Raw genomic sequence first — 72089 nt, 5'->3', positions numbered from 1 at the left:
ACAAAGCGTGTCACGGCCGGGCTGTTTATTAAGCTCTTGGTTGGAAGAGAACAAATACCAACAAAATTCCGCGCGAACGTAAGCTTGCCTTTTGTGAAGAGCGCACGGCTTAGTACAGGCTTCAGAGGGCTTCTGCCACGTAAGGGGCTCACAAAAGAGAAAACACTGAGCGCCGAAAATACAAGCGCTTGTGAGCGTGAATCACGTGAAGAGCGCCCGGCATCACCCAGGCTTCCGCGTGGGCTTACGCTACATAAGGGGCACTCACAATAGAACAGAAATTACCGAGTGCACTTCAGCCTGCGCCATGGGACGAGCACCCAGCATCATTTACTTGCCCTTCTAGAACACTCTGCCCAGCGTTTCTGACGTGATCTCTCGCGTACTGTTCTACTCGCCAGTTCACGTATGCTCGCGCCGGAAGTAGGCAGCACGGAACCCCTTGCGCAGTAGACGCCGAATTCGCGAACCCGGTAGCCGCCGTTTTTAGCACGTGCTACACGGTCCACCTTGTAACTATGTTTAAGCCAATGTACAAAAAGATCCTGGCTGGCCACTAATACCGAGCTTTCAGGAGCAAGTTAGGAAATTCATGTCAGGTGCAACAGCCGGGTCTCCGGCGAGGGAAGAGAGAAACAGAGAAAAATAACTTTATTTTACAAGAAAGTTGAAAAGGAAGGCGTTGTGAATGCCGGCCGAAGGCTGGCGGCAGCCGTGGCGGCTCGGTCAACCAGAAGTAGCTGCGCCCCCAGTTGCGAGAAGCTGAGCGCGTCCTCTCACTGATCCACGCTGAAGATGGGGTGGAATGGACTAAGAGGAAAGACCCAGATGCCGTGGCTTAGTACGTCTACGCAGTCGCAGAGGGGAGAGTTCGGCTCAGGGAACTAAGAGGAGTAGGTCTTGTGCAGGAGGGATCAACGGGCGATGTAGTTTGGTCTGAAGAAGTCGACATTGGCGCGTCTGAACGTTCGTGAGGGATATGATGGCAGTGGAGAAATGGCGGCGGGAGAGGCGATAACGCTCCGTGGCTCACTGATACGAGACAAGGTGATCGCGTAGCGACCGAGCACTGTGTTAGAGAGCAGAAGCGCGTCCAGCACGACTGTTTAGATCTCGTGCTGCTTTGTGAACCGCCTCGTTGCCTCCCAACCCCAGTTGAAACGGGATCCAGATGATGTCGAGTTGTTATGAATATGGTGATTTTGGAGAATCGTGAGTGCTGTAGCCAAAACGCTACCACGAATAAACTTTTGAATCCCCGTTTTCAATTAAGTGAATAGTATGTTTAGTGGCAGCCTGGTGATGTGGGCCAGGGGTATTGCCGCCTCTTCCACCATTGCGGGGTAAGATGTCCGTACGGTAAGGAAAGTGACCGTAGGAGAGCCAGCAAGCTCTCCTGTTGCTCCAGCCATTCACCGTAGGTACAAGCTCGTGAACTTTGTTTGCTAACATACGTGGCTGAACAGTGTTGCCAGCGGTTTATCAGGTCAGCATTTGCATTTTTAAAACGAAGGTAGAACGACCATGTAAAATGGTGGTTGCACTGAATAAAAACTCTCTATGAGCATCAAATTTGGTTCAGGCATGTATTGACTCTGATTTATAAAATTTTCTCCTCCGCATTTCAATTTTCGTAAAAGCAATATAGGTGAATTACAAAACTTGCACAAAACCCTCGGCATGAAACCTATACAAAACACACAGAAACACACCTCGGTAACTTCAAAATAGTACGCCTGCAGAGAGTTTCAAAATACAGTGTAGTGTATAGCTAAAACAAATGTAACTGCGCTGGACATGTACGAAGTAAAAAACGGACATACCAGCAACATCTGAATAACGTCATCAAAATATGTCTGAATAGCGTCAACAACTGAAGCGGAAGCAACATCGAGAGCACGTCTTTCGCGAAGTTGAAAGAACGTCTGACATTAAGGTACCAGCAACGTTACCGTAACATCCTAAAATTTTCATAAAAATATAGCACGTTTTACGGATGTCCAATAGACATACTGCTGGGACATTGATGTTGAGATCCTTTTGGGATGTGGTAGAGATGTTGGTGGTTTTCTCAAGAATTTTAGCCTCACTTGTTGGTCTGCTTTTTCTGCAGAGAATGTAGCTAATGAGAATACGAAAAAAATGTTTAATACTCCTTTGCGTAATAACCTGAATGATACACATCGGTACAAAATCAAGCGAATTTATGTATTTTTTATCTTCAGTAAATTTCTAAAATTTTTAGAAAAATATTTGCGCTGCCCTTGACCTTTGCAGTTTTATAAATTTGCCATTTCATATTGTCCCAAGTTCTTTATTATGGCCGCGATATTTCGTATACAAGTTCTCACCTACTTAATTTTCATTGCTTTTGGCTAAAAAAGGAGAAGGTTTGGTTTTGTTGTTCGTTTAGGCTTCAATGTTTTATATTTCTTCGTTTTGAGATACGCGGCCGGTAAGTATAGATAAGGTAGTGTTTCCTGAAGTCAATTTGAAATCGCACCAGAAATTTGTATTTGGTTAAAAGGTAATATTTAACAATTTTACCACCCGCAAAAGTTACTTGTTATTTGTCGAGCAATAAATAAACATAGTAAATAACCATAGTATGTGAAGCTTTAACGTATCCATATTATACCTATTAAAACTAAAAACTACAATAAATACTTCAATCTCAAGCAATTTCTCTTCTAACCGATTTTCAGACATTCAATGAGGTATGTTTTGAATGATTTACTATTCGATAGCATACTGCTCACCGTTCTTTGCAGACTGCAGAGAGTTCTGTGGGCGCTCTGAAGCTGACTTTAATGTTAGAAACTCAGATTACACCATGAAGGCTGCCAATATACTACTGTGTAGTAACCAAGACTGCCAAGCCGTCTGGGGGGAGAGGTGAGAGGCCGACCCCTTCGCTGCCCGATTGAAAGACTTCTGCCTCATGATTGCTTACTCAAGCACCGCTTTGCTGCCCGCCCAGTACTTGAAATACTGCACCTCTATAAAGGCTTGCCCTTGGCAGCGGTGAAGTCAACCTCCTCCTCAGGCCGAACAATGGGCGTATGCCTCCAATGGGTACAAGCACTCTGTCGCTCTTCACACGTGATTGTCGGCTGGGAATGTGATGGTGAAATAGTTATCGATGCTGGGTCTGCTTTCGAATGCGTCAAACACGCTTCCTCGGTTCAACTGCACTACAGCCACGTTGTCATTGTTGACAAACTCTTTGTCCCCAACATGCAGTAAGCAAAATTACCAAAGGCAGTGGTATTGAGAGAAGCGAGGGAGCGGCAAATATTGTTTGATTCAGCGTTCCCAAAGTCGGCACAAAAGCTCCTTACTGTTCCCTTCCGAACCCTTCCGCCATTCCTCACCAATAATGCGCCGCAGAGCCAGGCAAACAGTCTGCAGTTCACGCTTGTATTTTCCCTGAGCTCTGGCGCATAAAAAAGGGTAATGGAGTCAGGGTCATGGCATTATAACTGTGTTGGCAATGTTACAATAAAGGCGGCAGTTGAAAATTGCTTTTACCTCAGCCAACACAGTGATCAGCTGCTTGTAATCGAGAGTGGTTTGTCCTCCTCACAGGGCACCTGGAGTAATCTTGGTGAGGGTACTGGCGCCACAGAGACACTGCAGCTATTCGCTGTAACCAACCACCGTAACGAGTTTTAGGGGGAACGGCAGATACCAGAACCGGTGGTCCTCGGAGCCGTGGTTTAGCTACGGGCAGAGTCCTTCAAGTTTTTTTTTCTTTTCACGAAACTCCGGCCGAAGTTTCATTCAGGGACAAAAGCTGCGGCAAGGATCGCACCTGTTAACGTGAAGGCTTCGCCGGCGGGCTACGACGCTTGCGGGCCGGCTGTTTCTCCGTCGGGAACGCGCTTACTTTCACCTGCTCTTCATTTCTACCTGTAGAAACTCGAGCGAAGTATGCATGTTTTTGAGTTTGTTGTTGTCGCGTAGCTCAGCTGTGAAATTGGGACAAGACGACGGGTGTTACTGAGGCATATATGTTGCAGTGTTCGTTAGTTGCGGCAGGCACCGCTACGTTCTCGCTTTGAGAAGGCGGACATCTGACGTTTTCCATTTTTGATTATTCATTGCAGCCGCCTGCATGATTTGATTTAACTAGCGCCAGAAATAAATGTGTATTCAGCCCTGGGCGACATGCTGCACTGATCTAATAGGTGTGCAATCATATAGCACATTGGGTTAGCGCTGTGTTTGCGCTAGTTTAGGGCGCACTAATATTGTAAACAAATATTCGAGATCCGGAAAATGAGCGTGGACAGCCGAAAAAAACACTCACAAAATGAAAGCAGCCTAATGCGTGCGCGGAGGGGCCAGGGTAGAAGTAAATGCTACAGCATTGAGCGACTTCTTCGGCTGTCCTCAAAGGCATAGGGTGTCAACAGATAAAACCTCGCCGGCTCAGTGCCTGTCACACCCCTCCCACCCAAACGGCAAGTTAAAAAACATTGATTGATTGATTATGACGTTTAACGTGCCGAAGCTACACCGGAAATGGGGCGCGCCCCGTAGTGTAGTGCTCCGGATTAATTTTAACCACTCAGGTAGCTTAAACTTGCGCCGAAATCTCGAACACACAAGCGTTTTCTCTTTTCGCCTCCATCAGGAAAGGGCTGGGAACCGCGTCCTCGGGCTTAGCAGCACAACGCCTTAGCCTCTGGGCGAGCACGGCGGTCAAGTTCGAAAAATAAGTATATATGCAGGCAAAGATAGCCACGCTGTGCTTTCCAAATCCAAAATGTCTGATTGGATAACCAAAATAACAGTAGCTGCAGTCCCATCGTTGTTGAGCGCCTAAACGCGACGACATTTTGCAGACGGATTTTCTAGTTGTGAGCGCGCCCGTGGCTTGGGCGTCGTAAAATACGCCGGCAGGTTTTCAAATATCCCGGGCATCACATCGACGCGGAGCTTGAGCTTCTCGCCCTGCAGAAGCTGAGATTTCCCACTTATTTTGGGCTCATCGGCTCGAATAATGTCCGTAGGGTCGTAATGTTTCTTGAACACACGAACGGCCTTCGACTCGAAGCTATACGCGTCCGTCTCCTGTCGTAGAATGGCTCGCTTCAACCTGTCGCGTTGTTCGCGGTCGCTTGGGAGGCAGAACAGCGAAACCTTTTGGTTGTACTCCGATAGCGAGAGCGGCAACCAGGTACACAGCACGTCACAGGCATTGTAGTTCACAAAGTTTGACCTTCGTGATGAGTGTAGAAAGCTATACCACACAATAAACACCAGCAAGCTCACGCTCCAACGCAGTAAAAATGCGGCGGCCGCCGTCCAAGCCGCCTTCACCGGACTCGTAGCGTCACCTCGCGGGAGCTTTGGTCCTCATATGAAGATCTCCCATAGCGTTACGGAGACATTTCGTGACCAGAAAAGCATTGATGGACTATGCTACGCGTAAGGCTCGAGAAGAAAGTACCCCCGTCCCCCGCTTCTATTGCATGCCAACTGGCACTCTCGAAATCTTCTGATCAGTCTCTAAAAAGGGCCCGTAACGAGGTACCTTTCCAGCCTCTTTTTCAAGCCACCATACTTGTGTGCGGTGTATGTTTCTTACTTCGTTTTTGTTTACTTAGCGCCCCCTGTAATTTTTTCCAATAAGCATAAACCAACTAGCTCAATAGGTTCTGTTAGGTCATAACTCTTTTGAACACTGCCCCCGACGCACTGGCAACTTTGCCCGCTTCCTAATTATACAACCTTTTGAGAAAAAACCCTACGTGTGGTAAATAGGTCATCTTCGTTGCAAAGTTCATCGACAGTTTTTCAGGGAAAAAAAACAACAGGACGGAAAAACGTACATTTGGAAATGTGCTCATTGAAGTCAGCTACAGAGAGCAGGCGAAAAAGCTCCCGAAGCAACGTAACAACCATGGTATAGATATTTCCAGCACTATTCACAGAACCTCAAACTCTTCTGAAGGTGTCATCTCTGAATTGGATCTATTGAAGGAAACCTAAACAAATATGCTGGGAAAACAGTGTGACTAGGGGGCCATAACAGTCCGGTGCACAACAATAACACAAGATAGTAAAGTAATCAAATCAAAGCACGTAATCCTGACTTTTGACGGAACTTCACTACCACAATGCATAGAGGCACATTTTCTCTGATGTCCCATGCACCCGTACGTGCTAAACACACGCTTCTGCTAAAAATGCCAGCTGTACGGGGACGGTATGAACTCTTGCCGGGGCAGGCGAAACTGTGCAGACTGTGGAGATTCTGGCCATCTTGCAGACAACTGTGACGCTGACTTCACTTGTTTAATGCGATGGTTCTCGCGTAGCGCATTCACGATCGTGGGAAACATTAAATCAAGAAAAAAAAATAATCACTTTAAAGGTCAATGAAAACACAAGCTTTCCGGAGGCCTAGAAGGGAGAGAGAGAGAGAGAGAGAGAGAAAAGACCTAATTTCCGGTCAGAGTAAGACCTATTGGTGTTCTTCAGCCAGAAGAACTATGCTGAGCTGCTCTTCGAGGGCCGCCGACGCCAACCACACCTGCCAGTTGGGAAGAGGAGGGTTAGGGTAATGAGGGGACTGCTGGGCGACTGGACAGGAGAAGATGATGTGCTCAACATTTGCGTACGTAGAGGCGCAGTTGGGACAGGATGGGTCTCAGCGACGACGATAGAGGTAAAGGCGTGCCGGAGTGATTACAGTGTTCAGCTGAATTGACCGAAGGGTGTGTACTTGTGCAGTACGTAAGGAAGTGTGGGGTGACGGAAGGGTCTGAAGTGAGTGTCGGAGGTGCTTGTAGTGTTGTTTGAGGGTTTTCTTGTAGAAATATGCCTTGTCCGCTAAGGGCGGGGAAGGCCAAGGGATCACCGGCGCCGGGCTAGTAATCTCGCGGGCCAGCTGCTGAGCCAGCTGATTGCCGGCGATCCCTCAATGGCCTGGCACCCACACCATAGCAACCGAGGCAGGGGAGAGGAGCGAAAGAGATTCAGATATGCCGTCATGGAGATCGTCGGAAGTCGGTTGTCACGAAGACCTCGAATCGCCGCCATAGAGTCATAGCAAATGCGATAGTTGGGAGAACGAGGTTGCAAAGTGAATTCTGTAGTTGCGTGGAAGATCGCCGCCAGTTCGAGGGCTAAGGGTGAAGTAGGATGCAAGAAAGGGCCTGCTGTGGAGGTGATTGGGGGTCCAGCGGGGCTAGCCATAATTACACAAGCAGTGGAGCCCCGAGGAGGGTTATATGCGGCGTCAAAATAGCATGTGGCAGTGTCCGGAGAGAAGGGTTCGTGGTGGTGGGCATGAGCTTGCCGTCTTCCCTCGTGAAGGCGTGGGGTCATGTTGGCCGGAATGGGGGCACAGGGGAGGTTACTCGGAAGGGGCCGTTGGTGGTTGTGCAGAGGAAACGCAATGGGCCGAATGCCCGCCTGCTGCAACAGCCAGTGGCTCTGCTTAGAACCAGAAAGACGGCCCAACTGTCGATCCCTGTGGAGGCGCAAAAGATCGGGAAGAGGAAGGAATAGACCTGTGGCGTATAATTTTTCTGTACATGCGTGCATTGGGAGATGCAGGGCAGCTTTGTAAAGTGTTAAGGGCAGATTGAACACTTCTCAATTGTGTTTGGGCTAATTTGCAATATGGGAGACAGTACAAGATTTTGCTGAGGGCGAAGGCTGTTACCAGTTGACTGGCTCTGCGTTCATCGAGACCACCACGCCGCTTGACAACCCGTCGGACCAAGCGAGTAACTTGTTGGCATGTGGTGATCGTGGACTTCATGACATGGGTGAACAAATGTTCTTGGAGGGGAAAGCCCAGAACACTGCAGGAGGAAGCACGCGGGACGGGGGTACCATCAAGGGTAAGCGACCAGTGCGGGTTCGCAGATCGTTGATATTTAGAGCCGGAAAGCAAGAGCAGCTCAGATTTTTCTGGAGCTGCTTGAAGGCCTGTTCGGGCAAAAATCGAGAAATGAGGTCAAGGCCAGATTGCAGTCAGTTCCACCTCCCCAGGAGACCCGTGAGTGCACCGCAGTGTAATATCATCGGCGTAGAGAATTGAGTGAAGGTTCGGGATCTCGGACAATGCCCTGGCAAGAGGGGAAAGACCGAGGCTAAAGAGTGTAGGCGATAATACGGCTCCTTGAGGAGTACCGCGAGTGAGGCTGATTGGTGGTGATAGTGTGTTCCCCACCCGGAATCGAGCCGTTCGGGAGCGAAGGAAAGAACGAACGTAATAGTAGAGACGGGAGCCACAATTAGTGTCTTTGAGGGGGGACAGCATAGCGTCGTGAAGGAGGGTATTTAAAGCCTTGTGAACGTCCACCGTCACGAGCCCATGAACTTGGTGCCCTGAGGGCTGAAGGAAAGTTTGATGAAGGAGGAGAAAGAGGTCTTGAGTAGATATATGTGGAACGAAACGGATCTGATTGTGTGAAAGGAAGTTGCTACTATGGAGTAGGTCTGTGAGACGCGCAAAAACCATGCGCTGCATTGTCTTCCCTACACAAGAAGTCAGAGAGATGGGGTGAAGGATTGGGAGGGTGGCGGGCTTACCAGGTTTGGGGATGAGAGGGATGGTGGAAGAGAGCCTTTCCTCAGGTAGCCTGCCCGTGCTCTAGTATTCATTCATTTGCGATAAAAGGAACTCTTTGTCTGAGTCGGGGAGTTTCTTCCGGACGGAATAGGAAATCTGGTCCACGCCAGGAGTGGTACCAGCTTTATTGCGGGCCAGAGCATGTTCCAGTTCGGGTAATCTGAAAGGGCGATCAAGGTCAGTATTGGGAGGTCCTGTGTACTCGGGGTAGAGAGAAGGGAGTGGTGGCGGAACGTATAAATCGGTAACCTCTCGAATTAAGGAGTCGGAATCGTGTGGTGACAGGTGCTTTTGAAGGGTTAGAAGAGGCGCCGGCTTAGGGCCAAGAAGGAAACGGAGGAGAAACAAGGGGGATTTAGTGTGGAGCGAACCGTTGATCAAATCATATATGAGATTCCAATTCTATGAATCAAGAGTAGAACAGTGGATTAGTATTTTGGTGTTCAGGGTGTCTAGGCGTTGTCTCAGCTGCGTGTTGTGGGGCTGGGTACGTACAAGACGAAGGAGGAGTTTTCGGCGTCTCCACATACGCATTAGGTGGGGATCGGGGTTGTCTGATGGAGGGTTGGCGACCGTGGTCGTGGTTGTTTCCGACTGCGTTCTCTTCAGCGAGCGTATCCACAAGCTACAGTCAGTAGTTTGTTCTTGGGCACGCAGGCAGTGAAAACGGTCCCAGTTAGTATGTGTGATTACACATTTCTTAGGTTTGTGTGTGACCATGAGTGTTATTTCAATCATGTGGTTGTCAGAGAGGAGAGTATCTGGAAGGACTTGCCAGGTTGCCGGTGGATTCGGGCCGTTGTGAAAGGTGAGGTCAGGTGTTATGGGGCACGTTCGGTGAGTTGGTGCTGATTCATCTCCAAAACAGGCGCCGAAATAACTGCGTTAGAACAATCAAAACAGCCCTTTGTACAAGAAATTACGTTTAACAAGATGGCAAGTTTTTCGAGACTTTCGCGTTTTTTAAGAGTTTCACAAGTTTCGCGCCTGTTTTCGAGATGTTGTGGGGCGTTGTGTTGTGTATCTGTCTCGGCTGGGTGTGTCTGGGGCATTTATGAGTGTATATGAGCCTTGCATTGCGTGTGCGTGAAGAAGACGGCCCGTACGAAGGGTGTTTGAGTATGCCCATATGGTGTTTGGGGCATTAAAGTCTCCGACAAGGATGATGTCACGCCGTTTGGGAAAAGATTGACGAAAATGAAAGAGAGGAGAAATTAGGACGGTAGAATTGGGGGAATTAGAGACATTCACAGGAGTAAGAGGTGGCTTCGGGGGTCTGGGTAATAGGAGAGGGCCGTAACATATGGGAGTAATGTAGAGGGGACGTCGTTCCGGTTCATACGATATGTCCCTACGAATATAAATTGATGACAGTGGCGCAACAGGGTCGGCGTGCAGACCTCGATAGCCGGGTATGACTTTTGCATGCCGTGTCTTTTGTAAAAGAAGAAAGTGCGGGAGTGTGGCTTGTGTAAGAAGACATTGCTGAAGAGGCGTGCGGTTCGTAGAAAGGCTGCGGCAGTTCAACTGAATCAATTTTAGTGCCATATTAGAGGTTATTGGGAAAGGTTGGGTGGGGCGAGAAGGGTGGCGGGATCAATCTTTGGGCCAATCCGACTGACGAAGCAAGAACTGGATCGGCGCGTTTATTTGTTACTTTTTGTGTTCCATGGTTGTTGGGCCGTCATCAAATTTTTTGCTTATGGTGGCATTCAGATTTTTAAGCGACTCTGTGAGCTTGGTAATGAGCGCCTCGAGGCTAGAAGTGCGTCGGTCTTGCGCATCGAGGCGCGTTTGCTGCATCTAGACTAGCGATGTAAGGGCAACTACGCGTTACATAGGTGCGGTAAGCCATTGCTCGAGCTGGTCGATCTTACGAGAAGTGGGGGAACTTTGGGAGGTGAGTGTGGGTGGAATCGGCGGCCCTACCTGAATTCGAGCATGCGGTGGCGTGTGCAGTTCTGGATTCACTGGCGCAGCCTTCGTTTGTGCGCTGAGTTCGGGTTGATATGAAGGAGTAAATGATGAAGAGGGTAGATTAGGTCGCTGGCCTCCCCAGGTGGCAGTCGGCGGCCGAGGCATATTCGAAGTGGGTGGCTTGGATGATGCAGGCGGTGGTAGCTTCGCTGGTGGTGGCGTGGTGTGAAGGCTCTTCTGTTGCTGTCTATGCTATAGGAGCTGCTTCTTTGCCTCTTTGGAACAGGGCTTATCCCGGGTCTTGCGGATATTGCATACTTCAGCGAAGGGTGCGTGGTGGCCTTCACACCTGTCAATGACGGTGGAGCAAATGGGTCACCGCTGCTGATTGCCGGGACACGCCAGCGTGTGGTGTCTATATTGCTGACATATTGTACAATGGTGGGCACGTGGCTTGTTTGGGCGGCACCGAAATTCGATTCGTTGGTAGTACACGTAAAAAGGGACTTGTGTGCCAGAAAACGTGAGAATGACCGAGTTCGTACTACCCATGCGGCGGGCAGAGAGGATATCAGACTGGTAGCAGTCCAAATCACGTAAAAGGCCGTCAGGCGTTGCATCGGGGGCGATTCCGTCAATTACTCCGAGGCACGAGTTCGTGGGGGCCATTAGGTAACGGGCTACTTGATAGGTGCGTCCGGCCAGCGTAATGCTTTGGACGCGGAGGATGCGGTTGACGACTTCGACGTGGTGCGTTTTAATAACTGCGAGGTGGTCGCGATGGCGTAAGTGAAGCGAAATATCGGCACAAGTATGCGCCGGGAGCTTCGCCGCTTGGATGACGGCTGGAAGAATACCAAGCCGCTCCGCGGCTGCGCCGGATTGTATGGGTGGTAGATGTAGTCCGATGGCATGTAGGTCGAAGCTTCGGCGGGCGGTGAGTCTGGGCTTGCGGGGTTTTCCGGAGGTTATCCAGTCTTCTTCTTGGTCATCGGGCTCGACAGGGGAATCCTGTTCGTGGGTAGAGGCGCTGGCAGACCCTACTGTGCGGAATTGAAGCGAGTGTGGTCCGGGACACTGCATGATAGTGCCTTGGGAAATGGTGTGCGTCTGCAGTACCGGCGGCACAGACGCTCCCGAAGATTGCATGGCCAGGTTGGTAGTCATGGCAACGGCGCCTGCCCATGTCATGCCGCGTGCAGGTGGCTCGAGGAAACCCAGCGCCAGCGCCTGTCCGGCGCGAACGCGAAGGTAGGCTTAGCTTGCCACGTTGCGCGGTGGAAATTTCACACGGCTTGCTTGCGTCTCCTGGCCGCTGAACGCCGAGATCCGATGGTCAAGGGAGTCCTGGTAGGCTTGCTCACCTGGCGTGAGGTAGAGGCGGCAGCTGGACGCACAAAACCGAAGAAATCCGGCGAATTTGCGGGAGTTGATGTCGCCGTGTCCGATGCTCATGGCGCTGGTTGCGTCCTCCTCTAGAAGAAGTTTCGGAATATTGAGCTGCAAAAGGTACGCCGACGCTGCTTTGCCGATGAGAAGAGCGGAGCCTGGTTCCTGCTGCAACGCAATATAGTCAAAATCATTTTTTTCCGCTCTCAACCCGCGATGCTGCCTTCGGAGCTGCACGTTCTGCGAAGCCGCTTCACGAACCAGCGGTGTTCAAGGGGGCCACTCAAACTGACGGTAGCGGTGTCGCTCCTTCTGTGTCCTCGTCGCTTGCGTCGAGCACACCCGACAGTTTCGAGGATATGGATACGGTGAAACGTGCGCCCTCTGCAAACCACACCCTAACACCTATCTGCCCCGTGGCCCTTTCGACGCACTTTGCGGTGATCGCCGAAGCGATGAGCACCCGATATGGTTCTGCATTTGGTCCACGGCGCATAGTCTGTCGGGCGCACTCATGACATCTGGCGATGAGATGAATGTCGGCCGTACTTGCTTGCTTTGCAGCGCGAGAATCGGGCTGCGACGTCCGAGGTAACAGAAAGGGCCAAAACTCCCTACCAGAGTACAAGCCCGAAAAAGACAAAACATGAACACAAACACACATGTATACCGGTAGCTCCTAAATGTCTTTAATAGAATGAGAAAATATTACCCAGTGTAGCATCAGACGCCTATTACAAAATCTTGACTGTGTCTTTGAAATATTGCATTCCAATCAGCCACGTGAAATCTTCCATGAAGAAACAGATTCAAAGTACAAACAGAAAAACTTCTGCAATAATTACAGGGTAATAATGAAGGACAGGGTTGTGGTACATCTCAGGGGGTGTGGCCACCATTGCTCAAAAATCTTTGTCGTGCCCCACTATCCAACTACAGACCATTCCTGAAATTCCTTTTATTCGAAACATATTCTTCAATTGGCTTATATCTCTATGCTCTCTGTACATTCATCCTGACACACAGTTCTCAAGCTAAAATGTCGATACCAGACGTCGCAAACATTTTCCTGAACCGTACATTGAACACCTTCTGCTACACCCATCACACTTCTTGGCTGAAATGCAAATGTTTTTTATTAGGCTTGTTTTCTACTTTCTTCTCAGAAGTCAAGTTTTAAAGCTTCTTTAATGTTATGAATATTCACCCTGGCCCTTTGTCATGAATTGTGGGTCGTTCAACATTTCTTTTTGCTGAGATAAATTTGTATTTATTTGTACATCTGCGTCATCATCAAAAAAATTGTCTTTGGCGCTCTTTTCCCTTGTTGGCCTTGGACCTTTATACCCAAACCAGCAATCCGGAGTGGTTTGTCCAAGATAGTGATGACACGTCTTCTCGTTTATCCGAATAACACGTTCCTAAAAAACCTCTACCACTGAGACAGCTCCGCGCAGAACTTGTGGTTCCTACGGCGAAAATTTGCAGTCCAGCAGGGTCTTCGTGAGCAGCAACGTCAACTCTTTTGAAGCGCTGCGAAAATTTTTGGTGTTAATGAAAGACTCTTGATGGGATGCCACACCGTGAACTAATCGCTCAAATATCGATTTCGAACGTTCGGACCACGTGGTCTGAGACTGCTTCAAGGTGAACAACCCAGGTCACAGCACAGAAGAAAACGGCGGAGCTGCACTTAAGTCGTCGGAGATCTCTACATCCATGACATCAAACGGTAAAAACTCTTTTTGAAGTAGTTTTGTAATTATGCCACAGCGACCAACCAAGAAAAAAACCGCCGCAAGCGAAATTGCAGGCATGACCGAAAAACCTTCCTTACGGGCCGTCTTCCTTGTATGATCTAAATCACGACCGGAGGTCCAAAATACTAAAGTGAACTACGGCAAGCAGAAGACAAGCGTGGATGCGACCGTGAAAACAGGTGGTCACTTGTTGACAGAACTGGATATTTAATACCATGTCTAGCACAGAAAGGACCTATGGGTGGCAACCAACTCTGAACAGGCCATCGTGTTCAATATCTGGCTACGGGATCAGGAAGCTGAAGCAGTGTGACCTCCGGGGATCTCGGATGGGAACCTTCCCCAAAAGCAGGAGAGAATACATCTGAGCCTTATCTATTTCTACGGACCTAGCTCCAAACCTAGCGGTTCCTCTGAGCTCTATGAAGGGTGAGCTGTAGCTCTCAAAGTCCGGTAGAGTGTTAGGGGGAAGGGCAGTAGGATGTGAAGTGTGGCTTGTCACATGGACGCAAGTAAAAGGTCAGCCCAATCAAAAGCAGCATACGATCTGTTGTCAGTCGTTCTCTGGTACAGCCAATCATACGCGCCAGTCCACAATGTGGTCTGTCGTGCTAGTACTGCTGCTGACACAACACGTGTCAACAGGCCCGCCGGGTCTTTGGCGCCTGAAGATAGACGGCAGGAGTTCTCTTGTGGAAAGGTCAGTTGCTTGATTTCACGAACATGGAATTTTGCGAAGGTCTCCCAGCCATTCTCGTTGCCAGCAATTCAATGCAACGCTATCGATGTCATAGTAAAGAAGAAGACACAGGGTGAGAAATCGGGCGTATAAGATATGTAATGCCATCGTCTCTCCGCTCAAAGCGTGCGAGGAGCTTTAAAACTGGTAGTGAAACCATTTTCAGTGATGCAATTGGGCACTTGCTTATGAGGAGGTGGTTTATAAAGCTCCCCCTCCCCCAGTCAGTGCGTACGAACACCGCAACAATGTATACGAGAGTAGTCAAATAAGAGAACAAATGTTTTGCTGCTCTTTGCAATATATTTCTTTAGATTTTACGACGCCAGTAATAAGCAAAATGTAGTGCGGGGGAAGAAAGGACTGGCAGAAGTTCGACAGAATTCCATTTCACCTTTTGGCCGCAGTATTGAAGGACTCAGCCCGCGAAAGGAGTTTAGCAGACCACGTGCCCCCTCTGCGACAATCCTACACATGTGAGAAGAGACTGCCAGATCAAAATATCAGCCGACGAAAAGTGCTGAAAGCTCTAGAACACTTGCGGCTTGCACTGGGACTATCAAGGCCACAATGCCGATACATTCCAAACACCAATCCGGCTCAAAAGCGTTCACTGCTCTGGGCAACACATAACACCACTGCGCAATATCTGTAAACAAGAAGAAGCTGACAGAGCATGACCCCCTACTCCTATAGGCGCTCAAAAGTAAAAGGCCTAAACAGAGCGATGAAGGCCGGTAAAAACGCATCCTCTGAGCAGGAGGTCTTCGTCGCCGACGCTGTTCAAAACAGGCACAAAGTTATTGTACTGAATGAGTGGGCGCCCGCCGGCTTGACAAAGGCAGGCGACAAATTGGGCGTCAACACTTGTCGGACAACCCATCTCCGCCCTTCATTCGAACAAAAGATTCGCAAGTATACACATTCCACCAGCTTAACGACCCACGCCAGTATCAGTTACGAAGGGTCAACATCACGCTCGTCTGCCACGTTGAGTCTGGGCGTTTGATCCTTCAAGCTCTGGAAGTGCCAAATATGCGTACCGTAAGAGGTCTACCCATTTACGGTAAAAGGATTACTATTTTCTGCGATTGTAGTTTGACGTTATGTCCCCAGCCCCAGGGGCAACAATAATGAAAAAGCATCCACTTGTAGTGTATTTGGCTCAGATATCGCATGGTTGTAACCGTTCGCGCCGAGCTTTTCACCAGCATCATTTGGGGTTTAGAGGACATCTTCGGCTTTGTCCCCACGCAGCATACGATAACGTCTGCCATCCTGTGCGTGCACGTAATGGCAAAAAAACTGCTCCGCTTTTGGCTTGCACGAATGACTCGGCCAATGAGGTCCGGCATGGGCTCTCATTGAAGACCTCGCAGTTTGATCCACTGAATATAGGCTATGCGCGCGAAGATTGTGATGTCAATACACCGCTTTCAGTCATGCAATTTAAGAGAGTAGTTCACACGAGCACGAGCAGCTACGTAGTACTGTTCATGATCCAGACAAAAAGAATAAAGTCTTGCGGTAACATGAGGAAGAAGATTGCCTGAACAGCCAAAATTACGGCAAAAAAGTAGCCTTCACCAGCTACTATTTTACGGAAGGCCCTGAAGAGCGTAGTACTACTGAAACGCCCAGACAGATGGCGTACTAGATTCCTCACTATGCTATAGCGTGGCATGAAGCCTTGACTATGGAGGTCCTCGTAATGTTCGATGCCTCTTTACATGAACATGATTAACCGTCTTTGAACAAAAAGCTTGATAAAACCTTCAAGATTCGCCCTGATCTCAAGCATCTGTAATAGACCTCAAGTGAAGCAGGATCGCTGCCACGGCTGAATATATCCTGGTGGCATTCCAGCCGATTAGCATTATATTGGAGGACGTAGAAGCTCGCCGTTGATTGTTGCGGGTTGACCGATTACCGACATGTGATCATCCCGCCCAGACCAACGTCGAATGGCGCATGACCCTAATACCTTTCAGAGTGTTCAGGCCCATTCTTGTTGTCGCCATCTCTGCAGCATCACCGGAAAGAGTGGTGGAAATCATATCCCGACATTTAGGCTCAAGTACAATACTGCGTAGAGGAGTTAATCGTATGAGTGTTGCTTGAATAGATGGCTTTAGAGATTTACAGGCCAGGAAATGCTATTAGTACCAATGCGAGAATGGATCCAGAAAATGGAGCTCTATCTAACACCTGCTCCACGCCTAATTCTTGATAAACGCCATTTCATTTGCAAAAGATAGTACGCAAGGCTCCATATGAAAAGTGCTTGATTTGTTTCGGACCGCATAGCAGGTGACATAATCCGTAATACGCAAGGCTCGCTTTCGTAACGTCTAACTCAGCGATCAATACAGCGAACTGTTTTTTAAACCGTCGTCCGGCTCTTCTACTCATGAGGCTTCATCCCTTTCTCTCACATCAGAGCACGTCTCCTTTTTGAAGGGCTTGTGCTACAGGGCACCAGTTGGCATGAGCCTAACCATATAGGGAAAAGTGTGTATCAGCACTTTCAGAATTTCGCTCTGAAATGTAAAGACACTGTTTAGTTTACATTGTCGCTGCAAGATCACAGGAATTCTGCCTCGTTCTTGAATGCTCGTGCACAGCGCTTTCTTCCCGCTTCGCAGTGAACTGCATTTTCCACCATGCCGTTTGCCCTCTCACCCAAAAAGGTTTCCTAAGATCACTCCTTTCATCCATGTATCTGTGCAAGTTATGCGTCTAAACGTTTTGCGACCTACAAAAAACTTTTGACGGCATTCCAAATAACTGGTTTGATTATATGAGATTAGATCTTGGTCTGCAAACATTTTCGCAGTGGCCACGAGTGTGATACCCTCTAAAGCCTAATATGAAGCAATGTATTTGTAATTTTTCGTTTTCTAATAGCAGACAAAGGCGGCGCTGTGGTAAATATGAACAAGACTTACTGTCTTAGCGAGGGACAGCGAAAGCTAGCTGACGAGACATTCTACCGGAAGCTCACAGACGACCCAACATTGCGATTTGAAGCTGAAATTGTGGATACACTTAAGTCTTCGCTGCGTGATTGGAAAATTTTCGATCCGATTTATGACGCGATGCTACCCCAAAATTCTAAGCCAGGATGTTTCTATCTGCTACCTAAAATACACAAAGAAAACAATCCTGGTCGCCCCATTGTATCCAGCAATGGAACGGCAACGGAAAAAAGATCCAGTTTCATTGATCACCTAATTAAAGACATCCCACAGACTTTCCGCTCATACGTAAAGGATAAAGGCCACTTTCTCCGCGAAGTTTCAGGACTCGAGGTCCAAACCGGCAGTTTTCTAGTCACCATGGATGTTACGTCCCTTTACACTAACATTCCTCACCCTGATGGCATCGTTGCCGCAGTTTCATGATACGGTGACTCTAATTTCTGCTTGGACGTAACCCCTGTAACACTGAAAACCGTCCTCCACCTCGTCCTTGAGTAAAATGACTTTAAATTCGACAATAGACACTACCTCTAAAATAACGGCACAGCCATGGGTACCAAAATGGCACCTACATAAGCCAATATCTTTATGGCATCATTAAAAACATAGTTCATTGCAAAATGCTGTCCAAAACCTATCATTTATAAACGATTCCTCGATGACATTTTCTTTATTTGGAATAATGATGAGGCAAGCCTCAGGGAATTCATTTCAGAAATCAACACTCTGCACCCATCAATCAAAATGACCTATCAGACACCAACCGAAACCAAATATTTTTTGGATGTCACGCTCATAATGTACCAAAGGAGAGTCTCAACAACATTGTACAAGAAGCCCACTGACCACAAACGATATCGTCTCCTCACAGCAGCCATCCCCGACATTGTATAACAAGTATACCCTACTCACAAGCACACCGGTACCGCAGGATATGCTCGGGATGGGACGATTTCGAAAAAGATGCTGAGGAACTAAAGACCGCCCTGATTGCTCAGAAATATCCAGAAGAAATAATTGACTATGCAGTTAGCCGAGCACGCAATTTACAAATAGAAGAAATTCTGACTGAAACCCTAAAAGAAACCCACCATGAGACTAACGTATTCCTTAAGTAGTCGTCCAAGACATCCCAAGTAAACAACAACCTGAGACGATATTTTAATATCATAAGGCAGAGTGAGCGCATGTCAGCTGTTTTCCAGCGGCACACCCTTGCTGTGTACAGACGGGCCGGAAACTTGAAGGAACGTTTGGTCAGAGCAAAAACAGGAGTACCTGAGCGAACTCTAGGCTGCCGGCCTTGCGGCAAGCCGCGCTGTAACCTTTTTCCCCACATGGAGACCACTAATGTTTCCCAGGCCACCAGGTCAACCTTTAAATATGAAAGCAAAGACAACGTTAACTGTGACACCCCTAATGTAATCTACAAACTCCGCTGCCTTCTCTGCGAGGAGGAATATATCGGCCAAAGAAAAACATCTTTCTGCATAAGGTATAACAATCACACGTCACACGTGAAGGCCTCCCCGACCTTCCGCTGTCCAGGCATCTCCGACTCCGGGTCTCTCGTTTGCAAAAATACAGGCCGTCTTAATTCAGTCCGGTTTCCGTACGTTCCGCACCTTTCGGACGTTTGCCGAAGGAATAAATTAAACCACAAGAAGATTGAGTTGCCTTCGAAACTGACGTATCCACCCTGAGATGTTTTGAGGGAGGGAGAAACGAATCATAATGCCATAGTTTTTTTTTTCTTTTTTTGTCTCTTTTTAGTTCGTACAACATATCTTCACCCCTGAGGGGAACCGCGTTGTGCCGGCATCTGTGAGACAAGGGGGTCGGTGGGGGGGGAGGTGGCGGTGCGGGACGGTCGGCGTGGCGACTGCCCCTCCGGCGGCGGTGAGGTGATAGGTCCTTCTCCGCCTGTGGTTCTTTACAAGACGTAAATCGTTTTCACCACAAACTTTTCGGATCATGTAACTCAGACGGACCCGCACGAGCCTCCGCGCATCCGGAACTCGCTTATCATTTTTTTTCAACGCTGTCCACGAATGTTTCGTTTCCGGATCAGCTTCCTTCAGCTACCTGCGGCCATGTGGTTCTTGTGTCTGTCTAACGACGGTATCAAACCGCCAATAACAAATGCCTCTTTTTCGTTTTTTTTACCCTTTATCACCAGTGGCAGAGGTTGGCATGCTTCGGTGCCACCCACAGACTTTTCGTTCAGGCTTTCGAGCTTCGACTCTCCACATGTTATGTATCTCTCTCTGTCTTTCTTTTTCTGCACGCAGACGCAGCACGCCGTTTTCTCTGTAGACGCACATTGGTTGAACTTTATGCATCTGTTTTCTTTCTATCAATGCCGCAACTGTGCCTTCTTCCCATTTACAACTTTCCTCTCTCCCTTCCTCTTTTCTTGCTTTTACACACCTTCCGTAGTATAGTTACCGCATGTTATTGTTACTCTCCCCTCTTTTACTCTCCCCGAGAGTTCTCATTGGCGAGGGTGAGGAGAAAGGGAAACCCTCGGAGGCAAAGTGTGTATAACCGTTTTTCTGTCTATTCAAGATAACCCCAAAGAAGAAAGGTTCTCCTTCCGAAACTGTTGGGAACAATAAAACCTTGTTCAGTGTTCTCCAAGTGTCTGCAGTCAAGTTTTGTTGGGTTTTTCCGTGTTTTTTCTTCTTTCTTTCTTTCTACTTAAATTAGAAAAATATAACTTCACTAACGGTCAGAACATAGTTTAACCATTCCCCTATGCCTCCCCTTCTTGGGCGTTGTTGTAGACTGCTGGCATTTCATTCTGTACTTCCTATCGAGCCCCTCATTTCCAAATCATACAAATATATATATATATATATATATCAAGGTTGCAATCTTTACCGAGTCCCTCGTCCCGTATCTCTCTGTTCTGCTATATATATATATAAATATATATATATATATATATATATATATATATATATATATATAAATATATATATAGTAAGGAAAATGAGGGGCTCGTTGAGGAAAATACCGAAAGATAGGGCAGCAGTCTACAACGCCAAAGGAGGCATAGGGGTGTGGTTAGGCTCTTTTCTTTTTCACTACGGTTAATGCAGTAAACATTTTTTTTTAATATGCAGAAGAAAGAAAGAAAGAAAAACACGCGCCCAGAGTGGGGACCGAACCCACGCCTTTCGATTACATGTCGAATGCCTTACCAATTCGGCTATCTGGGCGACTGTGTTCTCCTTCACTTTCTGGGCTATTTATATTTACTAGAAGTGTATCTCACGCTTGAGGGTGGTAGCCAGCGCCACTCTGACTACACGGGGAGAAGGGGACCTTCTTTTCAACCCCCGGGGCGTGACTCGAGCGTCTACAGCCTGTCATGAGCGGGTTACTGGCGGGAAGCCCTCTTATGCTACCTAGGCATCAAGGCTGCCAGAACCGAGACCCTCGCTAGGCTTTCGCAGAATAATATAGTAAGGAAAATGAGGGGCTCGTTGAGGAAAATACCGAAAGATAGGGCAGCAGTCTACAACGCCAAAGGAGGCATAGGGGTGTGGTTAGGCTCTTTTCTTTTTCACTACGGTTAATGCAGTAAACATTTTTTTTAATATGCAGAAGAAAGAAAGAAAGAAAAACACGCGCCCAGAGTGGGGACCGAACCCACGCCTTTCGATTACATGTCGAATGCCTTACCAATTCGGCTATCTGGGCGACTGTGTTCTCCTTCACTTTCTGGGCTATTTATATTTACTAGAAGTGTATCTCACGCTTGAGGGTGGTAGCCAGCGCCACTCTGACTACACGGGGAGAAGGGGACCTTCTTTTCAACCCCCGGGGCGTGACTCGAGCGTCTACAGCCTGTCATGAGCGGGTTACTGGCGGGAAGCCCTCTTATGCTACCTAGGCATCAAGGCTGCCAGAACCGAGACCCTCGCTAGGCTTTCGCAGAATAATATAGTAAGGAAAATGAGGGGCTCGTTGAGGAAAATACCGAAAGATAGGGCAGCAGTCTACAACGCCAAAGGAGGCATAGGGGTGTGGTTAGGCTCTTTTCTTTTTCACTACGGTTAATGCAGTAAACATTTTTTTTAATATGCAGAAGAAAGAAAGAAAGAAAAACACGCGCCCAGAGTGGGGACCGAACCCACGCCTTTCGATTACATGTCGAATGCCTTACCAATTCGGCTATCTGGGCGACTGTGTTCTCCTTCACTTTCTGGGCTATTTATATTTACTAGAAGTGTATCTCACGCTTGAGGGTGGTAGCCAGCGCCACTCTGACTACACGGGGAGAAGGGGACCTTCTTTTCAACCCCCGGGGCGTGACTCGAGCGTCTACAGCCTGTCATGAGCGGGTTACTGGCGGGAAGCCCTCTTATGCTACCTAGGCATCAAGGCTGCCAGAACCGAGACCCTCGCTAGGCTTTCGCAGAATAATATAGTAAGGAAAATGAGGGGCTCGTTGAGGAAAATACCGAAAGATAGGGCAGCAGTCTACAACGCCAAAGGAGGCATAGGGGTGTGGTTAGGCTCTTTTCTTTTTCACTACGGTTAATGCAGTAAACATTTTTTTTAATATGCAGAAGAAAGAAAGAAAGAAAAACACGCGCCCAGAGTGGGGACCGAACCCACGCCTTTCGATTACATGTCGAATGCCTTACCAATTCGGCTATCTGGGCGACTGTGTTCTCCTTCACTTTCTGGGCTATTTATATTTACTAGAAGTGTATCTCACGCTTGAGGGTGGTAGCCAGCGCCACTCTGACTACACGGGGAGAAGGGGACCTTCTTTTCAACCCCTGGGGCGTGACTCGAGCGCCTACAGCCTGTCATGAGCGGGTTACTGGCGGGAAGCCCTCTTATGCTACCTAGGCATCAAGGCTGCCAGAACCGAGACCCTCGCTAGGCTTTCGCAGAATAATATAGTAAGGAAAATGAGGGGCTCGTTGAGGAAAATACCGAAAGATAGGGCAGCAGTCTACAACGCCAAAGGAGGCATAGGGGTGTGGTTAGGCTCTTTTCTTTTTCACTACGGTTAATGCAGTAAACATTTTTTTTAATATGCAGAAGAAAGAAAGAAAGAAAAACACGCGCCCAGAGTGGGGACCGAACCCACGCCTTTCGATTACATGTCGAATGCCTTACCAATTCGGCTATCTGGGCGACTGTGTTCTCCTTCACTTTCTGGGCTATTTATATTTACTAGAAGTGTATCTCACGCTTGAGGGTGGTAGCCAGCGCCACTCTGACTACACGGGGAGAAGGGGACCTTCTTTTCAACCCCCGGGGCGTGACTCGAGCGTCTACAGCCTGTCATGAGCGGGTTACTGGCGGGAAGCCCTCTTATGCTACCTAGTCATCAAGGCTGCCAGAACCGAGACCCTCGCTAGGCTTTCGCAGAATAATATAGTAAGGAAAATGAGGGGCTCGTTGAGGAAAATACCGAAAGATAGGGCAGCAGTCTACAACGCCAAAGGAGGCATAGGGGTGTGGTTAGGCTCTTTTCTTTTTCACTACGGTTAATGCAGTAAACATTTTTTTTAATATGCAGAAGAAAGAAAGAAAGAAAAACACGCGCCCAGAGTGGGGACCGAACCCACGCCTTTCGATTACATGTCGAATGCCTTACCAATTCGGCTATCTGGGCGACTGTGTTCTCCTTCACTTTCTGGGCTATTTATATTTACTAGAAGTGTATCTCACGCTTGAGGGTGGTAGCCAGCGCCACTCTGACTACACGGGGAGAAGGGGACCTTCTTTTCAACCCCCGGGGCGTGACTAGAGCGTCTACAGCCTGTCATGAGCGGGTTACTGGCGGGAAGCCCTCTTATGCTACCTAGGCATCAAGGCTGCCAGAACCGAGACCCTCGCTAGGCTTTCGCAGAATAATATAGTAAGGAAAATGAGGGGCTCGTTGAGGAAAATACCGAAAGATAGGGCAGCAGTCTACAACGCCAAAGGAGGCATAGGGGTGTGGTTAGGCTCTTTTCTTTTTCACTACGGTTAATGCAGTAAACATTTTTTTTAATATGCAGAAGAAAGAAAGAAAGAAAAACACGCGCCCAGAGTGGGGACCGAACCCACGCCTTTCGATTACATGTCGAATGCCTTACCAATTCGGCTATCTGGGCGACTGTGTTCTCCTTCACTTTCTGGGCTATTTATATTTACTAGAAGTGTATCTCACGCTTGAGGGTGGTAGCCAGCGCCACTCTGACTACACGGGGAGAAGGGGACCTTCTTTTCAACCCCCGGGGCGTGACTCGAGCGTCTACAGCCTGTCATGAGCGGGTTACTGGCGGGAAGCCCTCTTATGCTACCTAGGCATCAAGGCTGCCAGAACCGAGACCCTCGCTAGGCTTTCGCAGAATAATATAGTAAGGCTGTAGACGCTCGAGTCACGCCCCGGGGGTTGAAAAGAAGGTCCCCTTCTCCCCGTGTAGTCAGAGTGGCGCTGGCTACCACCCTCAAGCGTGAGATACACTTCTAGTAAATATAAATAGCCCAGAAAGTGAAGGAGAACACAGTCGCCCAGATAGCCGAATTGGTAAGGCATTCGACATGTAATCGAAAGGCGTGGGTTCGGTCCCCACTCTGGGCGCGTGTTTTTCTTTCTTTCTTTCTTCTGCATATTAAAAAAAATGTTTACTGCATTAACCGTAGTGAAAAAGAAAAGAGCCTAACCACACCCCTATGCCTCCTTTGGCGTTGTAGACTGCTGCCCTATCTATCGGTATTTTCCTCAACGAGCCCCTCATTTTCCTTACTATATTATTCTGCGAAAGCCTAGCGAGGGTCTCGGTTCTGGCAGCCTTGATGCCTAGGTAGCATAAGAGGGCTTCCCGCCAGTAACCCGCTCATGACAGGCTGTAGACGCTCGAGTCACGCCCCGGGGGTTGAAAAGAAGGTCCCCTTCTCCCCGTGTAGTCAGAGTGGCGCTGGCTACCACCCTCAAGCGTGAGATACACTTCTAGTAAATATAAATAGCCCAGAAAGTGAAGGAGAACACAGTCGCCCAGATAGCCGAATTGGTAAGGCATTCGACATGTAATCGAAAGGCGTGGGTTCGGTCCCCACTCTGGGCGCGTGTTTTTCTTTCTTTCTTTCTTCTGCATATTAAAAAAAATGTTTACTGCATTAACCGTAGTGAAAAAGAAAAGAGCCTAACCACACCCCTATGCCTCCTTTGGCGTTGTAGACTGCTGCCCTATCTTTCGGTATTTTCCTCAACGAGCCCCTCATTTTCCTTACTATATTATTCTGCGAAAGCCTAGCGAGGGTCTCGGTTCTGGCAGCCTTGATGCCTAGGTAGCATAAGAGGGCTTCCCGCCAGTAACCCGCTCATGACAGGCTGTAGACGCTCGAGTCACGCCCCGGGGGTTGAAAAGAAGGTCCCCTTCTCCCCGTGTAGTCAGAGTGGCGCTGGCTACCACCCTCAAGCGTGAGATACACTTCTAGTAAATATAAATAGCCCAGAAAGTGAAGGAGAACACAGTCGCCCAGATAGCCGAATTGGTAAGGCATTCGACATGTAATCGAAAGGCGTGGGTTCGGTCCCCACTCTGGGCGCGTGTTTTTCTTTCTTTCTTTCTTCTGCATATTAAAAAAAATGTTTACTGCATTAACCGTAGTGAAAAAGAAAAGAGCCTAACCACACCCCTATGCCTCCTTTGGCGTTGTAGACTGCTGCCCTATCTTTCGGTATTTTCCTCAACGAGCCCCTCATTTTCCTTACTATATTATTCTGCGAAAGCCTAGCGAGGGTCTCGGTTCTGGCAGCCTTGATGCCTAGGTAGCATAAGAGGGCTTCCCGCCAGTAACCCGCTCATGACAGGCTGTAGACGCTCGAGTCACGCCCCGGGGGTTGAAGAGAAGGTCCCCTTCTCCCCGTGTAGTCAGAGTGGCGCTGGCTACCACCCTCAAGCGTGAGATACACTTCTAGTAAATATAAATAGCCCAGAAAGTGAAGGAGAACACAGTCGCCCAGATAGCCGAATTGGTAAGGCATTCGACATGTAATCGAAAGGCGTGGGTTCGGTCCCCACTCTGGGCGCGTGTTTTTCTTTCTTTCTTTCTTCTGCATATTAAAAAAAATGTTTACTGCATTAACCGTAGTGAAAAAGAAAAGAGCCTAACCACACCCCTATGCCTCCTTTGGCGTTGTAGACTGCTGCCCTATCTTTCGGTATTTTCCTCAACGAGCCCCTCATTTTCCTTACTATATTATTCTGCGAAAGCCTAGCGAGGGTCTCGGTTCTGGCAGCCTTGATGCCTAGGTAGCATAAGAGGGCTTCCCGCCAGTAACCCGCTCATGACAGGCTGTAGACGCTCGAGTCACGCCCCGGGGGTTGAAAAGAAGGTCCCCTTCTCCCCGTGTAGTCAGAGTGGCGCTGGCTACCACCCTCAAGCGTGAGATACACTTCTAGTAAATATAAATAGCCCAGAAAGTGAAGGAGAACACAGTCGCCCAGATAGCCGAATTGGTAAGGCATTCGACATGTAATCGAAAGGCGTGGGTTCGGTCCCCACTCTGGGCGCGTGTTTTTCTTTCTTTCTTTCTTCTGCATATTAAAAAAAATGTTTACTGCATTAACCGTAGTGAAAAAGAAAAGAGCCTAACCACACCCCTATGCCTCCTTTGGCGTTGTAGACTGCTGCCCTATCTTTCGGTATTTTCCTCAACGAGCCCCTCATTTTCCTTACTATATTATTCTGCGAAAGCCTAGCGAGGGTCTCGGTTCTGGCAGCCTTGATGCCTAGGTAGCATAAGAGGGCTTCCCGCCAGTAACCCGCTCATGACAGGCTGTAGACGCTCGAGTCACGCCCCGGGGGTTGAAAAGAAGGTCCCCTTCTCCCCGTGTAGTCAGAGGGGCGCTGGCTACCACCCTCAAGCGTGAGATACACTTCTAGTAAATATAAATAGCCCAGAAAGTGAAGGAGAACACAGTCGCCCAGATAGCCGAATTGGTAAGGCATTCGACATGTAATCGAAAGGCGTGGGTTCGGTCCCCACTCTGGGCGCGTGTTTTTCTTTCTTTCTTTCTTCTGCATATTAAAAAAAATGTTTACTGCATTAACCGTAGTGAAAAAGAAAAGAGCCTAACCACACCCCTATGCCTCCTTTGGCGTTGTAGACTGCTGCCCTATCTTTCGGTATTTTCCTCAACGAGCCCCTCATTTTCCTTACTATATTATTCTGCGAAAGCCTAGCGAGGGTCTCGGTTCTGGCAGCCTTGATGCCTAGGTAGCATAAGAGGGCTTCCCGCCAGTAACCCGCTCATGACAGGCTGTAGACGCTCGAGTCACGCCCCGGGGGTTGAAAAGAAGGTCCCCTTCTCCCCGTGTAGTCAGAGTGGCGCTGGCTACCACCCTCAAGCGTGAGATACACTTCTAGTAAATATAAATAGCCCAGAAAGTGAAGGAGAACACAGTCGCCCAGATAGCCGAATTGGTAAGGCATTCGACATGTAATCGAAAGGCGTGGGTTCGGTCCCCACTCTGGGCGCGTGTTTTTCTTTCTTTCTTTCTTCTGCATATTAAAAAAATGTTTACTGCATTAACCGTAGTGAAAAAGAAAAGAGCCTAACCACACCCCTATGCCTCCTTTGGCGTTGTAGACTGCTGCCCTATCTTTCGGTATATATATATATATATATATATATATATATATATATATATATATCGTGAATCAGAATAGGAAATGAGAGGCTCGTAGAAATAACACAGAAATAAGTGTTGGCAGACAAGAGAACCTCGAAAACCAAAGGGGAGGTTGTGGCAGGTCATTGAAACAGATAAATAACTTGTAAAGAAAAAAAGAAAGCGGAGTAAAAATGCCCGGCAGGTGGTATCCAAACCCACGACCTCCAAATACCGGTCTGGTGCGATAACCACTACGCTACCGGCGGGGCGATTTTCCTCCCCGCTTTCTGGGGTATTTATATCAATGTATTTTTTTTCCTGTGCTTGGGGGTGGTAGGCAACGCCACTCTGACTGCTTGGGGTGAAGGGGACCTTCTTTTTAATCCCCGCGCCGTGACTCGAGTGTCTACGACATGTCAAGAGTGGTCAACCAGCGTTGAATCCTCTTAAGCTCACGTGACTATCTCAGGATTATACGCAGGAAGCGATTTTTAAAGTGTCCTTCATGATTCCACTCACCCAGACCTTATTTGATACCTTAAAAGCTCTAGTGGCATCACTTTGAATTTTAACTCAATTCAAGACTCATGTGACTATCTCATGACTATAACCAGGAAGCGATTTCTAATTTGTACCCCATGATTCCTTTCATCGAGACCTTTAATTTGATGCCTCACAAGACCTAGTGGCATCAATTTCACTGCTACCCAATCTATGACTTTTTGGCTATCTCATGAATATTACCAGTATGCGATTTTTAATTGGTCCCTATGATTTTCCTCGTCGAGAACTTTATTTGATGCCTCACAAGCCCTAGTGGCATCACATTGATTTTTAACCCCATCCATTACTCACGTGACTATCTCAGGATTAAACCCAGGAAGCGATTTTTAAATTTTTCTTCATGATTCCACTCACCCAGACCTTATTTGATACCTCAAAAGCTCTAGTGGCCCACTTTGAATTTTAACTCAATTCAAGACTCATGTGACTATCTCATGACTATAACCAGGAAGCGATTTCTAGTTTGTACCCCATGATTCCTTTCATCGAGACCTTTAATTTGATGCCTCACAAGACCTAGTGGCATCAATTTCACTGCTACCCAATCTATGTATATTTGGCTATTTCATGAATATTACCAGTATGCGATTTTTATTTGGTCCCTATGATTTTCCTCGTCGAGAACTTTATTTGATGCCTTACAAGGCCTAGTGGCATCACATTGATTTTTAACCCAATCCATGACTCACGTGACTATCTCAGGATTATATCCAGGAAGCGATTTTTATTTTTTTCTTAATGATTCCACTCACCCAGACCTCTTTTGATACCTTAAAAGCTCTAGTGGCATCACTTTGAATTTTAACTCAATTCAAGACTCATGTGACTATCTCATGACTATAACCAGGAAGCGATTTTTAATTTGTACCACATGATTCCTTTCATCGAGACCTTTAATTTGATGCCTCACAAGACCTAGTGGCAGCAATTTTACTGCTACCCAATCTATGACTATTTGGCTATCTCATGAATATTACCAGTATGCGATTTTTAATTGGTCCCTATGATTTTCCTCGTCGAGAACTTTATTTGATGCCTCACAAGCCCTAGTGGCATCACATTGAGTTTTAACCCAATCCATGACTCACGTGACTATCGCAGGATTATACCCAGGAAGCGATTTTTAAATTTTCCTTCATGATTCCACTCACCCAGACCTTATTTGATACCTTAAAAGCTCTAGTGGCATCACTTTGAATTTTAACTCAATTCAAGACTCATGTGACTATCTCATGACTATAACCAGGAAGCGATTTTTAATTTGTACCCCATGATTCCTTTCATCGAGACCTTTAATTTGATGCCTCACAAGACCTAGTGGCATCAATTTTACTGCTACCCAATCTATGACTATTTGGCTATCTCATGAATATTACCAGTATGCGATTTTTAATTGGTCCCTATGATTTTCCTCGTCGAGAACTTTATTTGATGCCTCACAAGCCCTAGTGGCATCACATTGATTTTTAACCCAATCCATGACTCACGTGACTATCTCAGGATTAAACCCAGGAAGCGATTTTTAAATTTTCCTTCATGATTCCACTCGCCCAGACCTTATTTGATACCTTAAAAGCTCTAGTGGCATAACTTTGAATTTTAACTCAATTCAAGACTCATGTGACTATCTCATGACTATAACCAGGAAGCGATTTCTAATTTGTACCCCATGATTCCTTTTATCGAGACCTTTAATTTGATGCCTCACAAGACCTGGTGGCATCAATTTCACTGCTACCCAATCTATGACTATTTGGCTATCTCATGAAGATTACCAGTATGCGATTTTTAATTGGTTCCCATGATTTTCCTCGTCGAGAACTTTATTTGATGCCTCACAAGCCCTAGTGGCATCACATTGATTTTTAACCCCATCCATTACTCACGTGACTATCTCAGGATTAAACCCAGGAAGCGATTTTTAAATTTTTCTTCATGATTCCACTCACCCAGACCTTATTTGATACCTTAAAAGCTCTAGTGGCATCACTTTGAATTTTAACTCAATTCAAGACTCATGTGACTATCTCATGACTATAACCAGGAAGCGATTTCTACTTTGTACCCCATGATTCCTTTCATCGAGACCTTTAATTTGATGCCTCACAAGACCTAGTGGCATCAATTTCACTGCTACCAAATCTATGACTATTTGGCTATCTCATGAATATTACCTGTATGCGATTTTTAATTGATCCCTATGATTTTCCTCGTCGAGAACTTTATTTGATGCCTCACAAGCCCTAGTGGCATCACATTGATTTTTAACCCAATCCATGACTCATGTGACAATCTCATGACTATAACCAGGAAGCGATTTATAATTTGTACCCCATGATTCCTTTCATCGATACCTGTATTTTGATGCCTCACAAGACCTAGTGGCATCAATTTCACTGCTACCCAATCGATGACTATTTGGCTATCTCATGAATATTACCAGTATGCGATTTCTAATTGGTCCGTCGTGATTCCACTCATAGAGACCTTTAATTTCATACCTCACAAGACCTAGTCGCATCACTTTGACTTTAAACCCATTCTATGACCCACGTGACTATCTCATGACTATTACCAGGAGAGATTTCTGGTTCGCCCCCATGATTCCACTCATCGAGACCTTTAATTTCATACCACACAAGCCCTAGCCGCATAATTTGACTTTAAACCCATTCTATGACTTCATAAATATCTCATGACTATAACCAGGAAGGGATTTTTATTTCGTCCCCCGTGATTCCCCTTATCCAGACTTTTATTTTGATACCTCACAATCCCCTGGCTACCACCCCCAAGTACAGGAAACAAAACAAAATACCTAACAAATACTTAAGAAGATGGTAGGGGAACAGCCCCGCCGGTAGCGTAGTGATTATTGCCCCAGACTGGTATTCTCGAGGTCTTGGGTTTAGATCGCACCCGGCGGGAATTTTTTCACCACTTTGCTTCTGACTCAAAAAACTCTTCATCTGTTTCTATGAGCCACCAAAGCCTCCCCTTTGCTTTGCAAGGTTTTCTTGACTGCCAACCCTTATATTCTGTCTTAATTCACTGAGCCCTTCATTTTCCATTTTCTGATTCGCTAAATGCTCTGCGAGGGACTCTGGTCTGGCAGTTGTTGCTGCCAAACGTGCTTAAGAAGTTTCAACGCTGGTCGACCACTCTCAACATGTCGTAGGCACTCGAGTCACGGCTCAGGGGTTAAAAAGACGGTCCCCTTCACCCCTAGTAGTCCTAGGGGCGCTGGCTACGATCCCCAAGTATAGGAAACCAAAAACATACCTAATATAAATACCCAAGAATATAGTGGGGAACAGCACCGAAGATAGCGTAGTGGTTATCGCACCAGACCAGTATTACGGAGGTCGTGGGTTCGGATCCCACCCGGTGGGCATTTTCTCACCCCTTTCTCTCTTACTCAAAAATTCTTCATCTGTTTCTATGACCCACCACAGCCTCTCCTTTGCTTTGCATTCCGAGTTATTCTTAATTGCCAACCCTTATACCTGTCTTAATTCACTGAGCCCCTTATTTCCCATTTTCCTTTTCGCTTCATGCATAGCGAGGGCATATGTTCTGGCAGTCTTGGTGCCAAAGATAGCTAAGAGAGTTCAACGCAGGTCTAGCACTCTCGACATGTCGTAAACACTCGAGTCACAGCCCGGGGGTTAAGAAGAAGGTCCCCTTCATCCCGAGTAGTCCGTGTGGCGGTGGCAACCACCCCCAAGTATAGGAAGCAAAAAAATACCTAACATAAATACCCAAGAAGGTGGTGGGGGAACATCCCCGGCGGTAGCGAAGTAGCTATCGCACCACACCAGTATTCTAGGGTTCACGGGTTCGGATCCCACCCGGCTGGAATTTTTTCACCACTTTCTCTCTGACTAAAAAATTCTTCATCTGTTACTGTGACCCACCACAGCCTCCCCTATGCTTTCGGAGGTTTTCTTGACTGCCAATCGTTGTATTCTGTGCTAATTCACTGAGCCCCTAATTTCCCATTTTTCTGATTCGCTACATGCATAGCAAGGGACACTGTTCTGGCCGTCGTTGTGCAAAGGTAGCTTAATAGGGTTCAACGCTGGTCGACCACTCTGGACATATCGCATACACACAAGTCACGGCCCGGGGGTTAAAAAAAAACCTCTTCACCCCGTGTAGTCCGAGGGGCGCTGGCTACCACCCCCAAGTACAGGAAACAAAAAAATACCTAACATAAATGCCCAAGAAGGTGGTGGAGGAACAGCCCCCCGGTATCGTAGTGGTCATCGCACCAGACCGGTACTCTGAAGGTCGTGGGTTCGAATCCAACTCGCCGGGCATTTTTTTACCTCTTTCGTTGTCACTCCAAAAATTATTCATCTATTTCTATGACCCACCACAGCCCCCCTTTGATTTCCGAGGTTTTCTTGACTGCTAACCCTTATATTCTATTTATATATATATATATCTATATATATATACATATATATAGCATTTTGAAATGAGGGGCTCGTTAGGAAAAACAGAAAGAAATGCCAGCAGTCTACAACTCCAAAGAAGGTATAGGGGAATGGTTAGACTATTTTTTACCGTTAGTGATGTTACATTTTTTTTATTATTACGTGAGAAAGAAAAACACGCCACCAGAGTGGGGACCAAAACAAACGCTTACGATTAGGTTTCGAATGCCTTATCAAACCGGCTATCTGGGTGACTGTGGTTTCCTGCACTTTCTGGGGTATTTATATTTACTACAAGTGTATCTGACGCTTGAGTGTGGTAGCCAGCGCCACTGAGAATACACGGGGAGAAGGGAACCTTCTTGTCAACCCCCGGGGCGAGACGGCAACGGCTACAGAGTGTAATAGGCGGAGGCAACCGGCGGCAAACCCTCTTATGCTACCTTGGCATCAAGGCTGCCAGAGCCGAGGACCTCTCAAAGCTTTCTCAGGATAATAGGGTTTGGAAATGAGGGGCTCCTTAGGAAATACAGAAAGAAAAACCGGCAGTCTACAACGCCAAAGAAGTGTTAGGGGAATGTTTAGAATATTTTTATCGTTAGTGATGTTACATTATTTTCTTTATTATTACGTTACAAAAAAACACTCGCGCCCAGACTGGGAACCGAACCCACGCATTTCAATTAGATGTCGAATGCCTTACCAAACCGTGTATCTTGGCGACCGTGTTCTCCTTCACTTTCTGGGGTACTTATATTTACTAGAACTGTATCTGACGCTTGAGGGTGGTAGCCAGCGCCACTGAGACTACACGGGGTCAAGGGGACCTTTTTTCCGACCGCCGTGGCGTTACCTACATGTCTACAGCCTGTCATAAGCGGAAGTAAGAGGCGGGAAACCCTCTTATGCTACCTTGGCATCGAGGCTGCCAGAACCGAGGCCCTAACTGAGATTTCGGATAATAGGGTTTGGAAATGAGGGGCTCATTAGAAAATACAGGAAGAAATGCCGGCAGTCTACAACGCCAAAGAAGGCATAGGGGAATGGTTAGAACATTTTTTTTACCGTTACTGACGTGACATTATTATTTATTATTATTATTACGTGAGAAAGAAAGAAAGAAAACACGCGCCCGGAGTGGGGACCGAACCCACGCCTTTCGATTAGATCTCAAATGCCTTACCAACTCGGCTATCTGGGCGACTGTGTTCCGCTTTACTTTCTTGGGTATTTATATATACTACAACTGTATCTGACACTTGAGGGTGGTAGCCAGCGCCACTCAGACTACACGGGGAGAAGGGGACCTTCTTTTCAACCCCCGGGGCGTGACGCGAACGTCTACAGCCTGTCATAAGCGGGCAACTGGCGGGAAACCCTCTTATGCTACCTTGGCATCAAGGCTGCCAGAACCGAGGCCCTCTCTAAGCTTTCGCATGATAATAGGGTTTGTAAATGAGGGGCTCGTTAGAAAATACAGGAAGAAATGCCGGAAGTCTACAACGCCAAAGAAGGCACAGGGGAATGGTTAGAACATTTTTTTCACCGTTAGTGACGTTACATTATTAATTATTATTATTAATTACGTGAGAAAGAAAGAAAGAAAAACACGCGCCCAGAGTGGGGACCGAACCCACGCCTTTCGATTAGATCTCAAATGCCTTACCAACTCGGCTATCTGGGCGACTGTGTTCCGCTTTTTTTTCTGGGGTATTTATATATACAACTGTATCTGACGCTTGAGGGTGGTAGCCAGCGCCACTCAGACTACACGGGGAGGAGGGGACCTTCTTTTCAACCCCCGGGGCGTGACGCGAACGTCTACAGCCTGTCATAAGCGGGCAACTGGCGGGAAACCCTCTTATGCTACCTTGACATCAAGGCTGCCAGAACCGAGGCCCTCGCTAAGCTTTCGCATAATAATAGGGTTTGTAAATGAGGGGCTCGTTAGAAAATACAGGAAGAAATGCCGGCAGTCTACAACGCCAAAGAAGGCATAGAGGAATTGTTAGAACATTTTTTTTTACCGTTAGTGACATTACATTAGGATTTATTATTATTATAAAGTGAGAAAGAAAGAAAGAAAAACATGCGCCCAGAGTGGGGAGCGAACCCACGCCTTTCGATTAGATCTCGAATGCCTTACCAACTCGGATATCTGGGCGACTGTGTTCCGCTTCACTTTCTGGGGTATTTGTATATACAACTGTATCTGACGCTTGAGGGTGGTAGCCAGCGCCACTCAGACTACACGAGGAGAAGGGGACCTTCTTTTCAACCCCCGTGGCGTGACGCGAACGTCTACAGCCTGTCATAAGCGGGTAACTGGCGGGAAACCCTCTTATGCTACCTTGGCATCAAGGCTGCCAAAACCGAGGTCCTCGCTAAGCTTTCGCATGATAATAGGGTTTGTAAATGAGGGGCTCGTTAGAAAATACAGGAAGAAATGCCGGCAGTCTACAATGCCAAAGAAGGCATAGGGGAATGGTTAGAACATTTTTTTACCGTTAGTGACATTACATTATTATTTATTATTATTAATTACGTGAGAAAGAAACAAAGAAAAACACGCGCCCAGAGTGGGGACCGAACCCACGCCTTTCGATTAGATCTCGAATGCCTTACCAACTCGGATATCTCGGTGACTGCGTTCCGCTTCACTTTCTAGGGTATTTATATATACTACAACTGTATCTGACGCTTGAGGGTGGTAGCCAGCGCCACTCAGACTACACGGGGAGAAGGGGACCTTCTTTTCAAGCCCCGGGGCGTGACACGAACATCTACAGCCTGTCATAGGCGGGTAACTGGAGGGAAACCCTCTTATGCTAGCTTGGCATCAAGGCTGCCAGAACCGAGGTCTTCGCTAAGCTTTGGCATGATAATAGGGTTTGTAAATGAGGGGCTCGTTAGAAAACACAGGAAGAAATGCCGGCAGTCTACAACGCCAAAGAAGGCATAGGGGAATGGTTAGAACTTTTTTTTACCGTTAGTGACGTTACATTATTATTTATTATTATTAATTACGTGAGAAAGAAAGAAAAACATGCGCCCAGAGTGGGGACCGAACCCACGCCTTTCGATTAGATCTCGAATGCCTTACCAACTCGGCTATCTGGGCGACTGTGTTCCGCTTCACTTTCTGGGGTATTTATATATACTACAACTGTATCTGACGCTTGAGGGTGGTAGCCAGCGCCACTCAGACTACACGGGGAGAAGGGGACCTTCTTTTCAACCGCCGGGGCGTGACGCGAACGTCTACAGCCTGTCATAAGCGGGTAACAGGCGGGAAACCCTTTGACTACCTTGGCATCAAGGCTGCCAGAACCGAGGCCCTCGCTAAGCTTTCGCATTATAATAGGGTTTTTAAATGAGGGGCTCGTTAGAAAACACAGGAAGAAATGCCGGCAGTCTACAACGCCAAAGAAGGCATAGGGGAATGGTTAGAACATTTTTTTACCGTTAGTGACGTTACATTATTATTTATTATTATTAATTACGTGAGAAAGAAAGAAAGATAAACACGCGCCCAGAGTGGGGACTGAACCCATGCCTTTCGATTAGATCTCGAATGCCTTACCAACTCGGCTATCTGGGCGACTGTGTTCCGCTTCACTTTTTGGGGTATTTATATATACTACAGCTGTATCTGATGCTTGAGGGTGGTAGCCAGCGCCACTCAGACTACACGAGGAGAAGGGGACCTTCTTTTCAACCCCCGTGGCGTGACGCGAACGTCTACAGCCTGTCATAAGCGGGTAACTGGCGGGAAACCCTCTTATGCTACCTTGGCATCAAGGCTGCCAAAACCGAGGTCCTCGCTAAGCTTTCGCATGATAATAGGGTTTGTAAATGAGGGGCTCGTTAGAAAATACAGGAAGAAATGCCGGCAGTCTACAATGCCAAAGAAGGCATAGGGGAATGGTTAGAACATTTTTTTACCGTTAGTGACATTACATTATTATTTATTATTATTAATTACGTGAGAAAGAAACAAAGAAAAACACGCGCCCAGAGTGGGGACCGAACCCACGCCTTTCGATTAGATCTCGAATGCCTTACCAACTCGGATATCTCGGTGACTGCGTTCCGCTTCACTTTCTAGGGTATTTATATATACTACAACTGTATCTGACGCTTGAGGGTGGTAGCCAGCGCCACTCAGACTACACGGGGAGAAGGGGACCTTCTTTTCAAGCCCCGGGGCGTGACACGAACATCTACAGCCTGTCATAGGCGGGTAACTGGAGGGAAACCCTCTTATGCTAGCTTGGCATCAAGGCTGCCAGAACCGAGGTCTTCGCTAAGCTTTGGCATGATAATAGGGTTTGTAAATGAGGGGCTCGTTAGAAAACACAGGAAGAAATGCCGGCAGTCTACAACGCCAAAGAAGGCATAGGGGAATGGTTAGAACTTTTTTTTACCGTTAGTGACGTTACATTATTATTTATTATTATTAATTACGTGAGAAAGAAAGAAAAACATGCGCCCAGAGTGGGGACCGAACCCACGCCTTTCGATTAGATCTCGAATGCCTTACCAACTCGGCTATCTGGGCGACTGTGTTCCGCTTCACTTTCTGGGGTATTTATATATACTACAACTGTATCTGACGCTTGAGGGTGGTAGCCAGCGCCACTCAGACTACACGGGGAGAAGGGGACCTTCTTTTCAACCGCCGGGGCGTGACGCGAACGTCTACAGCCTGTCATAAGCGGGTAACAGGCGGGAAACCCTTTGACTACCTTGGCATCAAGGCTGCCAGAACCGAGGCCCTCGCTAAGCTTTCGCATTATAATAGGGTTTTTAAATGAGGGGCTCGTTAGAAAACACAGGAAGAAATGCCGGCAGTCTACAACGCCAAAGAAGGCATAGGGGAATGGTTAGAACATTTTTTTACCGTTAGTGACGTTACATTATTATTTATTATTATTAATTACGTGAGAAAGAAAGAAAGATAAACACGCGCCCAGAGTGGGGACCGAACCCATGCCTTTCGATTAGATCTCGAATGCCTTACCAACTCGGCTATCTGGGCGACTGTGTTCCGCTTCACTTTTTGGGGTATTTATATATACTACAGCTGTATCTGATGCTTGAGGGTGGTAGCCAGCGCCACTCAGACTACACGGGGAGAAGGGGACCAAAGTAGCATAAGAGGGTTTCCCGCCAGTTACCTGCTTATTACAGGCTGTAGACGTTAGCGTCAGGCCCTGGGGGTTGAAAAGAAGGTCCCCTTCTCCCCGTGTAGTCTGAGTGGCGCTGGCTACCACCCTCAAGCGTCAGATACTGTTGTAGTATATATAAATACCCCAGAAAGTGAAGCGGAACACAGTCGCCCAGATAGCCGAGTTGGTAAGGCATTGGAGATCTAATCGAAAGGCGTGGGTTCGGTCCCCACTGTGGGCGCGTGTTTTTCTTTCTTTCTTTCTCACGTAATTAATAATAATAAATAATAATGTAACGTCATTAACGGTAAAAAAATGTTCTAACCATTCCCATATGCCTTCTTTGGCGTTGTAGACTGCCGGCATTTCTTCCTGTATTTTCTAACGAGCCCCTAATTTGCAAACCCTATTATCATGCGAAAGCTTAGCGAGGGCCTCGGTACTGGCAGCCTTGATGCCAAGGTAGCATAAGAGTGTTTCCTGCCAGTTACCCGTTTATGACAGGCCGTAGACGTTCGCCTCACGCCCCGGGGGTTGAACAGTAGGTCCCCTTCTCCCCGTGTAGTCTGAGTGGCTCTGGCTACCACCCTCAAGCGTCAGATACAGTTGCAGTTTATATAAATACCCCAGAAAGTGAAGCGGAACACAGTCGCCCAGATAGCCGACTTGGTAAGGCATTCGAGATCTAATCGAAAGGCGTGGGTTCGGTCCCCACTCTGGGCGCGTGTTTTTCTTTCTTTCTCACCTAATTAATAATAATAAATAATAATGTAACGTCACTAACGGTAAAAAAAATGTTCTAACCATTCCCCTATGCCTTCTTTGGCGTTGTAGACTGCCGGCATTTCTTCCTGTATTTTTTAACGAGCCCCTCATTTACAAACCCTATTATTATGCGAAAGCTTAGCGAGGGCCTCGGTTCTGGCAGCCTTGATGCCAAGGTAGCATAAGAGGGTTTCCCGCCTGTTACCCGCTTATGACAGGCCGTAGACGTTCGCGTCACGCCCCGGGGGTTGAAAAGAAGGTCCCCTTCTCCCCGTGTAGTCTGAGTGGCGCTGGCTACCACCCTCAAGCGTCAGATACAGTTGTAGTATATATAAATACCCCAGAAAGTGAAGCGGAACACAATCGCCCAGATAGCCGAGTTGGTAAGGCATTCGAGATCTAATCGAAAGGCGTGGGTTCAGTCCCCACTCTGGGCGCGTGTTTTTCTTTGTTTTTTTCTCACGTAATAATAATAATAAATAATAATGTAACGTCACTAACTGTAAAAAATTGTTCTAACCATTCCCTTATGCCTTCTTTGGCGTTGTAGACTGCCGGCATTTCTTCCTGTATTTTCTAACGAGCCCCTCCTTTACAAACCCTTAATACATATAAATATATATATATATATATATATATATATATATATATATATATATGTGTGTGTGTATATTTAAGGTTAGTAGAGACAGAGACACACGAGAAAGACGTAGAAAATAGAAATAAGTTTACTGACGTTTCAGAAAGAGGACATCCTTTCTTCAGAGTACACTGAAGAAAGAAAGGAAGAAAGGAGGGTGGTAGCTACCACCCTCAAGCGTCAGATACAGTTGTATTACATATAAATACCCCAAAAAGTCTAGCGCACAGTCGTGCAGATTGCCGAATTGGTAAGGCATTCGAGATTGAATCGAACGGCGTGGACTCAGGGCCCACTCTGGGTGTGTGTTTGTCTTTCTTGCTTTCTCACAAAATTAATAAAAAAAATAATTTAACATCAATAACGGTAAAAAAATCTAACCATTCCTCCCCTACGCCTTCTTTGGCATTGTAGACTGCCGGCATTTTTTCCGTATGTATAAAGATATTTATATATATATATATATATATATATATATATATATATATATATATTGTAAAGGAGATGAATGGCACAGGCGCTAGTGAACGAAACCCGATAGTGCGCCAGACTCCGCATCCGCGAAAGCAGCATCCACAGTGAAAACAAAACGAAAACCACCGACGACGAAGCCGACAGCCGCGCGTCTGTTAACCCGCTCCGTCTTGGATAACGGTCATTAAATGCCTTTCGCCAGCTACCTTGCATTGACCAATACATCCCCATAGGATATATATATGTATATATAAATATATAGAAAATAGGGGTTGGCAGTCAAGAAAACCTCGGAAACCAAAGAGGAGGTGGTGGTGGGTCATAGAAAGAGATAAAGAATTTTTCGAGTCGAAAAGAAAGTGGTGAAAAAATGCCCGCCGGGTGGGATCCGAACCCACGACCTCCCGAATACCGGTCTGGTGCGATAACCACAACGCTACAAGCGGGGCTGTTTCCCCAGCACTTTCTCGGGTATTTATGTTAAGGTATTTTTGTTTCCTGCACTTGGGGGTGGTAGCCAGCGCCACTCGGACTACCCGGGGTGAAGGGGACCTTCTTTTTAACCCCCGGGCCGTGACTCGAGTGTGTACGACATGTCGAGAGTGGTCGACCAGCGTTGAACCCTCTTAAGCTCCCTTTGGCGACAAGACTGCCAGAACACAGGCCCTCGCTAAGCATGTAGCGAATCAGAAAATGGGAAATGAGGGGCTCCGTGAAATAAGACAGAAATAAGGGTTGGCAGTGAAGAAAACCTCGGAAACCAAAGAGGAGGTTGTGGTGGGTCATAGAAAGAGATGAAGAATTTTTCGAGTCGAAAAGAAAGTTGTGAAAAAATGCCCACCGGGTGGGATCCGAACCCACGACCTCCGGAATACCGGTCTTGTACAATAACCACAACGCTACCAGCGGCGCTGTTTCCCCAGCACTTTCTCGGGAATTTATGTTAAGGTGTTTTTTTTTCTGCACTTGGGGGTGGTAGCCAGAGAGTCCGAGTGGCAGCCAGTACGAGTGGCGCTGGCTACCACCCCCAAGTGCAGGTATATATATATATATATATGTATACATATATATATACATACATATATATATATATATATATATATATATATATATATTTATATATATATATATATATTTATATATATATATATATATATATATATATATGTATACAAGAGAAAAAACTTCTAACAAGGTAAAAGCACGATTGTTGCCAATGTTTCAGCAAAGAGACTTGCTTTCGTCAGGCCCTGGCGAAGGCAAGTCTCTTTGCTGAACCCTTGGTAACAATCGTGTTTTTACCTTGTTCGAAGTTTTACTTCCCTTGTGGTCTCTACCAGCTTCTAAGTTTTACGGCTCAGTAAATACATAAATATATATATATATAAATATATATATAGATAGATATATATATTCTGAAAAGATAAAAACTCACACAGAGCGCGAAAAAATAAGGTTAGTAGAGACAGAGACAAACGACAAAAAAGTAGAAAATAGAAATAAGTTTACTGACGTTTCAGAAAGAGGACTCCCTGAAAAGCAATCTGAAGAAGGGGAGTCCTCTCTTTGAAACGTCAGTAAATTTATTTCTATTTTCTTGGTCTTTCTCGTTTGTCTCTGTCTCTACTAACCTTATATATATATATATATATATATATATATATATATATATATATATATATATATATTTATTTTATTTTTATTTAGTACATACTGCAGGCCCGGTTTGGGCCCAAGCAGGAGGGGCAATACAGCACATACAATACACGGAAATACACAGCACAAAAATGTAGCCGCACATTATGGCAAACAAAATATCAAACATAGAAACAACAAAAAAAAAAAAACAATTCATTACACAATTCAAGCAACCGCTAGTTAAAGAAAAAGAACTATCCATGGAAACAAGAATACGTAAAAAACCGTTCACTACACAAATCAAGCAACCGCTAGTTTAAAACAAAATCATTAAATTAATATATATATATATATATATATATATATATATATAAAATAAGAATCAACAACGAAAAATAAGAATCAACAACAGTTTAAAATAAATCAACAACAGTTTAAAATAAGAATCAACAACGACCGAGCACACATAAATTCCATACCACACCTTCCCCTATCTAAACATGTAAATAATATCGGCCACCCCTTCCACACGTTCACAGCCACGGTGCTTCAGTCCAATTTGAAAACGCATTATGCGCATTATGACCATGAAGCCCGTGAATCATACCTTATTTACAATTTTAACACAGTCTTGAGCGGCATAAATGAAAACAAAGGTCTATTGTCTTGCTTGCCCAATCCGTCACCAGAGAAGGCCAATGCAGCCAGCAACTGAGAATCTTTGTTCCGAAAGAGAAGCCTTCTTACTTCTTCTTTTCTCTCTTTTTTTCATATCTTTGTATAGTGTACTGTCTACGTATTGTACTTTGTCCTGTGTCAGTGTATTGCTTGTGTGTAATTGCCGTACCGCACAGGCACGAACGTACACAGATTTCACCATAGTACCCCTTGCTTTATATTTTATTATAAAATTTTCTTTATTTGTATGAATATTATTTTGTGTCGTTTCGCATTGAGCAAGTGCTTTCGGGTAGATAAAACCGGTCGTCTATTTTGTGGTGAGTTTTTTCTTTGTGTCTGTATGCGGGTATGTAAAGAAATGACCTTCAAAAACTTCATGTGGCACTGTATATCTTCTTTTTCCTATGTGTTTTTAGCCTGATGTCCATTTATTTTTCGGTATTTTAGTGATCAAGCCTAAATGAGCCTTACTTTGCATTGTATTTTCCTTGCACTGCATGACCTTATGAACGCCTCGTAGACGGCTGCAACGTTTTACGCAGGAAAACGTTCCCACGATGTGTTTTTAGCCTTATATCCATTTATTTTTCGGTATATGTGTGATGAAGCCTAAATAAGCGTTACTTTGCAGCAAAACGTTTCCACGATTTCACGTCAAGTGAAAGCGCGGGTCGCTTAAGTCTCTTGGGTCTTTTCTTCGAAACTCTTTCATCCCCGCATTCCCCCCTGCGGTTTCCACGCCCCTCCCGCTAATCTCAATGCCCCTCTTATTTCATTCGTTTCTTTTTTTTAATTTGTGTGTGTTTGTGTTAACGCTTGCACTAGGCATCCGTAATTACCTCTCGGCTCTCCAACCCCTTTCTCCACGCGATCCAATTTCCTCTGGTTCTTTGCATATTTTCTGTATTTTTGAAACTCGCACACCCTGCAGGTGCATTACCTGGCACCTGCCGACAGAAAAATGTTAACAAACGAGCAGGAAACAAGCCTCTCCTCAGTTCTCACCATCTTGCTTTCCCGTCGTGACTTCAGTACCTTCAATGCTTTCTTCTTATTGTATAGCCTAACCTGCCTTGATTAGGCCCCCTTTCCTTTCTGTTCCGCGACACAACTCCAACAGCCGCCCCTTTTTTTCCCCAACCCCTTTCGTTCTGCATCTTCATATGCTTTTTTGTCGTGTAGAGCCTACGTTTTTGTTGCTTGATACATCTTCTTTCACCGCCGACAACTGAAATGTATTTAAACCCAACTGATCTGCACAATTTGTATCTTTGAAAAAGACCGGCCCCCGGTCGAAATGTCAGAATAAATGTTATGTTTTTCAGTTTGACTTCTCTATTATATATATATATATATATATATATATATATATATATATCGCACCAGACCGGTATTCTGGAGGTCGTGGGTTCGGATCCCACCTGGCGGGCATTTTTTCTTCACTTTCTTTCTTTCTTTCCAAATTCTTAATCTGTTTCAATGATCTACCACATCCTCCCCTTTGCTTACCGAGGTTTTCTCGACTGCCAACCCTTATTTCTATATATATATATATATATATGTATATATATGAACGCAAAAAGAAAAACTTTGAACATAGTAAAAGCACTATTGTTACTCGCTCCATACGCTCGACCAGGCGTACCAACGTGCATCTAATCTCATAAGGGAAGACGTGCTCAACAAACAGCGGCAAAAGGAAAGCGCCAGGCCGCCTGCCCTAATAACGAAATTTTCGAACGCCCTCCCAAATGTACACATTATACTGTGCAGGTACTACCCCATTTTAGCCAGTATAGACCGACTTAGAAAGACTTTCCCGGAAGCCCCAAGGGCTACCTACCGGAGAAACAGGAATTTAAAAGATATTTTAGTGCATGCCACAACAGGGCCTTCAAAGCAACCAGTCATAGTCAGTTGCTCCCGCCCTAGATGCAATACTTGCAGGCACTTGCAGATCGACTGCATTGTAAAAAGCACAGCCAGAATTTATGTCCACAAGAATAATTGAAGCTTTACGTGCACTTCATCCAACATTGTGTATATGTTGAAATTCTGTATGTTCCACAAACAGTATATAGGGAAAACGAGTCAACCTATGAGCCTACGTCTTAATGGTCACCGAGCAGATACTGTTAGCCAATCCTCCGAAGCTGTAGCGCAGCATTTCAACCAACCAGGCAACAGTTTTGATTACCTTAGGTTGTATATACTTTAGGCAAACTTCAGGTCTCCTAGGGACAGGAAATACCGAGAATGCTAGTTAATGCACAAATTGAACTCCATGGAACCTAGTGGAATAATGCACTTAGGGAAACTTGGAATCCTTGCGATATTCACCGAAAATACAGAAAAAGGCACTGTCTTGCACATACCTTATCCAAAAACTATTACCCCTCCCTCTGGTCTTTACCTGGTCACCTATTTTTTTTTTTCATTCCTTTGCTTCTAGCTTAATACTCGCCCGCATCCCTCCAACCTTTGCTTTTGGAAGTCCATTTTATTTTTTTATTTCTGTCTTTTTTTACTCCACGTGGTGTTGTGCCCTCTACGTCACTATTACTTTATCTTTTTGTTTTTGAGTTTCAGGACAGGCCTGCTCCAGGACACGTGCCATTTCAGTTGCAAGGTCATTGTTTTTCTTTTGTGTGTGAGTTTGTGTGGTTTTCCTCCGTGTTTTTTTTTTTTTTAATTTTTATCCTTGACCTACTTGTCTTTCCCCCTCCTCTACCTTCTCTTTTGACCTAAGGCTTGCAGATAGTTTCCGATAAGGACCCCACTCTCACCGCCTGGTCTGCTTCCGGCGGTTCTGAAAACATTTGCGTATGCACCGCGGCAGGTCAACAGACACCCTCTCATCCTTTCTCTCCAAAAATTCTCCGAATATCAACCCCCGGCTGACTTCCCTGTGACCTACTTCGCGGCTAAATTATACAACCTTTTTCGCCCCTCAATATCTCCCCCGACATACTCCGAAACAAAACAGCTTGCTCAATTTCTCTTCCCTCTTTCCTTTTGCCCTCCCACCTGGGGACCTACCCTCATAGAAAGCGTGCCAGCAAGGCGAGAGATTGCCCTGACAAAAGCAAGCCTTTTTGCTGAAACGTTGGCAACAATCGTGCTTTTACCTTGTTCAAAGTTTTTTCTTTGTATATGTATATGTGTAAATATATATATATATATATATATACATTGTTTGTTTTGTATTTACAGCGTAACATTGTACAATCTTATTAAACACACTAGTGACACCACAGCTTATGTTTCAGAAAATACTTATAGTAAAAACTTTCTGGGCGCTATTGTTGTTTTGTTTTTGATGGCAAAAGTTGCACTTGTGGGTGTTTAAATGTGAGAAATTTGTCACTGCAAAAATTTCTAGCACTTTCGCTTTTATAAAAAATTCATACTGTAACCATATTTTAGGGGCTTCTTGCACTTTGGAGTGGCAACATGCTTCAGACAAATCTTAGAGTAAAAACCTTTTTTGTAATATATGTTTTTCTTTTAAAGGCAATACTATCACTTATTTGCAGCCCTCTTACTTTAAGAAAATGTATACTATAGCCATATTTTGGGGACTTCTTGCAGGTTAGGAATGCGGTATGTTTTCATTTTGTGTAAAATGCTTGTGCTGAATACGTGGATTCCCTGTCGTTAAATCAAAATCATTATAAACATTAGGAAAAAATGGCATGTACTTAAATGAAAACTATAAATTATGGTGTAAAGAAAAAAGCCATTTATTCGTCATAACACTGCTCTCCAGTTGTTTAATAGTAAGAAAACCTTTACTAAAGTGCTGTATTCTGTAACTGCAGCGAAAAATTCAATGCTAGAACAAACGAACAAACCAAATATAAATTGAATGTATGAATGAATGAACGAAGGAATGAATGAATGAATGAATGAATGAATGAATGAATGAATGAATGAATGAACGAACGAACGAACGAATGTAGTAGTATGTGTGTGTGTATGGCACAACGCAGCCAAGGCCAAATAATCGAAAAGATCGTATTACGTGTCCTTTTGATGTCATTTTAGTGTCCAAAATACGAATGGTAGGAGCATGATACTGTTACTATAGGACCGCTGTGGCGGATCGCGACGTAAGAAAGGAGCCCGAGAGCCGGTCGCCCGTTCGATGGGCTCGTCACGTGGCACTGCCCGACCGCAAGGCGTGGGCTGGGCCCTCACGCCCGCTCCAGTGGAGTGGCCTCTTTATTGCTATCATCATTGTCGTTCCTCTACACCCACCCCTACCGCCGATACTGATGACCTTGGCGAGTTAGCCTCAAGAATATAGAGGCGCTGAACTAGGCGTCTTATTTCTTGTCCGGATGAGACGTGCAGACCACACGACCGAACGACGCCATCGCGGCCTCGAAAAGTTTCCAACACTCGGCTTGTAGCCACCGCATTGGGGATGAACTGTCGTCCTGGATGACCACAACGTCGCCGGTCATCCCCTCGGGTCCGGCTGGCGATGCAGCTTCGTGTGCAGAGGCAAGAAAAGCAGGTAATCTCGGCGCAAAACGGCGCCACAGGTGCGCCATGATTGCCCGTCCATGTCGTGCTCGACGTTGAATCTCTCCGCTGGCGGACGTCGGCTCGTGCAGTCCCAGCCTTTGTGGTAAAGATGTTGTGCACCTGCCAATTAGGAAGTGAGCCGGGGTCAGAGCAGAGAGAGGTCTTCAGCATCTTCTGCTCACGGTGTCAATGGATGGCACAGAGAACCGTTCGCAGAGAACGGTCTCAATCTCTGCTGGGGACGGTCAACTACGTCCAAGAGCTCTGCGGAGCGTTTTTTTTTCTGATCCTTTTGAGCCGTTCCCACCATCCGCACCACCACGGTGCCCTTTCAATGCTAAACTTCCACTGAATTCGGCGCAATAAAGCTTGACTTTGGGCTAGTTGGGTATTCATGACACCTTGAAAAACAGCGCAAAAACACGGACGTAGAGAGGTTACAGAGACACGAGCGCTGACGAGCAACTAATGAAATTTTATTAAAGTTGGCAATGAATAGAAGAAAAGAAAGCAATCAAACGCTAGAAAAAACGAGATAAATAAACAGCTTAAAAGCGGCGTCAGGAGTAAAAGTTGATAAAACACACACAGATTTCTTTTTATCTGGCGAGATAAGTAATCTCTCACTCAAAGAGTGCCACGGAAGGCAAACTCACGCAATTTTCCCGCTTAGTGGCTATTACTGAAGCCTCAAAGATTTCTCGGAAACAGGCATCACGAAACCATTTTAAAATGCGGTTTCGTTAAGCTTGGTGTAGCAATCTTTGCAATTCTTGCAGTGTAAGGCGAGATTGCAACCTGTTCCTGTGCGCATGTTATTTGTATGCTCACAAAGACGGTCATTGTTGCACCTGCCACTCTGGCCCCCGTACACTCGCCCGCACTTAAGTGGGATCTCGTATACTATGCATTCCACGCATTTGACTTACTCTTTTACATGTTTCTTCCCCCAAGCATCCCTGGGAACCTTTTGTCATTAACCATGGCACACAATGTGGCTAGTTGTGTTGGACGCTGAAAAAACTGTGCGCACTCCTGCCTTGTCTCCCATCTTCTTCAGGGGGTGTGACATGGCGTGTACGTAGGAGGTGATGTTAAGGCGGCCCCTGGCATTCTCTTGCGACCTTATCGTAGCTCCGCTGGTGTTCACCCGTTTCAAAACGGCTTCCGCTGAGCTGAGCAGCAATGGCGTGGGATTCCCTGCCAAATTGAGTCTGCTGACCTGATCTTCCAAGCTCCTCATCATCATGGGACGGCAGGACGTAGTCACTGCGTTTTGGAAGGCTGCCACGGCTATCCCACGTTTTACTACCTTCGAGTGTGCCGAACTGAACGGTAGGAGTCATTTTTGTGAACGCGGGGAATATTGCCAGCACACATGACTGCTGAAGGTCAATTTCAGGTCAAGGAAACGCAGCTTCTTGTCTTCTGGCCTCTCGCTCGTCAATGTGAAGGTCGTCATAACAGATGAAAATGCCCCCACAAGCTTGTTCCCTTGGCTTAGCGGGTTACCACGAACATTCAACAGCACGAGATAGTCGTCGACATACGGAAACGTTCTAACGATTGCATGGTCAGGAAGGACGTTGTTCAGACGCCTGTGAAACACGGCAAGTAGAAGGTCGCTGAGCACAGGTGCAATCGAGGAGCCTATGCACACTCCCTCTCGCTGGAGGAAGAGCTTGTTGTTGTGCATTACGAAAGTCGACTGTAGTTAAACTGCTAGCGCCTCAAGGAAGGCTTCCGTCCTAATGCCGCACTAACTTTGGAATCTTGTGTTCCCGAATGCGTCGATAGCTTCACTCACCGCTTTCAAAACCAAGAAATGAGGGAGCGAGTAGTACATGTCTTTCAGGTCCACCGACAAGCCACTCTAAAGGTCGGATGGCTGCGTCTCCAAGAACTCTGAGACCGCTCGGGGTATTCGCACCAAGAAGGGGTCATCTATGGGCAGTTTTGACAGATGGTTCTGGAGGAAGTGCCCAAAGGCGTTGTGCCAAGTGCCTCTTTCCGTGACTATCACCCTAAATGGGCACTACTCCTTCTGGGTTTTGGCACTGAAGAAGCTCTTCAAGTGCAAACCTTTTGCCTTCTTGATTAAGGTGGGTAGTTTTGGCAACTCGTGGGGCTCACAGAAGTGGACGGTGTCCTTTTCCGCCTTTTCGGGTTTCTTTCCTGTCAAGCCTCAGAAGTTGACATCAATTGCCTCATCGGCCCTCCTCTCATACTCTTCTGTGGTAGCAACCGTAAAACCTCCTTCCTTGTCAGCAAAAAGTAGTTTCAAACCGGCTTGCTGCAAGCTTTTCGACATGTCACGCTTGCTGTTACAATGGCGGTTGCTGATTGACGGCAGGATGCTAACTCCTTCCAAGATGCAGCGGTCTTGCTCCTCACGTTTGGGCTTCTCGGCTGTGCCTCGCACCAAGGAGAGCAGCTCAGGCTTTTCCAGTTGCGGCTGTAGGCGAAACGTTGGCCCACGTTCCAGCATATTTTCCACGCCATTTGGGTACAGCGTCGACCCCCAGCAGGTGGATCTTCTGTTTTTGCTTCTTTCCGTGTTTTTGTCTTGGAAGCTTGGTCAGAATGCCTTTCCAGACAACCTCGGTTACAGTTGACGCTACTCGCATATCCGAATGCACCCGTCCTGGAACTTGGCTGGTCAGTGCAACCTGCGAGTGCGCCACTTGAAGGCAAGACTGAAGTACGCGGACTTGCCAATGAGCTTCTGGGCGGAGAATACGGAAAATCCTGGCGCTGTGGCTCGCCGACGGCGGTAGATGTATTGTCAAGGTTGCGACATCTGGTGGGACATAAGAATTTCGGATGACTTCTACCACCGTCTGCGAGCCACAGCGCCAGGATTTTCCGTATCCTCCGCTCAGAAGCTCATTGCCAAGTCCGCTTTCTTCAGTCTTGCCTTCAAGTGGCACACTCGCAGGTTGCACAGACCAGCCAAGTTCCAGGATGGGTGCGTTCGGATCTGCTGGTAGCGTCAACTGTAACCGTGGTTGTCTGGAAAGGGTTTCTTGTCAAGCTTCCAAGAAAGGAATGCGGGAAGAAGCAAAAAAATTCCCCGCATTTCCCCGAGGGGAAGAATGTGAAAGTGCGAATGTACAAGTTGAATTTGCGCGGTTCGGTAATGCTCGCGAAAGAGAGATCACACACACACACAACTACAAAGAAGGAAAGATGCATTTATTCACAGACACCTATTTGTGTTGTCGTTGTACTTGATTGCTAGAGCGGATCTCAGCTTTGAAATTTCGTGTCAGTACTCCTTTAAGCGGGTGCATTAGCCCTTCTCACGCCCGATTCCTGGCCAATGCCCCACGTGGGTATGTGCCATGTCAGCGGCCAGGCAGCGCGCGCCCATCTCCCCCCGTTGCTAGGGAAGACGAGGATCGCGCACACCCACAGCTGTTGCTATGCGGACTACGGCGGCGAACGATTCAGGCTCGCTTAAGAAGTGCATTCGCACTTAAAACAGAAGATCCAACTGCTGGGGGTCAAAGCTCTACCAAACGGCGTGGAAAAGATACTGGAACGTGGGCCGAAGTTTTGCCTACAGCCGCAACTGGAAAAGCCTGGGCTGCTCTCCGTTGTGCGAGGCAGAGCTGAGAAGGCCAAACGTGAGGAGCAAGACCGCTGCATCCTGGAAGGAGTTAGCACGCTGCCGTCAATAAGCAACCGCCAGTGTAACAGCAAGCGTGCCGTATCGAAAAGCTTGCAGCAAGTCGGTTTGAAACTACTTCTTGCTGACAAGGAAGGAGGTTTCACGGTTGCTACCACAGAAGAGTATGAGAGGAGGGCCGATGATGCAACCTTCTGAGGCTTGACGGGAAAAAAAACCTGAAAAGGCGAAAAATAACGCCGTCCACCTGTGTGGGTCCCACGAGTTGCCAAAACAAGCCACCTCAATCAAGAAGGCAAAAGGTTTCCCTTGAATAGCTTCTTCAGTGCCAAAACCCACAAGGAGTTGTGCCCATTTAGGGTGATCGTCACAGAAAGGGGCACTTGGCAGAACGCCTTTGGTCGCTTCCTCCTGAACCATCTGTCAAAACTGCCGATAGATGACCCCTTCTTGGTGCGAAACACAAGAGCGCTGTCAGAGTTCTTGGAGATGCAGCCGTCCGACCTTTTGAGTGGCTTTTCGGTAGACCTGAATGACATGTACTACTCGCTCCCTCATTATTTGGTTTTGGAAGCGATGAGTGAAGCTATCGACGTATTCGGGAACACACGATTCCAAAGTGAGTGCGGCATCAGGACGGAAGCCTTCCTTGAGGGGCTAGCATTTTTCCTACAGTCGACTTTCGTAATGCACAACAACAAGCTGTTCCTCTAGCGAGAGGAAGTGTGCATAGGCTCCTCGATTGCACCTGTGCTAAGCGACCTTCTACTGGCCGTGTTTGACCGGCGTCTGCAAAACGTCCTTCCTGACCATGCAGTCATGAGACAATTTCGGTATGTCGGCGACTACCTCGTGCTGTTTAAGGTTCGTGGTAACCCGCTAAGCCAAGGGGACAAGTTTCTGGAGGCATTTTCATCTGTTATGACGACCTTCACATTGACCAGCGGGAGGCCAGAAGAAAGAAGCTGCGTTTCCTTGACCTGGAATTGACCTTCGGCAGTCATGTGTGCTGGCAATATTCCCAGCGTTCAGAAAAAGGACTCCTACTGTTCAGTTCAGCACACTCGAAGGTTGTAAAGCGTGGGATAGCCATGGCAGCCATCCAAAACTCAGTGACTAGGTCCCGCCCTCACAAGATGACGAGGAGCTTGGAAAATAAGGTCAGCGGACTCAATTTGGTAAGGTATCCCACGCCATTGCTGCGCAGCTCAGTGAAAACCGTTTTGAAACGGGTGAACACCAGCGGAGCTACGATAAGGTCGCAAGAGAATGCCAGGGGCCGCCTTAACATTATCTCCTACGTACACGCCGTGTCACACCCCCTGAAGAAGATAGGAGACAAGGCAGGAGTGCAGACAGTTTTTTCAGCTCCCAACAAACTAGCCACGTTGTGGGCAATGGTGAATGACAAAAAGGTTCACAGGGCTGGTTCTGGGAAGCAACATAAAAAACAGTATGTCGAATGCCTGGAATGCATAGTATACGAGATCCCACTTAAGTGCGGACGAGTATACGTGGGCCAGAGTGGTAGGTGCATCAATGACCGTCTTCGTGAGCATGCAAATAACATGCGCACAGGAACTGGTAGCAATCTGCCCTTACACTGCCACAACTGCAAAGATTGCTACCCCAAGCTTAACGAAACCCGCATTTTAAAACGGTATCCTGATGCCCATTCCAGAGAAATCTTTGAGGCTTCAATCATAGCCACTAAGGGGGAGAATTCCGCGAGTTCGCCTTCCGTGGCACTCTTTGAGCGAGAGATTGCTTATCTGGCCGGATAAAAAGAAATTTGTGTGTGTTTTATCAACTTTTACTCCTGACGCAGCTTTTAAGCTGTTTATCTCGTTTGTACTGGCGTATGATTGCATTTTTTTTCTATTTATTGCCAACTTTAAAATTTCATCAGTTGTTCGTCAGCGCTCGTGTATGTGAAACCTCTCTACGTCAGTGTTTTTGCACTCTTTTTCAAGGTAACTTCGGCGGCCACTGCAGAAGTCCAGGACCGGGGTCTCAGACATGGTGTGGAGAGACCTAGCGCAGTGGTGGAATGTAAGGGCGTTGTCGGAGTATATCCTTGTTGGAACTCCACGCCGGGATATAAAGCGTCTCACAGCCAGCAGAAACCTTGGTGCTGTCATACCAGATGAGAGCTCCAGGTAAATGGCCCGTGTGACGGCGCAAGAGAACACGATGATGTAAGCTTTCTCACATTCTGGATGCTACGACTGGCAGTATACGGGTCCACAGAATTCAATGCCAACCACGGAAAAGGGGTCAGCTTTGTTTATCCCATCTCGGGTAGAGGAGCGACAGGCACGTTTTCGGCCGTGACCCTACGTCGGCGGCATCGCAGGCAAGCATGCGGAACACTTTTCACAACCTGACGGCCCCTCAACATCCAAAAGTTCTCCCGAAGTTCAGTGAGTGCTATATCTTCACCGAAGTGGATCAACCGCTCATGCGTGGCTGCTATTACGAGGCGCGTGAAGTCCACTCTGTTCGGCAAAACGACTGGATGTCGGACGTTCATCTGGGAGTGCAGTTCTTGGAGGCGGCCCCCGATGCGGATAAGGCGAACTTCGTCGACGAATGGGCGAAGCAGCGATTGTCGGGCTGTTTCCCGACCGGGTTGGTTACTTGCCAACGCCTCGAACTCCTCAGAAAAGGCTTCTCTCTCAACATGGCGAATCCAATAGTTCTCTGCTAGAGCACACTCTTCAGTCATCAGCGGCCAAGCGGTCGACTGTCAGCCTGTAGTCGCGTTGTTGATTGAGCGGCGAACCCGGGCAGTCACCTGGAGCAGTCGGATGTATTTGCTGTACCGGTTAATTGAAGCAAAAGCTCAGGATTCACGCTGCCGATTGTACAAGCAGCGTTTGGAACGGCTTGCCCCTCGCCGCTCTCGCCTAAGAAGTCGAAATGTTCCACCGGACATGACTCTTCTGGCAAAGCAAGCCACCGCAGCCCGCACTACCAAGGTTGAGGATTTCTGAGAGCGAATGCTGGTTAACCGCAGGTGAGAAGGTCAGCAGGGTTGACTTTACTTCGGCAGTGTTGCCAAGAGTCATGGCTGGCAGCAAGATGATACCAGGTGTCTTGGTCTGTTCTTGCACCTGTTCTGTTCAATATATATGTTAACTATCTGAGTGATTCCATACTTTACTGTCGTGTTGTTCAACACGCAGATGATACACTTTTGATTTATAAACACATTGAATATGCAACAGCTGTGAAGAATTTACAATAGGATTGTGAACAACTAATTGAATGGTTTGAAAACAACGTGATAGGGATTAACAAAACTAAAACACAACTTGTATGTTTTCAGAATCCTCTCAAACCTACCTCCCAAGAAATACAAATCTTCCAACACAAGTCGTCTTGTAATATTAGCAGGTGTTCTCCGGTTCATTATGTCTCGACTGGTAAGTACTTGGGAATATTTTTTCGATTCGAACTTGTTATGGGAACCCAGTTGGTCTACATTTGTTCCCATCTTCGTAAAATTGCATGTTTGTTATTTTCAAAGCGCTCAGTATGTTCGGTTTCACTCCGTACACAGATCGTGCATGCTCTTGGTTACAGCGTGCTACGCTATGGTAATTGTTGCTTTTATATTTGCTCGGCCTTTTGGCGCAACAAAGTTGACAGTTTATTAAAACTGGTATTGAAATAGGTGTTTTATGGTACAAATATTGATGGCAATGTCGGTATTTTCTCATGGTCTCAGATGCCAAAATTCTTAGTTCTGTATACACAAACAGTAGCTCGGAAATACGTTTGGACGAAAGAGTACTGTGTTCCGCATATTCCTGTGAGGGACATTCGTGAACGCAATCGTTTCCTGGGGTATAAGCTTGGGCGTGTTGGTACGACATTCTTTTGAACAGCGCAAGTAGACGCGGACAAGAAGTGGACAGGACACAGCGCAGTGTCCTGTCCACTTCTGTTCAAAAGCGATCGTTTGGTTTTGCCTACGACACGAACTAGGAGTAGGGAATGTATTCGCGCTTTTTATTTCCCGCATACGATGAATCAGTTACCAGACGATGTTTTCTTCCTCAGTATCCGAAAATAATTAAGAAATGTCTGTTTGAACTTTTTCCATTACCTATTTGCTCATCACTCACCATATTTTTTATTATTATATTTTTTCTCTTTTTTGTGTTTCCGTACCGGCGAAGCGATTGGCCTCGTTGCCGCCAACTGCAGGGGACTGCCCTTCAAGCCTTCTGTGGCTTCGGCGGGCCCGCAAATGTACCTTGTATATTGCAACAAACAAAAAGATTAATATTATTAATATCACTATTAATATTTGGTCGCCGTCCTTGTCACCTCCCGGTTCGCCGCCGCCGCCAGGATCCAGATTGTCGCGGATCGCGACGTAAGAAAGGAGCCCGATAGCCGGTCGCCCGTTCGATGGGCTCGCCACGCGGCAATGCCCGAGCGCGAGGCAGGGGTTGGGCCGGCGCCCCCGTTTCCATGCAGCGGCCTCTTTATTGTTATCATCATTGTCGTTCCTCAACAACCGTATTACATTTGTGTAAAAGGCCGTGATTTAAAAATGTGAAGACGATAATAATGATAGACGTAGGTAGCCATAACGGTTGCATAACCCACAGAATCTCCATAATCAGGAGACATCCGAAGATTACATGCATTACGAGATGAGATTTAAAAGTTTACTTCAGCAAGATATGCTAAAAGACGTTTTTTTCGTGATTACTGGTTCATCTCGTAATTATAACAGGAATAAAGTAGAATTCTGTATTCGTGTAAATCAGGGAAGCCTCGCTGTCTAACAGCGCTTAAGGATTTGCATCCAATTAAGACATGCACAGCTGAATAGCGTTCTGCACATCCGCTGCAAACTTGGTGTAATGAGCCAGTTAGGAGATACAAACAAATGCCATATTTGGGGCGTATTCGGAGCCGGATCATGGACATTTCATTGGAAGTATTTTCTCTCTCGGTCACGCATTTTCCTATCTGCGGTTTTATTGTGCTTAGTTGGTTGTATGTTTGGGCACTCCAGTGTCCTTTCACCAGAGGTGTCTTCATATTACTGGTCTTATATCATGGTATGGTACCTCGGAGATTTCGGCATCTCTGCAGAGCTACCAGCACAGCATTTGTTCACCGACCTTAATTCCCCATAGGCCGCGATGCCCTGGAACCCAGCAAACTTTTACCTTCATCCTTAAAGCCTCTTTGTGAATTGGTCCATGACGACATTGCGACTACGTTTTTGTGAGTGTAGTGATTTGACAATGTTCAGAGAGTCTATGAAAAGAATTGATTGCTCTATTTTTATTTGTCTAATTTAATGTTGTGCTTTGAGAATTAGATGCCAATATGCTGAGGAATAGCTAGTATTTACATACAGCATTTTATACTGCAGAAGCTTGGGCAATGTGCAGCACATGTAGGACTTTTCCAGCCATATGTATAGAAAACAATATATTGCGGATAATTGTGTAGTATGTGTAGAAAATGCCGCAAAATGTGCTCTTTTGATGTAACCCCTTAATCAATTTCTCTAAAGGATAAATCGCAAGCCACTAATGACACATCCCAAGGTGCAACAAGGACGGTTTGACTGGTTTCTTAGAGTTCATTGAAGAATATCTGTTGTTCTTCAGCTTGTCTTCACACTCGCAAAGAAAAAGGCCGAGAACGAGGAGGATGTTTTGAAAACACGTTTATTGCATATGTCTCTTTGATGATAGTGTTTCACAGGTAATTTTTGTTTGAAGTTGCCTGAAGACCATACGTTAGGGCCGTAAACATGTGTTCGTACTCCAAACGCCGCCAGTCTCACTTTACGTACAAGCTGTCAGTAGGGCTTCTCCGGAAAGCGGAAGATGCCGGACGCAGCCCGTGGTGTAGAAATAGGTATTGCATTTTTAGAGCCGCTTTGACGGCGGAGCCGAATACCACGCTTCTTTAGTTCATAGGCGACAGTACTAGTCTAGCAAAAATTTGTAAGAGGCACTCATCTGCCCCATAGGACTGATGCGGCAGGACCTTAAGTATGTTTATTTTAAAGCACACCCATTTAGTTTTTTTATTCGTGATGTTAACGTTTTTCGTCAAAGACAATGCCCAGAACTTGTGTTTTTTTGACGGGTAGTGTTAGTCCGCTTAGAGTAAGGTAACGTTCGAGGCGGAACCCACGATGTTTTGAGAATAGGACACACGCATTTTTTGTGAATTTAGTCAAAGGCCGTTCGCTTCTCTTCTTTAAGAGAGTTTATTTATACCTAGCGGTAGCTGCCTTTTACATATTGAGATGCTATACGACTTGTAGCAATTCTGGACATCATCAACATATCTGGAGCAAGATATTGTCACGAAGCCTAAAACGACGCAGTTTTCTTGAAGGAGAAAGAAGTTTATTGGAGCGAACTTGTGCTCTCCTAATAACTCAAAAGAATACAGAGGTGGCGAAGCAGCGGTCAACAAAGTGACTTGCGCAGGCGAATGTCGTCAAATCGAATAGCCCGGCATCTGCTCAGCGGGAATTTTTCACTCGGCGCGAGTGTTTCTGGAATAGTCGAATTGTATCTAGAACACTGTAGATCAACGAATATTATTCTAGGCTGTTCACGTTCGTTCAACGCCCTCCCTATCAGAAGACCTAAAACATGCGGCACAGAAAGAAAGAACGGAACACCCGCCTCTTTTGGCACAAAGACAACAGTGATAACACAGGCCGGCCCAGCCGGGGGACAAAAGCAAAACACAAATAAACAAACCCATGCATGGTTCCCGGCAATATGAAAGGTGGCGATTACATCCGAGTATGTTCATTTTAAAATTAAAGAAACTACAGCTTAAAACTCTACCCTGAGGGAGCCCATTTTCTTGTACACTCTGGAGAGCGCCTTCACAACCGGCACACGAAATGTCCGTTCCGACATATAGCCTCCTACTGTGTTAAGCATATTTCCGGATTAACCTATAGATTTCAGCCCAAGAAGTATGCCGGAGCGCCAAGTAGTGTGGTAAGTCTTCTCCAGATAAAAAAATACAGAGAGCCAGTATTGTTTATGTCGTATCCTGCCTGGCAGCTGTCGAGGTTGTCATTGTTTTTAAGGAAATATATGTGTTCTATTTATCATATATTCGTACTTAGATAATTAACGTACTTAGACAAGCGGGCAGAGCAACTGACTGGTAGCTTGTTGGGAGCCAAACATCTTTCCCCTTGTAGTATATCGACTACAATTGCTTCTCTTCAAGAGGTAGAAAAGCGTCGTCGCGACCATAATTGGTTGTATAGATAAAGGGGTGTTTCAAGGGTGTCCGGGTGACGATTCTGGATCATGGTGTAGGTATTGCTCTGCGTGCCAGGTGACGAAGCCCTACACGCGAGGAAAGCAAACATTTGCTCCTTTTTGTAGAATTCAGAATTGTACCCCTCCTCTGATTGTTTGCTCTCCCGAATCGGTTAGCGTTCCGCATTTGATTGATTTATTGTATAGGGTTTAACGCGCCGATGCCACGCAGGCGATGAAGCGCGCCGTAGTGGAGGGCTCCGGATTAATTTTGACCACCTCGGGATCTTTAACGTGCGCCGATATCTCGTACACACGGGAGTTTTTGCTTCTCGCCTCCATCATAAAAGCGATCGCCGCGGACGGGTGTCGAATCCGCGACCTCGTGCTCAGCAGCGCAACGCCTTAGCCACTGATCCACCGCGGCGGGTGGTTTGCGTTCCGAAGACATATTGTATTGAAATAATGTATTTGTTTTAGGCAGAGCTCGATATGTATTTAAATGCTGTGCAATGGCATTTCTTGGTCGAGAAAGGTTTCACCAGTAGCACACACCAAAGACAATTGTGTGGTTTATGTCCTTTGAACTTTCGAATCGTAATCTATACGATTACCGAATTTACCGCCAGCAATTTACCGCCAAAGATCGCCAGCAATCTCAGCATGCCGGTGAGTGTGCCTGCGCAGCTCCTTTGATCGCCTTAAGGCTACTATGGTTTCGGTCGTTGGATATCTGCGCGGTACACCCCCCGCATTCTTTTAGGCCATTCGTGCAAGTCTGCATTCTTCATACCTCCAAGATCTCTGAAGATAGCAAGTAACCCTCAAGGCCGGCGCAATCGTGCTTCGGGCAGATTCTATAATATTCGATGTAATGGAACCACAACATTCATCAATGCCTAAGTGGCTGATTGTTGTGTAGCGCAGTTTTGATTTTCCCCTGAACTTTTCCCGGTCGGCACCACATTCTCTGAACGTTTTAGGCAGTATTGAACTATGATGGACAGATTCTTAGACATCTGAGGGTGATTGTGAAGTGTTCACTACGTAGGGGTAGTGTCGACCCCCTTTCAGCGTGCAAAATAACTATACAAAAATGTATAGCCAGATTCATGTGGTAGTTGGTGTAATGGGTTCTATTGTAGTACGTGGCTGTTACAAGAAACTTTACAAGAAACCTTTCCAGCAAGCAAGTAAAAAAGGTTCCAGAAGCTCGTCAATGAGAGACTCGAACTTTGAACTATACAGGTCATAGTCAGGAAGAATGCATAGGCATCAGACAGTTACTAACCTTTCAAAAAATTATCGCCGTGACAGTCACTACTTCAAAGGCAGTACGTAATATAAAGAGATTGATAGGGAACAGATTTTTGCACGACGACAGAGTACAGCTGTCTCTGAATACCGCGTATTTACTGAAAAAGTTGTATTGCGTTGGTTTTAGGTACGTTTCTTGAAGGCCCACAAACCTTGGCTGGTGTTTGAGCAGGATATTCTTGATATCATCGAGGTTTCTTTTTGGCTCCATAAAATTAGACTTTGAACTGCCGTAAAAGTCTACAAACAAACTTGATGCTGCTTGTAGAGTCTTTATATTAATAAAAGGGTAATTTGGTGTAGGTATTACGTTTTGTGTGGGAGCTGTCACCGTGGGGGGTGGCTTGTCTGGCAAATAACAGAGCTCCGTTTTTTTTGCGCCTGTAATGCCACTGAGGAAAGTGTAACATCTATATCATCATCTGATGCACTTAGAAAAACCATTGCGTCACTTTCCTTCGCGCGGGCGCCCTGGGGAACGCAGGGTGGCCGAAGTCAAAGTGGCAGCTTCGGCTGGACGGATGACGCAGAGGAAGCCGTTGCTATCATGTCAGCATCTAGAGAACACCCTCAGCCACTGAGTAACATTGGAACAGGCACCAGAGAGGCAACACCATCTCCAGCCATTTTTATCGCCACTGTGAGTGCGGAGTCCGCAGGCAGTGCGGCGTCGTGGGCTCCCAAGGGCAGCGTGGTGGGAGGCGGTGGTGGGACCAAGTCAGCAGTGCTGTAGTGGGTTCTCACCGAAACCCGACGCCGCACTACCCCCTGGTGAGCAGCTTCGGCATCGCTTCCTGAAGGAAGCATTGCCTGTCTTTTTGAAGCCTCCGCGTGAGATGTATTTTCAGTTTCTGTCAGTTAAAATAGTTTCTTATTGTTTCTGAATTTCTGACCTGATCAAGAGTAAGTGGCGTGAGGCACGTCAATGTGACAGTCATTTGTCTGGTGTTCACGTGCTGAGCATTTTCGCATGTTTCTTGGCCTGGACAGTTGTTAGTACCATGCCCGTATCGGTGACACTTAAAGCAGCGTCGCGGGTTAGGGATGTACAGCCTTTTCTGACAGGGGAGGACAGCTGCTTTAACGGAATCAGTGTACTACAGTAAAACATGAGAAATACAGATTTGGTTCTTATTTCTTTTCTGTCGCGTCTCAGTGTTATACGTCTGACTGCCGTAACACCATGTTCACGCAAGCTTTCCAAAACATTAGCATCATTTTCACTTAATATATCAACTTCCGAGATAACTCCTTGGCAGCTATTGAGGGTACGCAAGGTGTGACCGTCATCGGTAGATCTCCGGTGCTTGTTTGTTTAGTATGTTACTACACGGTTATCTACTTTTGACTTCAATTAATACATCACCAGAGGTAAGCGTTTTTGCATTATAGGTTTTTCCAAGCACACGTTTCATAACTTTTGTGATCAGGAACAGAGACTTGCTGCTAATTTCTGTTTCTTTATCCACTGAATGCAGGACCAATTATCACTAAAGGCTTTCTGGGTTTGCGAACACAAGGTTCGAAACTGGCTTCAAGGTTGCTTCGTAGCGTGTCCTCTTCGTGGCCCGATCAGGTTAAAAGAAATGCTAGAGAATACCATGCGAAATAATAATGTTAGAAAATGTGATCTGGTTGGTTGGACGACAAAGACATGGAAGCGAAGACGAGAAGCCACCGCTCACGGAGCGAGGCTCGAGACATCATCTCCTTTAATCGAACAACGCTCGCCTGTCGAAAGTCGCCAATAACGCCGTGCCATCTAACCCGTGCCTACTTCCTGGTTTGAAACAATTTGGTGCCGTGACCAAGATTGAAGGATCACAGCATTGAAGACCACTACCGATGAAGCAACCCCACTGAAGAGGAGGCACCTGCCAAAAACGACGCAGCGCATCACCTGCCATCAGAACGGCACCTCTGCCTGGCGAGCCCAGTCCGGGACCGTCTGAAAAGGAAACATGCTGTGCTCCACGACTCGACTTCAATGATCATCAGAGAGATGACATCAAAGGTTTCGTTGAACCCATTACCGATCGGTGAGCTGGTTGAACAGCATAATATGCTTAAAGGAGCCATGAAGAGAAAATGCAAGTTGGTTTTATTCGAAAGATTTTTTTATAGTGCCCCCAGCGCTTGTCCGGATACAAACGGTGCTTTATTCAGTGAGAAATGAAACAATTTAGTTTAAAATTTTGATTTTCCCGCTCAATCGTGCGTTTTCGTGGTCCCAAATAACATCACAGGAACCCACCGCTCTGCAGCCTAGAGTACCTTCATTCACGCATCCGCCGTACAGGGTAGAGACACGTAAACGCTGGCGCCGCCATTTTCGGTTGCTCGCTCGCCGCCGAAGCAAGTCATTGTGTCAAAACCGCGCTAAAATTATCGCCGCAACGCGGTTTACTGAAGAAGTTTGAATGATATTGTCTGTTTCGCGTTGCTAGGTCTCGTGGGAAACAAAAAGAATAACGCGTTGAGCCCGTTGGCCCAATTGTGGCGGCACGGGACCGTTAAAAGGTTGTCTCCACCCTGTACAGCGGTGTTGGTTTGTTCCCGCGTTTCTTTACGTTCCGTAACCTAGATGGCGCCACCATACCGTGGCAAGGATTTGGTTTGTTTTTGCCCGCATTTACACCTGGCTTGTTTTTGTTCTGGGAAAAAATACTCGTTCCCTGAAACAGTGCTCGTAAGACACCGTTGCTTGCGTCAATCGGCCAGTGTCGTCTGAGACAACCCCAAGCCCCGTAGTGCTGTGCAGCTAAACCAAGCATGCTGTGCGCCGTACAAAAAGCAGAACGCGTCAGTACTTCTATGTTTACATGTGCTTTCGTAACTTCCACTGTTTGTCCCATCATTCTTATTGCTTTGTAAATGATGTGCCCTAAATTTAAGCGCAAATCGCTCGTTCGTCTACTTTGTAAGCTCTACCTAATTTGCGTCTGCTTCTGCCAGCCTCCGCCAATCGCAGAGCTTAGCTCATGTGACATCATAGGTTCTGTTGCGGGAAATGAGCTGGTGGGTCGCATGACCATTCCCGTTTTTCCTAATTATGTAGCTTATTTGAGCGAAGTTTACGTTAAAAGTGGTGTCAGTATGATTCTAACGAGACAATCTTTTGAATGAACCAAACTTGTGTTTTCTCTTCATGGCTCCTTTGGGTGGAAAGAAGCTGCCCTAAAAGAAATTGCCAGCGATAAAGCAACTCATTCCCGGTGAACAACTAGACGATGATATGAGACCTTTAAAGGATTACCGAGATTCTATCGCACGCATGGACTTCTGTGCTGAAACACATCTTCAAGCGCATGCCCTTTTACAATAACCAGTGTCGTGCAGGCCGCAACCTCACCTCAATAATGAGTCCAAGTGAGATGGCCCAAAGTTGAGATCCACCCTTTTGAGGGAGAATTCTTACGATGGCCTGCATTTTGGGACCAGTTCGAGTCAACGATACATAAGAACCTACGCCCAACAGACGTCGAAAAATTCAAGTACCTGCGCAGTTATCTGTAGGGGAATGACAAGGCGTAATCAGCGCATAACCTAAAACTAACGAAAACCACACCTTAGTCAATGAACTGTTGAACGGTATTTCATAGACAAAACACTAAAAATTGGCGACCACATGAGCCAACTTCTGAACCTCCCGAAAGTGACATCCTTTCAAAACTTGAACGACCTTCAGACGCTCGATGAAAGTGTGGACTCTTATGTTAGATCACTTAAGAACCTCGGAGTACACATTGAGTCGTACAGCATTACATTGAATATTGCACTAGTGTAGAAGTTGTGCTATGAGCTCGTGCTCTGGTTCAACAATTAACGTTAACGCTTCAAGCACTGGGAACAAAACAGGCTGGTAAAGTATCGACGCTACTTGAACTTTTGAACCTGGAAGTGGGAAGTCGGGAGATCACTTCACTAATGACTTTATTACCCATGCTTTCCAGAACAAAACCACACCGGAACCAAGTCAAGGAAAACATGCAAGGTCCTTTTTCCCTACTAACGGTTACAATATCCCAACATCAATGTCGTGTGCGTGAATCGAACGACTACCTCACAGAAGGCTGCCGCGCTCAAATTACATTAAACGAAAAGAAATCGAAATCGCGCAAACAAGGTTGTTGCTTTCGCTGCGCGAGACCTTTCAACCACTCCAAAAATTGCAAGAAAGCAGGAAGACTCGCATATCGGAATTGCCAAAGATTCCACACCACTTCAAATCAAATCATTTATTTTCCTTTGTTTTACAAAAGGAGGGCACAACCGCAAAAAGCCACTGTTACAAGCGGCTTCACGAGGCGGCTGCCCCGGTTTCTGGCAACAGCAGATATCACGACCGTATGCGATATGATTTCATTACACATCTTGTGGAATAAGAAAAAAAAAGACACACACACACACACACACGAGAAATAAAAGGAAGACATAATAAACAAATCAAATCACAGTCATGGCCATATACTTATCGGAAACGGGAATGGTAATTAGTATACAATTTGTATAATATGGGTATAAGAAGCACTATATACAATAACTTTTTTTTTAACAAGTGGAATCATTTTTTTTAAACAAAGGCTGTATACTTAAAACATCGGAAAACAGTGACCAATAGGTACTTTATACAATTGCTAATTTCTCAAAAAAAAGAGAAAAACTGACACAAGGCTTTTTCAGGAAAATAAGAGTGTATTTAGTTTTTTCGGAGAAAGGCGGTATATATCAATGGGAATGGTGTCGTATCTACTTAGCAACACCGGGAGGTTATACGTTAATGACTGGAGACTGTAATTGTTGCGGGGTGTCGGCGTGTACCATAAGGACGGAAAACGCGTTTGGTACGTCACAGCGTTTTTTGTTAGGTTAGATATGTCACTAAAGAATGAGTTGCGGCTTTTAACAGCTACACGAAAGGAGTTTAGCAATCTGAAGTTGTAAAGACTTAGTACATTAACGACACGGAATTGAGTGAAAAGCTCTTTTGTGTGGTAGTGATAGGGGACATTTGGAATAATTCTTAAGGCCTTTTTCTGTAGGATCAATAACCTGGTCATATTTGTTTGTGTTGTGATACCCCATACTAAATGGGAGTAGGAGAAGTGCGGCAAGATAAGGGAATTATACAACAAAAGTTTAATGCGTTCCGGAAGTGTATATCGATTTCTATTAATTACGCCCACAGTTCTGCACAATTTCCGATGCACTTCGTTGATATGTTGATCCCAGGTTAAGTTGATATAGAAGTGGACTCCCAACACCTTCATAGTTGTTACCAATTCTATGTTGTTTGTATCGATAGTAAGTGTTAGGGGTAAAACATTTTTGTTTTTTTTGCCTAAAAAGAATACCCTTTGTTTTGTCTGTATTTATTAGTAGAGAATTTGGCCTGGCCCAGGTTGCAAGACGGGGAAGAATATCATTACTAGTTTCCTGTACATCCTCAGTTGTCGTACCAGTTATTAACAAGGTTGTGTCATCTGCATAGCAGACAAGCGAAGCTTTTGGGTGACACAAAGCGTTTGGAAGGTCGTTGACGTATATGCAGAAAAGAAGTGGTCCTAGAATGCTCCCCTGGGGAACACGTGAGCCGATGCGTTTAAGTTCGGACGAAAATTCTCCCAACCGACATATTGTTTTCGATATTTCAAGTAGGAGGACATAAGAGTGTGAGCAACCCCCCGTACGCCATACGACTGAAGTTTATCCAGCAATGTTTGTCGATTTAAGGAATCAAAAGCCTTTGAAAAATCTAGGTATATACCTAATGTCAGTTCGTTTTGCGAAAAGTTGTGCAGGATAATTTCTTTCTGTTTCAGTAAAGCCGTTTCTGTGGAGCAGTGCTTGCGAAATCCATGTTGGAAACAATGTAGCGACAGGTTTTTACTAAGGAAGTCGGATAACCTGGCGTGTATAAGCTTTTCAATTACTTTAGAGAATACCGGTAAGATAGATATTGGACGATAGTTCTTAGGTAAATTTTTATCCCCACCTTTAAATATAAGGACCACCTTCGCCATCTGCATTTTTTTCGGAAAGAAGCCTGATGAAAAAATTATATTAAAAATTTGGGTTAGACAAGGTGCAACGACGTCCGCAACATGCTTCACCGGTTTAATTTGCATGTCGTCTATGTCACACGCGCTGCTGTTTTTCAAGTTTATAATTGTAGATATAACTTCCTGTTCACTTGTAGGACTTAAAAATAGTGAGTTTAGGTTGGGTTGTAGCAATGATGAATCATGTTGCGCGCGAGATTCCGAGAACTGACCAACAAAGTGATCATTAGAGAAAATGGCCAAACGGTTTTCTCTCATCATTTCCCCATTATGAAAAATGGTTTCAATCGGCATTTTTGGTTGGGAACGGTTTAGAACAGTGTTAACTGCCTTCCATGTAAGGTCAGGCCGGTCTGCATTTTGGGAAAATACGGCATTATAATAAGCTGTCTTGGCATTTCTGATGATAGTGACCAGACTATTTCATTTATGCTTGTACTCAGCCCAGATTGATCTATCTCTTGTCTTAATAAATCTTGCATACAGTCGATTTTTCGTTTAATTTGTTTGTAAATATCTTTGCTTATCCAAGGTTTTCGAATTTTATTGGTTTCCCTAACTGTTTTTACCGGAAAGCATTTGTGGTAAACAGAAGAGAAGGACTCGATAAATGATTCATAGGCGAGGTCGGCATCGCAACTTTCTAATAGATTGGTCCAGGGAACGGAAATTATCATAGTTCTAAATTTGAACATATTTTTATCGGAAACGTCCTGAAAAAGCTTAGTTTGTTTCCTTTTCGTACGTTCAGATTGCTTATTTATAAGCACGTAAACCGGTAGGTGGTCACTGATGTCGGCAGATATGACGTCCGCCTTTAGAGATGATAATGCGTGATTGGTTATAAAGAAATCTAGCAGTGAAGATGACGTATCTGTGATACGAGTTGCGGATGTCCGGACAACCTCAAAAGCATTCGAGTTTATTATTGATAGCATGGTATCTTGTTTGGTATCCGTTTCCAGCATATTTATGTTGAAATCGCCTCCGATAACGAGTTCAATTTTGTTTTCTGTTGCAAATGCTAGCATGCGTTCAAGAAATGCGTAGAAAGCAGTCAAGCACCCAGCTGGCGGTCTGTAGAAACCTACAAACATTTGCGAACCATGCAATACTGCGACCGTCTCGTAATCATCTGTGACGCATGTGAACTCAGCTTCAAGATAGCAGTTTAGATCCCTTCCAACAAGAACTGATACGCCACCACCACGCCTAAGACGTCGTGTTACAAAAAAATGAGAGTAGGCCGCTGGCGTATACATTTGGGATAACTGGTCGTACCATGTTTCGGTTAAAATTATCACTGAAAAACTATAACGAAGACTGTTGAAAAAGGTATCTAATTCCTCTATTTTGGATTTTGCAGAACGACAGTTCAGTGTTATAAAAGAAAGACACGATTCATACGATTTTACCGCCTGGGAAAAACTACTTGGTAACACTACCATTTGTTGACCACTTCACATGAGATACTTCATCAATTTAACAGCTGGTCCAACATCGCCTCAGATTTGACGTGCACCTTAAGTTGACCGCTTTCCTTTCGTAAGAAGATCTTACCATTCGTATGCCAAGCAAACTGATAGCTGTTATTCGACGCCCATTCTTTGGTGGTCCACAGAAGCTCACGATTTCGTTTTGTGAGGTTTTCAAGAATTGAGGCATCGTGCTTCCCCTCCCTCAACTTCTTCCTTTCAGACGGCCACAAGTCGCGATCAGCTTGGCGGTTATACCGGACAATTATCCCAGGTACTTTTCCCTTTTTGGCCGGGAGGCGGTGGATTACGCAGACATCGCTAGTCGTTAAGGCTGGCACATCGAGAATCGGGGCAAGGTCGTTGACTTTTTGCAACGGGTTTTCATTTTGGGTTACGGCAATGCCCTGGAACTCGAGGTTCAGGCACCTGCTACGGCATTCCAAGTCATTGAGTTCTTCCTGCATTTTCAACTGGTTTTCGATAACGTTTCCTTTTTCTATTTTTTCAACGCGTTTTCGAAGCGATGCTATGTCACGTTCTTGGTGGTTTAGTTTTTCCATTACATCATCAAACTTTTTTGACATGTGTTCAATGGAACGTTCTACTTCGAGAACGGTTCCCTTCAGGGGAATTAGCTGCTCGAGCTTTTCGTTTATCGAAGCTAGCGTGAGGGCTATGAAATCATTGTTATAGTGCTGGTCTGCTTTCTTGTTTTCGGATTGCTGTTCACGGCATGACGCGCACTCCCAACTGTGCCGAATAGATTCAATTCGAGACCGTGATAGTCTATCTGACACATCACAGCACTGTCCCACGTGAAAAATACTCTCGCACTCGGTGCATGAAATAGATATCTCAGTTTGCGCGAACGGCTTGTTACAAGCAGAGCACTCAGATGACATTGCAATACACAGTCAAGTCAAGTGTGGCAGCAGCGGCGGATATCAAAAACAATTTGGAAACTAGGAAAGCATAGAATTTATACAATGGTAAAGATGCCCAGCAACCAACCTGCAATACGGTGAACGATTTCTTAGTGATGCATTCAGCGTGATTCCGCTGCTGCCAGTGAAGGGGCTGCCTGTCGCTTTGGCCCTTATCCAGGTTCTGTTGGCACCAGGAGTCGCAGCGCTCGCCGATCGTGGCACGTGTCGCTTCCTTTCTGATGACGTGGCGACGACTATCTCTGGGCCATCCCGAGAAACATAGCAGCAAGCGATATGCAATACGGTGAACGATTTCTTAGTGATGCATTCAGCGTGATTCCGCTGCTGCCACTTCATTGTGCGATCCCAACTAGAAACGACCAACACCAGAAAAACTGACTGTGTCCACATCGACGGCTATATCAGAGACGTCCAAAGAACTTTTTCCAGTGGAAACTTCCTGGGGACGCGAAACTTACCTCAGCAATTATAGGATCAGAATCAGTGTCAACCTCGTGGATATAAACTAAAGAACCAGATTTTGATCAGGCAAAGGCCGCTTTAGAGGCCGACGAACCACAAGTTAGAGAACGTGAATATTCGGAATAAAGTCTACACGTCCTAAAAGTCCTCTCTGAAACCGATGCAAAGAAACCGCCGAATGTTTATTCTCGACTTCATCGCCACAAGGAGAGTTGGAAACACGGAGAATAAGTTCTGGACAGACCATGAAAAGTGGGGGGCGGATCAAACACCTGCGTGGGTTGTGCCCCGCGCACACGACTCTAAGGAAGCCTCAAGTGGTTCTGTACTTCGTTAATTCCAATCAATCAAAGGTTTTCAGGTTTAATGTATTAGCCATCTGAAGCCAACCAGATCCATATTACTGTGCCGGCCCGGAGCGTGTTACAAAATGTCGTGTAGTTGGTTGGAAAACGACGACACGGAAGCGAAGACGAGCAGCCAGCACACGAGGAGTGAGGCTCGAGACATCTTCTTCATCAATAGAAGAACGCTAGCGGCTCAAAAGCTGTCAATAAAGCGGCGTCTTCTAACCTGTGCCTGCTTTCTAGTTTTGAACAGATATAGAGGGGGGCACCACACTGCTTTCTTCTCCATCCTTACCTTGGCAATTATAGAGGTTTAGGTTCTCCTTGTCCGGTAAACGGACAGGGGTCCCATAGTCTAATGTCTGACCATGGCTAAGACGGCCGCCGTTAGAGGCTTCTTTTCCTTCGCTTTTTGAGTCATTGGCATGGTTCATCAGAGTTTGTGGGGGGTTCTGGGTGAGTTGTGTAGCAAATACCGTAACCATGAATACTGAATCTGCCCTGTGCGAGGTGAATAAATGAATGAATGAATGAATAAGTTTACTCCATTAGGCGAGGCCGAACACCTGATGTTGGAGAAGAGAGAGGAGAAGTGAGAGAAAAACTGTTTACGGGAGTCATTGGGTGCTTTCGTAAAAACGTTCCGCACAATTAAAACTTCGTTCAGGCCATTTGGGAGAACGTAGCGTTTTAAGTGACATACAAGTTTTATGGTAACGTTATCTTTCCGCCAGAAGAGAGACAATCTCGTGTTCACTGGAATAGCTACCATGTTGTGGGAAACAGTGTGGCGACAGGCACGTGTCCTTGTAGTTTGGCGCAGGTTATATGTATCATCAAATGGGCGACGTTAGTGTGCTTTGTGCAGCATTTTACGTCACGTAGCTACCTGAATTGAAATCTTATGGTTAAGGGCTTGGTCGGTAGTTATTGCATAGTGCGCCTGGGACAAATGTTGAAGGTTTGGTTACACTACCGTCTACAGCTCTTTTTACCAATGGTAGAATGCGTTCTCATTTATCTTTTATATATTGCGTATAGAGAGTAGTATTTAGAGGCCCCGCGAAGTACCGCGAAAATTGTTTTGCCGTATTCAGGCATGTTTATCATAGAAGAAGTAGAAGAAGAAAAAACTTTATTAAAATGCAGTAGGCAAGTAATACAAGAATACAAACTTTTTCTACCTGGGTCCCAAAGTGGAAGACTGTACCGGCGCCCTCGGTAAGTTAACAATAGCGGTAATCACTGAGTAAACTTGAGGCACCAAACAATAAACAGCGACAAGCAATATGACTCAAAAAACAATAAATAGCAGTAACAAATTCAATTGGAAATGCAAGGCAAACATAACATAAAAAGAACTACAACATTTTGAGTAAACCATAGAAGCAGAAAAAGAACGAGGTAGGTGTACAAGGCTGTCACATCTATTACACCATAAGAAAGACTAACAAGAACAAGAATGAGCGATAGAAACACAATATTCAGACAACAGGTGGTTTTTGAAGACAGGCATTTAATGATATTTAGAGCAGCTGCTAGACGTTTTAAATTGATATGGCTGTGAAAGATAAAGTCACTTTGCCATAATTAGTTAAAACTTGTGGTAGCGGAAAATTTTATTTCAGGCAAATCTTGTGATTTTCTGTATTACTAAGAATTATGGATCGATAAATATAAAATGCAGTTGAATAAAAAAGATTTAAAAATTATTATACCACAATTATACTGAAACAACTTGTTGATTGGTAACACAATATTATGGCGCAATAAATCCTGTGAATTGGACTGAGGATGGCTCCTGGTAGTTATGCGAATTTATTAATTTCGGATATGTCGGGCTGATGATGTATGACAATGATAGGTGTAGCCCCATTTTACAACCCCGAAATTTAAATGACTATAAATGAAAGAAAAGTAAACCGATAAAAGCGCAAAATTTGAGAAAAACGGACGAGCTTTATTTAGGGCTCTAATACCATATGCAGTTTCTTATAAGGGTGATATGAGAAATAAATTTTAGGTTAGAGTACAGTAAACACCAAGAAACGACGCAGAGTTACAAACAGGGATAAGACTGGTATCAAGCGTTAATGCAGGAACAGAGGGTACTTGCCTTTGACTAGTTTTAAAGATCAGATACTTCGTTTTCTCAGGGTTCATATATAGGCTATTATTACAGCACGAGTAACCAACGTTTGCGAAATCAGTGTCTAACTTAGATTTAAGGCCATCGATGGATTTGTATGAAGATGTTATTGTGGTATCGTCCGCATATAAAACGGATGGGCATGAATTGATGCATTTAGGAAGATCATTGATGTACAGTATGAACAGCAGGGTTCCAAGTATCAAACCCTGCGACACGCCTTAAATAATAGTTTTTGGTTCTGAAAATATACTGTTAGTGCACGGAACGTATTCCCTGTTCTAAAGATAGTTTTTAGTAGAGTTAAACTCCGGCCAGTTTCTCCAAATCTTTCAAGCTTCGTAAATAAGATGGTATGATTTAGGGTATCAGAAGCTTTGGTGAAGTCCACAAATACTGAGTGAACTAGATAACCATAGTATATAGACTGTTTTATGTGATCAGTTAAATAAAGTATTTCTAGACTACTAGAACTTCCAGAACGAAAACCAAATTGACATTGTTTTAATAGGTTAAATTTATCTAAATAATTAGGTAAACGTTTAACAAACAACTTCTCAATATTCTTGATGAAAAAAGAAAGAATTGCAATAGGTCGATAGGTAAAAATTGCCTCTTTACCACCTTTTTTAAACTACGGAATGATCTTTCCGCGTTTTAACAGAGGGGAAAGTGCCGGTTTTGAAAATAGAATAATTATATGGGCCATGGGTACGCGTACCGCAATCCGCCAGTATTTTTAAAAGACATCCGCAGATATTGTCTAATCCGGGATGCGTGTTTTTTAAGCTACGGATTGTTTGATATACACTAATCACTTGTTAACTCGCACTCGGATATCTCGAAATATCGGTTAAGTCGAAACGTTTTTTCGCCGTACGTTTACCTCCCATGGGAGATATGTATTCTCTCCCCATTATCTTGATACATTTTATAGGGGGACCACGGATGTCTCGAAATGTTTCCAGACAGACCACAAGGCAAAGTCCGCAACAGGCAGCTGATAAGGTCTCCGCTCGGACACCAAGCTCCCGCTACGTGCCGAAAATAGTCGTGCACGACAAAGTTACGCCGAGTAAGCACTGTACGAGAGTGGTGTCCCCGTTACCAGAATGCTGTCCGACGCCTAGTATATCGAGATAGATGCGGACGACACAGCTGATCGTGCGGATGTGGAGCTTCCAGAGGTGCCTGCAACGGCCAACAAAAAGAAACATGCTGCGCCTTCTTTGCAACAAGGTAGAATGAAGTGGTGGCGGCCAAAAAATATTGCAATACATTGAGAAGCCTGACAACGCTTTTCTAGTAACAGACGAGAACGCAAAAGAGGCGAGAATCACGGAGTTTTTTCTTCCGAAGTACTGAAAATTTGGTTTCCATGAGAATTATTTTGCCTCTACTACAAAAGCTCCCCTGTGCAGGAGATTGTTGGTTTCCAGCCCTATATCTTATGTTTATGTGACATGACCACAAAGTTTCGGCATTTCGTTTAACTCGAAACTCCGCTTTCTCTGGACATTTTCAGCGGATTTTACGCTTTTGAGTTAACGAGGGAGAACTGTACTTCTTCAGACGTTACTGGGAAAAGAGAAAATGAACGCGTGGGGCGAGACAAATCTATTTGATACGTTCTTTGTATGTGGTCGTAAGATAATAAAAAGTAGGCACTAATAGGGTTAACTATCTGGCCAGGCTGACTGTAGGTTTCTTGGTTAAATCAAATTTTAGGTATCGTCTTAGGAGCAAAGGACGTCTTCAAGCATTTATTCAAAAGCTTCCGCTGAATTTCGGGATTAGTTTTGATATTTATGAATGCATTGCAATATTAGCATTGCTGGGCCACTTTCAATAGTCTGTTTATTAGGTTACAGTATTTTTTATATCGCTCCGATAGAGTTGTGTTGAATTGTTATCTTTTAGTTTTTTGTACATATTTTCTTTCTTTCCTAATTTAGTTGACCATGCACTCCTCATCCAAGGGTTACAACAAAACTTATGCTGTTTTTTGCAATTCACTTTCCTCGAGCTGACAAAAACTACTTCAAGGAAAGGGCTAAAGAATTCAGTTACTGTTTCGAAGGGATCAGATGATGAATTAACCTTGGACCAGTCAGTGAAAATAATGTCGTGAACAAAGTTATTCTTTTTATATGCAGTTGTAGGACACGAGGACTTCGTTCGAGAGGCCTCAAGGAAAGCAAAAGACATGGGAAATGATCGGTAATGTCAACTTCCACTACACCAGAGACTGGAGGTTGCGTAATATTTGATAGACCATGATTTAATAGGCTGTTTCTCCAATGAAAGCTGCATCTTGTGTGAGAAGTACCTAATGACTCAAGGCCATAGCCAGTACCGCAGTCGGTATAATCTGCATGCATATTGGAAGTTTCACCTAATAAATTTATGTTTGTATCACCCACAAGTAATATATCTTTTTTCAAAGGATAATTTCTTAAGAATGTGGTCCAGAGCTAATAAAAA

General features: G+C 45.7%; 3 non-coding genes across 3 annotated transcripts; 1 reads left to right on the top strand and 2 right to left on the bottom strand.

Annotated features, from left to right (window-relative positions):
• Positions 1-35076: 35076 nt before the first annotated feature.
• Trnar-ucu (transfer RNA arginine (anticodon UCU)) lies at positions 35077-35148 on the bottom strand. The gene has a single exon. It is a non-coding gene; the product is annotated as a tRNA-Arg (tRNA).
• A 1368-nt stretch (positions 35149-36516) lies between these two features.
• On the bottom strand, positions 36517-36588 carry Trnar-ucu (transfer RNA arginine (anticodon UCU)). Its single transcript has one exon. It is a non-coding gene; the product is annotated as a tRNA-Arg (tRNA).
• A 1740-nt stretch (positions 36589-38328) lies between these two features.
• Trnar-ucu (transfer RNA arginine (anticodon UCU)) lies at positions 38329-38400 on the top strand. Its single transcript has one exon. It is a non-coding gene; the product is annotated as a tRNA-Arg (tRNA).
• Positions 38401-72089: the final 33689 nt, after the last annotated feature.

This window comes from Haemaphysalis longicornis, unplaced genomic scaffold (assembly GCF_048455015.1).
Source record: "Haemaphysalis longicornis isolate Haplotype H1 unplaced genomic scaffold, Haemaphysalis longicornis Haplotype H1 scaffold_11, whole genome shotgun sequence".
Taxonomy (NCBI): Eukaryota; Metazoa; Arthropoda; class Arachnida; order Ixodida; family Ixodidae; genus Haemaphysalis; species Haemaphysalis longicornis.
This window is presented reverse-complemented; position numbering and strand designations above follow the sequence as displayed.